This window comes from Dipodomys spectabilis, unplaced genomic scaffold (genome assembly GCF_019054845.1).
Source record: "Dipodomys spectabilis isolate Male_0828 unplaced genomic scaffold, ASM1905484v1 ptg000141l, whole genome shotgun sequence".
Lineage (NCBI taxonomy): Eukaryota > Metazoa > Chordata > Mammalia > Rodentia > Heteromyidae > Dipodomys > Dipodomys spectabilis.
Window position 1 is genome coordinate 5,626,539 of NW_024870818.1, and position 72,089 is coordinate 5,698,627.

The 72,089-nt window shown below is 39.7% G+C and overlaps 2 protein-coding genes across 2 annotated transcripts; both read right to left on the reverse strand.

Annotated features, from left to right (window-relative positions):
* Window positions 1-4,678: 4,678 nt before the first annotated feature.
* On the reverse strand, window positions 4,679-32,841 carry Rel (REL proto-oncogene, NF-kB subunit). Its single transcript, XM_042691232.1, has 10 exons — window positions 32,660-32,841; window positions 24,838-24,980; window positions 22,294-22,442; window positions 15,721-15,812; window positions 10,087-10,227; window positions 9,552-9,656; window positions 9,005-9,217; window positions 7,414-7,482; window positions 7,207-7,275; window positions 4,679-5,526 (listed from the first exon to the last, which is right to left on the reverse strand). The coding sequence occupies exons 1-10, from the start codon at window positions 32,730-32,732 to the stop codon at window positions 4,745-4,747; spliced, it is 1,836 nt and encodes a 611-aa protein (XP_042547166.1). The 5' UTR covers window positions 32,733-32,841; the 3' UTR covers window positions 4,679-4,744.
* A 14,220-nt stretch (window positions 32,842-47,061) lies between these two features.
* On the reverse strand, window positions 47,062-47,581 carry LOC122117488 (transcription elongation factor SPT4-A-like). Its single transcript, XM_042691247.1, has one exon. It carries the CDS (start codon window positions 47,525-47,527, stop codon window positions 47,195-47,197), a length of 333 nt encoding a protein of 110 aa, XP_042547181.1. The 5' UTR covers window positions 47,528-47,581; the 3' UTR covers window positions 47,062-47,194.
* Between the last annotated feature and the right edge of the window lie 24,508 nt (window positions 47,582-72,089).

Below are 72,089 nucleotides of genomic sequence, written 5' to 3' on the forward strand. Positions count from 1 at the left end.
CATTATTTTATTTAGTATAAACACACCCTATGTGGTAAGTAGACTAGCTATCTACAGCTCTTTTAGTTATTAAAAGAAGTTCTTCATATTTTTCCATGCTGTTTAACAGCATGTGTTTATCCTTCAGTAAATTAATTTGTAACACCTAGGCAGTCTAAATCACTAATTTTCAGTTGCTCTCAACATGGAAAACAGCTAATTTTTTTGGTTAGGTTAAAAAACTGGCAGCCCAGCTGTTCTATACCCTAGGATTATGAGAAGAGGGGCCCAGTTACAAATTTAAAGACCATTACGATAGGAGGTTCTGATGACAGAAACCTGAATAGTGGCTTAGAAGTACAGATTGGGAAAGGGCATGAAGGAAACTTCATAAACATGGTGGTTATAGATGTTTATATATGTAAAAATTCTTCAAAGTGTACAATTAAAATCATTCCACTTTATGCAGCTGACCTTGTATGTTATCCCTCATTAAAAATATAACAAGATAGCAAGAGCTTAATTTCATTCACATCTCATTTCCTGTACCTGTTGCTTTATGCATTAGACATTTTAAATTGTGACATATGACTTACTACATGAACACTTGCATGTCTACAGGGGTACTGGAGTGTCAATGAAGTACCTTAGATAAAGAGACTGAATCTACCACATACAGGAGAGAGCAAGGGATGCCAGGGTTAAGAAATACTTCTAATAACTAAAATTCCTAGTCAATATACTAGTAGAGCTACTTTCAGTCTCAAGGGGATACAGGATGGCTTTTACAAACAAAGGGAGCTGGGCACTGGTGGCTCATGGCTTAATCCTAGCTACTCAGGAGGCTGAGATCTGAGGATCATGATTTGAAGCCAGCCCTGGGTGCAAGTTAGCCAGCAAAAACCTAGAAGTGGATCTGTGGTTCAAGTGACAGAGTGCCAGACCCCCAGACTCCCCCAAAAAACTAAATCCTAGTAAGACACACACATACAGAGGCAGTATATTTCACACAAAAAAAGCCATCTGGGCATCACTGCTTTTTCTGCAAGGTTAAGTATTTTCCCTTTAAAAACCATATTTTTGCCCAGTTTTGTATTCACACCTATGCCATTTTTACCTCCCTCTTAATAAACAGCTACCATTTATCCAGCATCATCTATGTCAGGGACTGTAGTAGGTATGGGAATCTGGGAAAAGTGAAGCAAACCCTTAATTGTAATCCAGTGAGTGAGAGAAGGGACCAAGGCTAGGAGAGAGAAGCCTGGTATTAAAGCCTATGTGTTGTCTGGTCAGGTGCCAGTGGCTCATGACAATAATCCTAGGGACTCAGAAGGCTGAGATCTGAGGATCATGATTTGAATGCAGCCTGGGCAGGAAAGTCTATGAGACTGTTAACTCCAATTTACAAAAAAAAGAAAGAAAAGAAAATTGGAATTGGAGCTGTGGCTCCAAGTGGTTCAGCACTAGTCTTGAGGAAAAAAAAAAAAAAAAAGCTCAGGGACAATGCCCAAGTCCTGAGTTCAAGCCCCAGGGCCAGCACCAAAACCAAACCAAAACAACAAGAAGAAAAAACAAAACAACAAAAACACATAAAGGCTAAGTGGTCTAGTTGTACAAGAGCAGAACCCGAATAGGTAACATGTATAGAGCCTGAGGGAAAACATTTTTAACTATAATAAGCTATACGGGAAATTGGTGTTTTAAATCTGAGCATATGGGAAAGATTTATTGGGAGAAAAAAGAAAAGGCTTTTACTTAGCAGTAAGAATGAAGTTTTTTTTTTTTTTGAAGCAGATTCAAAAGGACTAAGTATGAGGGTGAGGAAGATTTAAACATAATTTTGAGGCTCCTATTAAATATTTGGGGTCTTAGGGGATTAAATTCAGGGCCTCATATTTCTAGGTGACGGCTCTACTACATGAACCATACCACCAGTCCTTTTGCCTTTAGTTTATTTTTCAGATAGGGTTTCACATTTTACCTGGGCTAGCCTCAGACTACAATCCTCTTATCTTTGCTTCCCAAGTAATTGGGAATAACTGAAATTACAGGTGTGTACCACCATGCCCGGCTTGTTTTTGAGACAGGTGTCACTATATTTTACCCAGGCAGAAATTGAACTGTGGTCTATATCCACCTCATTTGACTGAAATGATTCATGTAATTTTATGGTTTGATTGGACATGAAATAAGTGAAATAACACATTGATTCTAGCTAGGAATAAGTTCAGTATTTTGAGTAGGTTCCAACTGTAAGATAGACTAGATATTCAGTACATTATCCAGCATCATAATTCCATCATAACTATTATTACCAAAATTCTAATTCCATTTTACCATTGGGATTATTTTGACTCCAAACAGTTTAGATGATCATTATAAATACTGTACTTTAATGTACAGGATTCTAATAAAAACCAAACATATTAAATAAAATGTAAAAATCACAAACATCTAGTAATTATAGCTATTCTTTCAAAAATAAAAGTTCTATTGGTACACCTGAAATGTTCAATAAATATTTACTGAGTGTTTAATATGAGGCAGACAATATTTCACAACTAGAGATTCAACAGTAAACAAAACACACAGGTTTTTTGCCCTTATGGAGCTTATATTCCAGTAAAAGAAACAAACAAATGCTTAGTAGGGTCAGATCATAATTAAGTGCAGTGAACCTACAGAAAGGAAGGTCAGGAAATGGTGATATTTAGTCAAGGTAGGCCTTGACCAGGTTAACAGTTGACTGAGACCTAAAGGATGACAGAGAATATATTGTGTATATATCTGGGGAAAGAACAAAGTACTAAGAACAAAGAGTCTAAGATAGACATGTACATGGTGTTTTGAAAAGGAACACTGAGGTCAGAGTGCTTTGAGTCAGTTTCATGAGGAAGGAAAAGGTAGTACATGAGGTAGGATAGGAAGTCTAGGTCTGCTAATTCTAAGGCATGACCTTTTCTCCAAGTGAGGTGGGGAATCACTTCGGAAGTTTTGTGTGATTGAGCTGAAAATAATTTTTTTGAAATAATTACTCCAGTTTTTTATGAACTGCTAGAGCACAGGATGTAAGGAATGTTTTTGAGGCTAATCCTGGAAAGTGAGGAGGTGGCTTGGGTTAACAGTGGATTTGCTGATGGACTGGATATAGGAAATATAAGAAATAATCAAGTATGACACCAAGGTTTTGGCCTGAGCAACTAGAAGCATGGCATTGCCATTTACTGAGTTGGGGAAGACTGAAGGAGAAGCAAGTTAGGGAAGGAAGATCAAAATTTATGTTTGGATAGGTTGATTATGAGCTTTAATTAGATTTCTTGATAAACATGTCAAATAGGCAGTTTTATGAGATCACTAGAAGTGAGGGAATACAAGAAGTCCATGGAAACTTCTTCTTCTTCATGAAAAATGACTGTAACACTAAAATTTTAAGCAACTTTAAAGGGTTAAATAGTATAAAACCTCTGATACCATGAAAGCTCATTTCAACTGCCTTCTGCCCAACTTAACATTTAAAGAATTTTTGATTTACATATAAATCTAAGAAATCCCTAGAGGCCTGAGGAAACCCCGTAGGGGTCGGCTTGGCCTAAGGGCCTCAAAAATAATAAATTTATTTTTCTCAATGGCACAGCCATTACAAGTTTATCTTAACTGACACTGCTTGAAAGCAAATGTGAGTTAACTCATTTAACTAGAAATACATTAATACATTATAAAAGAAGTATTTTTTTTTAATCAGGGAAAACTAGACCTTAACTTTACCATTCTCTTCAAAATCTGTCCTATGGAAATGGTAATTCTTAGAATTCACACCACACATGATTATCAGGTCAGATCTTTGAAAAGAAGAAATAAACAGTAAAATCCTTTTAAGTTATTCTTTTTTTTCAGTACTGGGGTTTGAATTCATCAAGGCCTTTTGTCTAACAGATAGGTGGTGTCACTTAAGCCACACTTCCAGTCTTTGCTTTTGTTATGTTTCAAATTGGGTCTCATTTTTGCCTAGCCCAGACTGGATTATGAATCTCCTACCTGTGCTTCCTCATGTTGTTGGGGATGGCAGGTGGGCACCATTGTGCCCAGAAGTCAGACTTCCCCTGTAGCTGCTAACAAGAGTGCATCACCACTGTACCTAACCATAGGATGAAACAGAGTCTTGTGAACTTCTTTTTGCCCAAACTGTCCTCAAACCATAATCCTCTAACCTTTGCTTACCAAGCAGGCTTCAGACACTGACCTGGCTTAAATGTCTATTTTGAAATATTCCATTTTCAATTTTGCATCTTAAATATCTAAAGTTTTATATTTCTCTGAAAAAAAATTCTGGAACTCTCAAAAATAAATAGAATTCCATATTGTATTTTTCAAATACAAAATACATATGTATATATCTATATCTCTATATATATGAATGCATGTATGTATGTATTATCAAAATGACTGAACATTTAAAAATTAAAATTCTGCAAGTTGCCAAGCACTGGTGGCTCACATCCATAATCCCAGCTGAGCAGGAACTGTGATCTGAGAACCAAGGCACAAACCAGCCTGGGCAGACAAATGAAAGACTCTTATCTCTAATCAACCAGCAAAAAGCTGGAACTAGAGTAATGGCTCAAGTGGTACAATGCCAGCTGTGAGCAAAAAAGGTGAGGGAGAGCGTGAGACCCTGAGTTCAAACCCCAGTACTGACAACCAAAAGAAACAAAAAACAAAAACAAAAAAATAACCAACAAATAAAAATAAACCCTGCAAATTATACTTAAAAAAAGTCATATGCAAAGGAGTCACTCAATTGCTCACTTTGCATAATACCAATACTTGAATACTGACTATTTTGAACAAAATTATGATTGTTTGGATTAGTATCAGTTGATGGTTCCGGTTCATTTATCAGATGGTTATCTGCACAACTGAAGTCAGATTGCTCAAATGCATTTGACTGTGAAACAAAACCAGTAGTATTGGAATTGGTGCTTGTGGACATATTGGAAGAAGACATCTGATGGAGCTGTCTCAAGTCTCTTGGGTCTAACATTGCGTTACATGAGGGGTTTTCAAGATGCATGCTCACAAGTCTTGGATGATCGGTTTCCCTCATTCGATCATTGCTGGTTGTCATAATATTCCCAGAACAATTAGAAAGCATGTTCGCATCAGAAATACTATATAAGTCAGCTGATGAAATGGATGATGCTTCCATTCTACCTATGTCATCAGCATTATTATAAATGCAGGCATTAGGAGCATGTAAATTATTAACAGGAGGCATGTCTGGAAATGGTGAGATACTCTGTGAAGAGGAAAATGTCCCTGTTGCTAAACTATTCAATGGATTTGTGTTGACTGGATGTGAGGTGAGTTGGGCTACTGATGACCAATTTGAAGAAGGCTGAGGTACCACTGAGGAAATGGTGGAAGCATGATGTGGTAATCTACTTGAGATAGACACAGGTGAGGAATAGTATGGTTCTGCTTGACTTGAATCACTTGAAGTCTTGATCACTTCTGGCAAAACTGCACATTGAGAAAATAAATTTGATTCTGTGGGAAGAAAATACATTTTACAAAGTTACAATGAATAAAACATTTCAAGCACTATTTCTAAGTTAAAAATCATAATACACGGGTAAAAGAAAAAGGAAACTGATGTAACATTTTGAATTTTTCCCCCCTAGAATTGGGGCTTGAACAGGGTCTCTTACTCTTAGCTTTTTCATTCATGACTTGGACCATATCTCCTGTTCTGGCCTTTTGCTGGTTACTTGGGAGGTAAGAGTCTCAAGGATTTTCTGAGGCTGGCTTTGGACCTTGATTCTCAGATCTCAGTTTCCTGAGTAGCTAGGATTATATGCATGAGCCATCAGTGCCAAGCTTGCATGAAAAAATTTTTTAAAGCTCAAACGAATATACAAGTTCCAAACTGAATTCTGTAATATATACATGTAAAATGATTTTCATAAGTCACTTTGGCATATGACATTTCCAGTTAAACATGAAAATTTAATTTCTGATTTATTTTTAGCAATATATTTTTGTTCTGAATATATTTTTAAAAAGACAAATATCAGAATTTTAATGAACAGAAATCAAACAGCCAAAATCATCTTAAAATCTTCATCTAGAAGATGGAATGATGGAGAAAACATTCAGAAGGACTGAAAAATATACTTTAAGAACATACCAAGAGGGCTGGGAAGGTGGCTCAGTGGTAGAGCGCTTGCCTTGCATGCATGAAGCCCTGGGTTCGATTCCTCAGCACCACATAAGCAAAAAAAAAAGCCGGAAGTGGCTCTGTGGCTCAAGTGGTAGAGCGCTAGCCTTGAGCTGAAGAGCTGAGGGACAGCGCCCAGGCCCAGAGTTCAGGCCCCACGACTGGACCCAAAAAAAAAAAAAAAAGAACATACCAAGATATAACTGTAAGGCATTACAAAATTTACAGTAAAAATTAATGGAAAAATTAATTCCATACTTATTAATGTATAATGCAACTACTGTATATAGTAAATGGAGAAAAAAGTGCTAATTTGAAGATACAAGAAGAAAGAAAGGATTTCCCACTAACCCTTTCTTGGATGAATTATCTAAGCCAGAGGTTGGCAAATTTTTGCTTTGTTCCAATGGCCTCTGTTGGAACTATTCAACAGTGTTGCAACAGTGTAAACATATGCATATATGCATGTGTGCATGCACACATGTGAGTGTGCACATGCATGCGCGCGCACACACACACACACACACACACACACACACACACACACACACACACACACACGATAGCTACAGCCAGACACACGCAGACACATGGTGACAGCTAGAGCCAGAATGGAATCAAGAAGTCACTGGCTGTGTTGATAAAATTGGTAACTAGCCAGATCTAAATTATATCTTCCATTGACACATTGAAAATAAAATTAGCACTGTATTAATAAAAGATAACTTTTAAGTACTGAAAATTGAAGCCCAGTACTCTATCATTTGAGTTACTCCTGAAGCCCTTTAAAGTGTCAATTCTTGAACAACAAATCCCCCAAACACAGTAAGTTTCTAACATAACCTTTAGAGGCCAAGTTCAATTCATTTAATATTGAAAGCATTAAAAAATTACGGGAGAGTAAAAAATATCAAAAAGTAGTACTTATTGCTAAAAAATGAAATTCTAATATATTGTATGAAGTAACTCTCTTTCTGATCATTGGGAATATCCTTCAGCGGATAAGGTACCTTTTTTGATGAATCTTCCTTCTCCTGTTGACCCTGGAGGAGTAGGTCTTGCTCTCTCTGGAAAATTAGCTGTTAAAATAAAGGTTTTCTATTATTAAATGTAATTTGAAAAATTACATTTAAAAATTACAGTTAAATTTTAAAAAATGGAGCAAAGTAAATAAAGCAAAATCTACTTAAATATGAATCAATCCAAAATATTCTTACCACAATCCTGCCACAGTTTCTGGAAAAGTAGAGTTGTTTTTTGTTTCTTTGATTTATTGCCATAAGTATCTGATTAAAAGGAAATCAGGAAAGCAGGTGAAAGGTCATGGGGATTATGCACTTCAAACAGACAGGCACTTTATTTGTACATAGAAAATGCTTTAATGCCCATCATATTGATTTAGTAAGTATTAGTAATATAGAATATATCCCACATCAGTAGTAAGCATTATTTTTCTCTTAATAAAAAGGTTTAAAAACCTGGCCCGGTTGCACATGTCAGAACCCCAACAATTGAGACATAAGAGGATCATAAATTCAAGACCAGCCTAGACTATATACCAAATACCCATTTCACAAAACAAAAAGTCTATAAAGTATTCATCTTGTTTTCTTGTGATATCTGTAGGTCAGTATCAATAAAGTCTGATTAAGAACCCCAAAATACTCTCTTGAGCAGCAAGTTTTCTATCTATAAAAAGGATACAAAAGGGCTGGGAAGGTGGCTCAGTAGTAGAGTGCTTGTCTTACATGCATGAGGCCCTGGGTTCAATTCCTCAGCACCACATACGCAGAAAAAGCTGGAAGTGGCACTGTGGGTCAAGTGGTAGAGCACAGCCTTGAGCTAAAGAGTTCAAGGACAGCGCCCAGGCCCAGAGTTCAGGCCCCATGACCGACAAAAAAAAAAGATATAAAAAAACAAAATTAGACTCCCCAAAATAAAACAGAAAATTTCATAAACATTTTTAGAAACTTTGATGTTTTTTTCAAATTGATGCAAAGAAGAAAAAAAGGGTGAAAACTTCCAAGAAAAAAATGGTTATGAACCAACCCAGATGCCCCTCAGTAGATGAATGGATCAAGAAAATGTGGTATATATACACAATGGAATTCTATGCCTCCATCAGAAAGAATGACATTTCCTCATTTGTTAGGAAATGGAAAGGCTTGGAAAAAATTATATTAAGTGAAGTAAGCCAGGCCCAAAGAAACATAGGTCCCATGGTTTCCCTTATTTGCAATATCTAGTATAGGTATGAGTCAAGCGGAAAAAGTCAGAGAATGTGATATTAGGAAAACGAACCCTCAAATATGTATTTTAATGTTTTTGTTTCTTTCATGCATGTGTTTCTAACGCATTTATAAGATTATTTCTTTGTTGCTTTGTATGTCCCTCCCCCACAGTGTAACCCCCGCTTTCACTATATTTGATGTCAGTATAACATGTGGAGGAGACAGCGACAAACAAGTCGTTTAAGGATTCAGGTGGACCTGTTGCAACAATGAGAAGTACAAAATGTCATGTCAAAACCAGCTTTACAATGTCGGTGTGTGGGGGGGGGTATGATTGGGTGGGGGGGAGGGGGGGCTGGGAAGGGAGGTGAAGGGTAAACAAAGGAGGAGGCTGCAATGCTTGGTAAGAAATGTATACATTATCCTGCCCATGTAATTGTAACCCCTCTGTACAGTATGTTCTCAAATAAAATAAAATAAAATAAAATAAAATAAAATGGTTATGAATACCCAAAACTGTACTCAAATGCATCTTACTTTAAGGAATATATAAATCATTACTACCAAAGTACTATACCTTTTTCATCTGGCAGATATCTAAAATCCATAGATTTGCTAACTTCCTGGTCAGAAGGTCTTCGCAGTTGCATTTTCACTGTGACTGGCTCTGATATAACTTTGCAATATGGAGGAGTCTTGAAAACAATGGCAACTTGACGATGTACATCAGCTTGTGAAAAGATACCTTTTGCTTCCCAATCATTCAACACAAAACGAACTTCTATATCATCTAGTGAATAAGAAGTCAAAGAAGTAGTAATGATAGAAGAATCAAAGAAAAACGTACATCTGAATCTAAAATACATTCTTTTTTTCTTTTTGGTCCAGTTGTGGAGCCTGAACTCTGGGCCTGAGCACTGTCCCTCAGCTCTTCAGCTCAAGGCTAGTGCCCTACCACTTGAGCCACAGTGCCACTTCCGGCTTTTATTCTTTTTGCTTATGTGGTGCTGAGGAATTGAACCCAGGGCCTCAGGCATGCAAGGCAAGCGCTCGACTACTGAGCCACCTTCCCAGCCCCTAAAATACATTCTTAATTCAATATAACAAACAAAATACATAATCACCTTTCTGAACTTTATCACAAAGTAGAAATATTTCATCTCCTCCTTTGACACTTCCACAGTTTTTGTTTACACGACAAATCCTTAATTCTGCAGTATTTGGGGCACCTATGTATAAAGAATTTTAAAAATTGGGTTGCTATGTTAGTAAGACATTTTTACTTCATTGTAAGTGATAGAATTTGAAGACAAATTATTAACAGAACAGATAAAAGTTTTAATGTGAAAATAAAGGACATGAAATACATTAAGCATTCATATCTATCCTACTTTTAGATAACTACTTTACCTAACTTGGTTTAGAACCTTGTGACTTCATTTGTAGATAGTAACATTTTTCTAAATAAATCTCCCTGTTTCAACATTATGATTCTTCTAATCTATATTATATATGGTCATCAGGAGCAGTCCTGGATTGTAGTTAGTGCCTGGTCTACCACCTCAGCTCTAATAAGGCTCTAATAGCTCAGTAAGGTTTTTGTTTGTTTTTTAAGATAAGACTATAATATAAGACTATAATATAAGAAAATGTACTTACGGTTGTCATAAATTGGGTTAGAGACAACAGGAGGAAGAGCTTTTGTCAAATTACCACATTCATCAGGAAGGAACACTTGAAAACACAGTCTCACCACTTTTAGGTCACAATCTTCAATGTCAAGCAGCTGTTGTTCAGGGACTGAATAGTACATTGGCGTTTTAGAATGCAGAATTGTCATACAGAGCTAAATCCTGCTAGGTCATACCTTTATCCACCATATCCAATAACCTGAGTAGCATTCAAATCTATACTAACAAAAATAGGATGGTACACAATCTCAGGAATGCCTTTTACTATTAGCAGGTACCCAGTAAACAGTTTTTGATAAATAATAGACACATTCAAAAAGGAACTATGAGCCTGTCACTAGTGGCTCATGCCTGGCTGTAATCCTAGCTACTCAGGAGACTGAGATCTGAGGATCATGATTCGAAGCCAGCCTGGGCAAGAAAGTCCATGAGACTCTTATTTCCAATAAACTACTCAGAAAAAGCCAGAAGTAGCACTGTGGTTCAAGTGGCAGAGAACTAGCTTTGAACACAAAGTGGCCCAGGGAACTGCCCAGGCCCTGAGTTCAAGCTGTGGGATTGCCTCCCCCCCACAAAAAAAAAGGAACTGAAGACAAATATTTATTTGGTCCTGTCTAAATCCAGTCTCCTAAATCTTGCAGGAATTACTACTATTCTCTCTTTCAACAGATTTCTAGAGGACAGTTAAATATTCCCAAGTTTTAAACATTCTTATCCATGTTTTCAATTATATGTGGAATCTAGACCTAAAATGTTGACGGCAATAATAACAATCTTGGTTACTCAGGAGACTGAGATCTGAGGATCATGGTTCAAAGCCAGACTGGACAGAAAAGGCTGTGAGATTCTTACCTCCAATTAACTACCAGAAAACCAGCAGTGGAGTGATGGCTCAGTGGTAGGGCACTAGCCTTGAGAGATAAAGCTCAAAGAGAGCATTCAGTCCAGGAGTTCAACACCCATGACCAACCAAAAAAAAGAACTTCTCAAAATGTGAAGATCCATGCTTCACTTGTAACAGAAATTAATTTAGTGGGTTTGATAAGGAAGGAGAGGAGAAAGGAACAAACGAATTAACAAATGGAAAAAAGTAGGTAACAGAAAAGAGTGGAGAGTATGCTAGTAAGACATGGTGAGCGCATGTCTACATATGGACTAGAGAAGTAAATCTATTTCTTACGGTGGGTCATTGGGAAAGTTAAGAAGCACTGATTTTAAGAGCAGATTCCCAGGTCCTACACCAAACCTGAAAATGTAACCTAGAATCTACATTTTAAACAAATACCATGGAACTCCTATACACATTTAAACTGAAAACCACTGCTGAAATTGATTTGGAGCCACTGAAGGACACTGATCAAAGTTCTGAACTGATCTTGTTAGTTAGGAAGGTTAATTTTTTATTTTTAATGCCTAAAAGGCTGTCAACATAACGATCTAAGTTAAAAAATGATGCAAAGCTGGATGCCAGTGGCTCACACCTGTCATCCTAGCTACTTAGGAGGCTGAGATCTGAGGATCACAGTTCAAAGCAGGAAAGGGCAGGAAAGTCTGTGAGACTCTTATCTCCAATGAAAACCACCAGAAAACCCGAAGTGGCGCTTGTGGCCCAAGTGGTTGAAGAGCTGAGGGACAGCACCCAGGCCCAGAGTTCAAACCCCACAATTGACGACAACAACAACAACAAAAATGAAGCAAGTTTATATTCTTACAATATCATTGAAAAGATTAGAGAGGATTGGACTGAGGGAGAACAAAAGATTTTCTAAAATAGTAAAGGTTTCATGAAGCAGTGGAAGAAAGTAAAGGACAGACAGATATTAGAGTTGTATATGTGACTAAATGTGAAGGCCATTTAGGTGTTTTTTTTCTTTAAAAACTATACGGCTATATTTTGAACAAGAGGGGCTTCACTGTGATAATTACAACTGCATATAATATATTATGATCTATGGGCTGGGAAGGTGGCTCAGTGGTAGAGTGCTTGCCTTGCATGCATGAGGCCCTGGGTTCGATTTCCCAGCACCACATAAGCAAAAAGCAAAAAGCCCGAAGTGGCGCTGTGGCTCAAGTGGTAGAGTGCTAGCCTTGAGCTGAAGAGCTGAGGGACAGCGCCCAGGGGCAGAGTTTAGGCCCCACGACCGGACCCAAAAAAAATAATATATATATATATGTGTGTGTATATATATATATATATATAAAATGATCTACTTTACTCCATTTTAATCTTACTTCCTCTCCTTTTCTACTCGTTTTTAACTATATAACCTACATAAAATTAAACTATATAAAATTTTTGTTTTTAAAATTTCTTTGAATTAAAAAAGTGTATTATTATTTTTTGAATGTGCTTGGTCAAAACCATGTGTAATAAATCTGAAAAAAAAAAGCAGGCTTACTGTATGTTAATATATGAACATACATGTATAACAGAAATTCTAGAAAAATATGTGTCAGGACTGGGAATGTGGCTTAGTGGTAGAGTGCTTGCTTAGCATACATGAAGCTCTGGGTTCGATTCCTCAGTACCATGTAAGCAGAAAAAGCCAGAAGTGGCACTGTGGCTCAAGTGGTAGAGTACTACTAGCTTTGAGCACAGAGAGGCTTAGGAACAGTGCCCAGGCCCTGAGTTTAAGCCCCACAACTGAAAAAAAAAAAAAAAAAAAACAGAAAGAAAGAAAGAAAAATATGTATCATACTTAACAGTGTATCTCTGGCAACTAAGATCAAACAAGGGTAATGGAATTTTGCTTTCAGCTCTATACTAAATTCTATGAAAGTAAAGACCTAGAGAAAAGCAATGCTCACTGATGGTTCATAAAAAGCAGTACTTGATTGTGAATGTATTATTTAAATTATCATCATGTCTCTTAAATTATTTTTTTTAATTTATATTTTGCCAGTCATAGGGCTTGAATTCAGGGCCTCAGTCCTGTCCCTGAACTTCTTTTGCTCAAGGCTAGCACTCTACCACTTGAGCCACAGTGTCACTTCTGACCTTTTCTGGTTATGTGGTACTGAGGAAACAAACCCAGGGTTTCATGTATGCTAGGCAAGCACACTACCATTAAGCCAAATTCCCAGCCTAAGTTATTTTTATATATCCAGGATAATTAAGAATCAAAATAAAGATGTCTTTAAAATGACAAACTTATAATCATTTAATTTTTTTTTTTTTTTTTGGGTCGGTCGTGGGGCTTGAACTCTAGGCTTGGGCGCTGTCCCTCAGCTCTTCAGCTCAAGGCGAGCGCTCTACCACTTGAGCCAGTGACAATTCTGGTTTTCTGAGTGGTTTATCCGAGATAAGAGTCTCATGGACTTTTCCTGCCTGGGCTGGCTTTGAACCAGGATCCTCAGATCTCAGCCTCCTGAGTAGCTAGGATTACAGGTGTGAGCCACCAGTGTCTGGCCTAATCATTTAATTTCTGACATGCCTAGTTTTCTTTTTTTGGGCTGGTGGTAGGGCTTGAATTCAAGGCTTCAAGCACTTGTTTGGCTTTTTTTTGTCTATTTTTCTTTCTTTTTATTTTATTTCTTATTTATCTTATTTTATTTTTCTATTTTATTTTGAACTCAGGGCCTGGGCGTTATCTCAGAGCCTCGTCAGCTCAAGGCTCACATTCTACCACTTGAGCTGCAGCGCCACTTCCAGCAATTTCTAAGTAGTTTACTGGAGATAAGAGGCTCATGGACTTTCTTGCCCAAGTTGGCTTCAAACCATGATTCTCAGAACTCAGCCTCCTGGGTAGTTAGGATTACAGGAGTGAGCCACTGGTGCCTGGCTTTTTCCTTCCTTCCTTCCTTCCTGGCTTCTTCCTTCCTTCCTTCCTTCTTTCCTTCCTTCCTTCCTTCGACATGCTATGTTGCCTATGTTGGTCTTGAACGCAAAATCCTCCAGACTCAAGTCTCCTAAATGGCTGCAATTTTAGGTATGTCCCACCATATCTGACTTCACATTCTTATTTAAGTACCTTCAGAAGGTATTAATGACTCCTATAAAGCCAGGTGTTGGTAGTTTGTGTCTATAATCCTACTACTCAAGATGCTGAGATTTGAGGACTGGGATTTGAAGCCAGCTGAAGAAGACAAATTTGAGACTTTTATATCTAATTAACTAGCAAAAAGCTGGGCGTGGAAGAATGGTTTAAGTTGTAGAGTGCCAGCCATGACCAAACAAGCTGAGATCACATGATCTTGAATTCAAGTACTAGTACCAGCACCAAAAAAAGAAGAGAGATGTTAGCATTTAACTCAGTAAATATTTGTTTACAACAATGTTAATATGTATCAGGAGCTACACAGAAATTATCCTAGAATAAATTCTTAATGTCATTCCCAATAAGATTTAATGATATATACATAATATATTATAATACTTATATATATTATATATTATATACATATACCATAGATATTATATATAACTATATACATGAATATACTATGAAAATAGTTTGTGTGGCTTCTAATTCTGTATATCGTGTTCCATATTTAGGAATAAGCTTTGCTGGTAAATATATCCTTGAATTACATGTATTCCAATACAACTGTGTATTCAGCAATAAGAAAGGGAAGTATATTCTGTTGGAAGAGTGGCAGAAGGAAAGTCATATTAAAGGAGAATCAGGAGGTGGGGCGCCCCTTTAATCCTAGCTACTCAGGAGGCTGAGATCCGAGGATCATGGGTCAAAGCCAGTCCGGGCAGGAAACTATGATACTTTTATCTCCAATAAATCACTAGAAATTCGGTGGCTCAAGTGGTAGAGCGCTTGCCTTGAGCTGAAAAGTGGAGGGATGGCGTCCAAGCCCAGAGTTCAAGCCCCATGACCAACAAAAAGCGAGAGAGAGAGAGAGAGAGAGAGAGAGAATCGAAGCTGGGTGCTGGTGACTCACACCTGTAATCTTACCTACTAAGGAGGATGAGATCTGAGGACTGTGGTTCAAAGCCAGCTAGGGCAAGAAAGTCTGTGAGACTCTTATCTCCAATTAGCCACCCAAAAACTAGAAGGGGAGCTGTGGCTCAAAGCGGTAAAGCACTAGCCTTAAGCAAAAAAGCTTAGACAGCACCCAGGCCAAGTTTAAGTCACAGAACCGACAAAAAAAAAAAAAAAAAAAGAGAGAGAGAACCAGAACATTTTGAGAAGGTTTTCTTAGAAAAAACAAGGACAGGTTTTAAATACAGTTAATTCAAAAAAAAAATTCAAAAAAAAATTCAAAAAAATAATTCAAAAAAAATAAATATAGTTAATTCCTCAGATACAGGTGTAAGTCAACAAGCAGAAAAGTGAACACAAAAAAATATAGGATCCTGGGGGCTTGGAAGGTGGCTCAGTGGTAGAGCACATGCCTTGCATGCCAGAGGCCCTGGGTTCGATTCCTCAGCACCATATAAGCAAAAAGAAAAAAGCCGGAAGTGGCGCTGTGGCTCAAGTGGTAGAGCGCTAGCCTTGAGCTGAAGAGCTGAGGGACCGCGCTCAGGCCCAGAGTTCAGGCCCCATGACCAGACCCAAAAATAAATAAATAAATAAAATATAGGATGATGATATAAATTACCCAGGAAGTTAAAGTATCTAAATAATAGAAATGATTGTCTCAAACATACCATTGAAAGGATTGATTCCTGCATTTATTCTTGAAATAATAACTTCTTTTACTTCTTTTTTCTTTACACATCGGATACCTAAATTTTGAAAACTAGAAGAGAAAAATAAAACTTTCAAAGTTGTATTATATGCAAACAGAATACTGTAGAAAACAAACACATATCTACCATTGAGAAGACATTAAAGCATAAATTGTATTTCTAATTCTGATGATAAAGATATGAGTCAAGAAGTAGTTATATTTCTAAGAGAATAACTAAAACAGTGTATCAGTACTATTTTTAATATATTTTATAATTACATCTTACCAACATGCTTAATTACCAAAGTAGATAGAGATGAATAGGCAACACCAAAAGGTAAAAATTTACCTCCTACAAATTCATGATCTGAATCACTAAAACCTGCATATTGATCATATAAGGCAAAAGGTATAAAATTATGCCCACAGATATGTTTTGCTGAGTCTGTAAGAATGTTGTCTACATTTAAAAAAGATTGTATACATTACCAAAATTTAAAAATCTAACAATTACTGGCTTTCTGACTTTTCTTGAACATTTTAGTGGTCTGGCAACAATAGGTGGGCATGGAAATAACTGGTTGGTGCTTAGACTTGTGTCTCCATTTCTTCATGACTTTCCAGCGTTCAAGGACCTGCTGCTCCTCCTGTACCTAATCTCTACCCCACACTCTAACCCCCTGGAGATCGGATTTGTGAGCCCTCACTTCACAGCTAATAGCTGCAGACTAAGTTTTATATCATATCATATCATATCATATCATATCATATCATATCATATCATATCATATCATACAAAGTTAAAATTATTAGGAAGTGATTTAATACTAACAATACTTAGCAAAATTTCAAAATGTCACTTATGGAAAACTTCTTAAGAGCTACAAATATTGCTGATTTGCATGTGTGTTGTAAAGCTGATGATGGGGGAACTCCCCACCACCACTCAGTCATACTTGTTCCCACATGGAAAAACCATGACATCACTGAAGGTGAGTAGGTGTGAATAAGGAAGCAAAACTCAATTATACTAACATTACTATTTGTTCAATCTTTACATGGCACTAGCAACTAAGACTGCTTTGTTTGCCTCATGCCATCCTCATGCAGCCTTGTGTTCATGCTCTGCACATTCACCATACTTATGATTGGTTAATACCAAAAGTGTTTTGGCCATTTCCTTCCTCTACTTCCAATAACTAAAAAGTAAATAACGAATTCTTAATTCTTACTTAAAATTTTGTAACTACCACTCTCTTACTTTTTCTCCTTTCAAAGATTCTTAATTCTGTTCTTTTTCTTTTTTTTTTGGGTCCAGTCATGGGGCCTGAACTCTGGGCCTGGGCGCTGTCCCTCAGCTCTTCAGCTCAAGGCTAGCGCTCTACCACTTGAGCCACAGCCCCACTTCCAGCTTCTTTCGTTTTTTGCTTATGTGGTGTTGAGGAATGGAACCCAGGGCCTCAGGCATGCAAGGCAAGCGCGCTACCACTGAGCCACCTTCCCAGCCCCCCCATTCTGTTATTTTTCTTTGATAAAAGTTTTAAAAGAATTCTTCATCCAGCCAGGTGCCTGTGCTCACGCCTGTGGCTCACGCCTGTAATCCTAGCTACTCAGAAGGCTGAGACCTGAGGATCGAGGTTCAAAGCCAGCTGGTGCAGGAAAGTCCATCAGACTCTTATCTCCAATAAAAACGACGAAAAAACTGGAAGTGGTGCTGTGGCTCAAGTGGTAGAGTGCTTGCCTTGACCTGAAATACTGAGGGACAGCGCCCAGGCCCAGAGTTCAAACCCCATGACCAACAACAACAACAAAAAAAGAATTCTTCATCCTAATACATTTATATACCACTTGATTTTGTTTCATTTGTATAATCAGAGAAAGAGGAGGAGAAGGAAAGAGAAACAGATTATTATGACTTGAGGAAACACAAAGATCATGAAAGTTATTTGATTTAATTCAGTCAGTCATCAGTTAGTCAATGTCATTCAACAAGTTTGGGGAGCTGGGAAGGTGGCTCAGTGGTAGAGTGCTTGCCTTGCATGCCTGAGGCCCTGGGTTCGATTCCTCAGCACCACATAAGAAAAAAGCCGGAAGTGGCGCTGTGGTTCAAGTGGTAGAGCGCTAGCCTTGAGCTGAAGAGCTGAGGGACAGCGCCCAGGCCCAGAGTTCAGGCCCCACGACCGGACCCAAAAAAAAAAAAAACAAGTTTGGGGTCTACTTACTATAGACTAAAAAAGTCTGGAAGGTAACAAGGAGAATAGATACACAGATACACAGACACAAAGACACACACATTTCCTCCCTTCATGGATATTACAGTTTGGTACAGGGTTAGCAAACTGTTATTCTGAAGGCCAAATCCAGCACAATGCCTGCTTGTATTGGAGCATAGCAATGCTTGTTTATTCACATATCATGCCAAAATAGCAGAGGGAAATGTACCAGAGACCAGAAGGCTCACAAAGCATTAAATATTTGCCATCTAGCCTTTTATAGCAAAGTCTGCTAACTCCAATCTGATGAATCAGAAAGCAATTAAATAATTACACACACACACACACACACACACACACACAAAAGACATGTAAAACATGAATCATGACAAGTTTTAAGAAGATACATACAAGAGCTTATGATAGGACAAAGTTGATCAATTCAGAGTGAGCAAACAGACTTCCTGAAGGAAGTGATACTTAATACAAACAGAACTAAATTAGGGGAAGAACTAAACCAGGCAAAAAGAACTAATCATGCAAAGACTCCTAACAAGAGCACTATGAGCAGAAGAATCTAAAGCAGGCTTTCATGATTGGAATATAGAGATTAGGGGAAGCACAAGACAACAGAAGGCTAGAAATACATGTGCGTTATGTGGGCCTTGTAGGCAGGCCATGGAAGGAAAGCTGACTTTTAATCCAAGAGCAATTCTAGTTTATTTTAAAAGATCGCTATGATTGTACTATAGTCTAAACTTGAATGGAAATTTAGCAATGAAATCCTCCCTATAAAACTAATATAAGCCATTTTTTATTATTTTATTTTATCTTATTTTTTGCCGGTCATGGAACCTGAATTCTGGGCCTTGGCACTGCCCCTTAGCTCTTTAGCTCAAGGCAAGTGCTCTACCACTTGAGCCACAGCGTCACTTCCAGCTTTTTCTGCTTATGTGGTGCTGAGGAATTAAACCCAGGGCCTCATGCATTCAAAGCAAGCACTCTACCACTGAGCCACTTTTCCGGCCCTATTTTTGTTTTATTTTTTGGGGGAAGGAGGGTTCGGTCGTGGGGCGTGAACTCTGGGCCTGGGCACTGTCCTTCAGCTCTTCAGCTCAAGGCTAGCGCACTCTACCACTTGAGCCACAGCGCCACTTCCGGCTTTTTTTTTTCTGCTTATGTGGTGCTGAGGAATCAGGGCCTCAAGCACGCAAGGCAAGCGCTCTATCACTGAACCACTTTCCCAGCCCATATTAGCAATTTTTTAAACAAAAGATTACTTTGGCTAATGTGAGGAAAACTAAGGGAAAAAAGTATAAGAGCAGATGCAAGTCCAGGAGGTAGAAGACTATTTAAAGGGTTCAAATTCAGACTGTTGAATTAGTGTTGTAATGATAAGATGTTACTAGGTAACAGAGAGAGATTAAAGTGTCACTTAAAAGGCTAGTGTATTCACACCTGGATAAGTGTGAGGGATGATGCTTATATTTGTGGCTTTATTGGAATATATTGTGACTAGACACTTTGGAAGACCAATTTTGAGAAGGAAGAGTTAATGTCATAGTACGAGGAGAATCTGGGATATATTTTGATGTGCTTTCAAGAATATTGAGAAAGCAATCAAAATAAAACTATTCCACACTGAAGCTACAGATTCTTGGGGAAAACTAAAGGTCTTTAGGCTGGAGCAAGAAAAGTCTTGAACACACATGTAGGAAAATAAAAAAGTGCTTGAAGAAAATGAGAACATATGAAGGAGTTTGTATTGATCATATCTGGGTCATTTGACAATCCATATAATGCTAATAATGAACTATAATACACTAAATAATTCTAAGTTGATAGTGATACTTTTTTATTTTGGCCAGTATGGGGATTTGGACTCAGGAATTCGTACTTTCTCAGCTTGCTTGCTAGGCTTGTGTTGTACCCCTGGAGTCATACCTCCAACTCAACTTTTTAATGATTTTGGAGATGAAGTCTTAAGAGACTTTTCTGCCCTGTCTGGCTTTGAACCACTATCCTCTGAATTGTAGTCTTCTGAATAGCTAGGATTACAGGTGCAATGACACCAGGCTGACAGATACTTCTTAAATGGGGAAGAGAAAGTTCTTTTTGTTGTTGTTGTTGTTTTTGGTCATGGGGCTTGAACTCTGGGCCTGTGTACTCGTCCCTGAGCTCTTCAGCTCAAGGCAAGCACTTTACCATTTGAGCCACAGTACCACTTCCAGTTTTCTGGTGGTTATTGGAGATAAGAGTCTCAGAGACATTTCTGCCATGCTGGCTTTGAACTGCGATCCTCAGATCTCAGCCTCCTGAGTAGTTATGATTACAGGCATGAGCCACCAGCACCTGGCCTAAGAGAAAGTTCTTAATAACAGTGTCAATATCACCAAGAATGGAAACAAAACTAATACCACATGTCTCCTGAAGTGATTCTTTGAAAACAGTAGAGCCATAATCTCTGTAGATTTCTGCCTAAAATATTTCATATAACATGGTATCACAAAAATGTTCATGCTAAATATAATGCTACACATAATGAGTAATCAATTTTAATGGAATCTTGGGATTGAGGTATAGGTGAGATAAACATAAAATCAATTATTAAGACAATAATTGAAGTAATCAAAAAATTTTACTGCTAGGAGCTGGTGGCTCATGACTATAATCCTAGCTACTCGGGATGCTGAGATCTGAGGATTGTGGTTTAAAGCCAGCCCTGGCAAGAAAGTCCTTGAGACTCTGATCTCCAATTAACCACCAGAAAACCAGAAGTGGGGCTGAGTGGTAGAGCACTTGCCTTGAGCTGAAGAGCTCAGGGACAGTGCCCGGGCCCAGAGTTCAAGCCCCACACCCAACAAAAACAACAAGAAAAAATTACTGTCTATATATATATATTTAAAATATAGCCAGAAAAGTAGAGAGTAAAACAAGTTTTTAGAAAGTTTTAGAAGTTTTTAGAAATCAAAAAAGAGTATGGCAAGACAAGAATGATCAAAAGTTTATATAGTAATATAGATAGGAAATATTTCTTGTCAAATATATATCACTAGATATTTTAGATTTCTGTTACTATTAATAAAAGGAATTTTTACTTTTTTCTTATAACATAATCGAGTTTGTCTCAAACTGAAGGACAATCTGCCCCAGCCTCCCAAATGCTCACTTTATAGGTAAATACCACCATGCTAGGCTTTAAAAAGTACATTTAAAATTGTTTTTCTTTTCAGTGTTTGTTTTGCTTCATTTTGTTTAACACAGGGTCTAACTCTTGCTCAGGCTGGCCTTAAACTCATAAGCTCAAGAGATCCTCTTATCTTAACCTCTTCAAGGAGCTGAGATTTAATAGATAGGCAATCCACCATCAGACTGGACTTAAAGTGTTTTTTATCTAAATTATTATTACTAATATAAAAGGAACGTTGTCAATCCTTTTCTGCTATAATTAAGATTTGTTTTCCCACAAGAGCAATACATGTTCATTGCATAAATAAGTTATAAAATAAATATAAAACAAAAATACAAAAATCTCACAATCCTATCCATCCAAAGACAATTACTATTAGTACCTTAGTATATTTACAACCATGTATAGGTTTATTTGCCAAAAAAAAAAAAAAAAGATTATTGCTAGGCACTGGCAGCTCGTACTTATGATCATAGCTACTCAGGAGGCTGATATCTGAGGATTGTGTTTCAAAGCCAGCCAGGGCAGGAAAGTCTGTGAGACAAAATCTTATCTCTAATTAATCACTAAAAAGCCAGAAGTGGAGCTGTGCTTGAAGTGCCAGACAGCCTTGAGCAAATAAAATTCAGGGATAGGCTGGGAAGGTGGCTCAGTGGTAGAGTGCTTGCCTTGCATGCATGAGGCCCTGGGTTTGATTCCTCAGTACCACATAAGCAAAATGAAAAAAGCTGGAAGTGGCGCTGTGGCTCAAGTGGTAGAGAGCTAGACTTGAGCTGAAGAGCTGAGGGATAGCGCCCAGGCCCAGAGTTCAGGCCCCATGACCGGACCCCAAAAAACAAACAAACAAAAAACTCAGGGATAGTGCTTAGACCCTGAGTTCAAGTCCCAGGACTGATACACACACACACACACACACACACACACACACACACACACACACACACACACACACACACACACACACACACACACACACACACACACACACACACACACACACACACACACACACACACACACACACACACACACACACGATTCTTTTTTACAATTATTTATTCTGCTAAAATGTAACTGACAGTTATGAATAGGAAACAGGGCATTATCTACCTATATATTCTTGAGTTGTCTAAGTCTGTGTACTTACAATAGTGGTCTGCGTTCTTGTCCAAATTCTGCTTCATAGTAGCCATCTCTACAATCTTTTCCAACTAAATCATGGGGATGAGGCTTGTATGGGTCATTCTTTGTTACTAATGTAATTCTAACTTTCCCTTTTCCATAGTAGTTCATGATCTGCAAGAGAGGGAATATATTATCCATAAATATATCTCATCAGAACTGATGATGTACAGTTAACACTAAATAAAGTTCAGCTGACAAGCAATTGTAGTTGAGATGAAACACTGCAGAGAATACCAGCAAGGAAAAACTTACCTTTCAACTGCTGGACACATTATTTTCTGCTCCTAATTTCAACTGGTCATATCATCTGACTCTGCTTAAATAAGCCTTTTAAAACAAGTAGAATTATAGCATATCTTTTTTTTTTTTTTTGGTCCGGTAGTGGAGCCTGAACTCTGGGCCTGGGTGCTGTCCCTCAGCTCTTCAGCTCAAGGCTAGCGCTCTACCACTTGAGCCACAGCACCACTTCCGGCTTTTTTCTTTTTGCTTATGTGGTGCTGAGGAATCGAACCCAGGGCCTCAAGCATGCAAGGCAAACGCTCTACCACTGAGCCACCTTCCCAGCCCCTATAGCATATCTTTTTTAATCAAAAAGCATGAGAAATATTTACTTTTTAGGTAACTAAGTGTCCTTGTTCTTATATGCATTGGCAGACCATACATATCAATATATATTTAAGCCACACTGAAAATAATACCACATAAATATAATTATTTTACTTAGTTGCAATATTTTGTTTCACAAAAAATTTGTTAATTGGGAAATATATCTATAGTATCATATAATAACCAACAAATGCTTAACAAGATGAAGTTTCACACAGACAATACATGTAGAACACTCATAGTAAAGTAAAAGAGTTTAGAATGGGAGAGACAGAAAGAAATTCTGCAAAGACAGGCAGGAAACATAAATACCAGCATACTACATGAAAGCTAAGTAATTAAGGAAGGTTTGTTTACTAGGTGGAAGACAGTAAATTACAATTTTGAATTTAAACAATAGTAACCAAGAAATATCTGTTGCTTTTCTGGATGAAAGAGTAGGTAACCACTTCAGATCTTAAGATAACAGACCTCAAGTTGTAAAGTGTTTATGACCTACTGGAAGTATATAAATCTTAGAAATATTTTTTAAATAAATAATTAAAAAAATTTTAACATTAAAAAATAAAATTTAGAAAGAAATAGAAAAGTTGAATCATAGAAAAGAGTTTAAAATGGCTCAAAGGCCTGAAAGAATAGAAATTCTAAGTTATTTTAAATACATGTTGTCCAATTTAACACTCAAATAAATTAGACAAACCAAATCCATACTGTTGCAAAAGATGTGATTTAAAAATACAAATTGGCTGGGCACTGGTGGCTCATGCCTATAATCTTAGCTACTCAGGAGGCGGAGATCTGAGGATTGTGGTTTGAAACCAGCCTGGGCAGAAAAGTCTGTGAGACTCTTATTGCTAATTAACCACCAAAAAATCAGAAGTGGCACTGTAGTTCAAAGTGGTACAGTGCTAGCCTTGAGTACAAAAGCTCAGGGACAGTGTCCAGGCTCTGACCAACAAAAACAAAAGAGTAAAAAATCCAAACTGGAAGCCAGATTCTAGTGGCTCTTGTCTGTAATCCTAGCTATTCTGGAGGTTTAAGATTTGGAGGATTCAGGTTCAAAACCAGCTTGGATAGAAAATTTCATGATACTCTGTCTTCAAAATGATCAGCAAGAAGCTGAACTGGAAGCATCGCTTAAGTTGTAGGGCACTAGCCAAAAGCAAACAAGCTAAATAAACACAAGACCCTGGGTTCAAGCTCTAACACTGGCAAAAAAAAAAAAGCCCTCCAAATCAACAAATGCTCCCTCCATTAAGCCTTTTGACTCGTATTTAAAAGATATTTAAAAAAAGCAAATGAGATGCAGCTTATGAAATAAAAAAACTTATTAATAGAAATACAGTATATTCATCAAATTTGTTTTCAATAAAAACTACTTCTCAAATGCAAAGAACATACTAATGTGAGGAATATACTTAAAAATGATATTCTAAATGATGTCAATAATCCAAAGTATCAAAAATAAGCAATAAACAGTAAGAAAAATGAAAGGAGAAAGTTCTCTTTTTCCATAGTTCCTAAGACAAAAAGACCACAGCCACAGGAAGAATAAGTTTTCAAATCCATTTTTTAACCTACACAATAATTTCTCTTACTTCCATATGTAAATGATTTTTTCTCTTTATAAAATTTGTGGTTATAAAAGGAATCACATCTAAAAGCTGCTATTGTATACTAAGTCATCCTACTTAGATTAATAGACAACATATAAGAGGGAGAATTCCATATTAAGAATGTCCATACACATCTATCTAATACAATCAATTTAAAAGAAAAAAGGGAATAAAAGGAAGATAAGATGGCAGAGGATAATGTGAAGAATCTGAGCCTTTAATTCACTTTCCAAAGCTAAATTAGGAACTACTAAAAGTGAGATAAATACAGTAGAGTCTCTTACCTGGATAGATGGGTATGTTTGGTTGTTGTCTGTACTGTGCTCCCCCGGAATGCTGCCTGCTGATCGTCCTTCACATTTGTATCTGAAACGCATTCCTCTCTGCCTGGGTTGTTCAATTATCTCTATATACGGGTTATAAACACCTGAAATTTTTTAAAGGGAGGGGATAATGAGATTAGATTTACAGTACAATGCACTTTAATAATTTTCTTTAACAGCACAGTAAAACAAAGGTTTTTCTCTCCCAACTTTAAATGCCACGGTTAAAGTTATCAAGACTGAAAAGGAAAGATGCGCCCCTCCAAGATTTAGCTTCTTTGTAGTGTTACAGGAGTCAGTCACTTGGTGGTAAAAGTGGAAGACTTCATTTAAAAACTAGATGGCATGGATGGGTCATACCTGACCATGCAGGAGGCTAAGAATGGAAGGAATAAAGTTCTAGGCCAGCCCAAGCAAAAAAGTCTGACTCTATCTCAATAGAAGGATGCTGGAAGTAGCAACACATACCTGTTAACCCATCAATGAAAGTCTATTAAAGTCTAAATTATGGATCACTATTCAGGCATTCTCCAAGACAGGAAGTTACACCCTATCTCCAAAATTATCATCAAGATAAGTACCCACCTGTGGCTCACACCTGCAATCCTAGCTACTCAGAGGCTGAGATCTAAGGATCTTGCTTCAAAGACAGCCAAGGTGGGAATGTCTGTGAGACTCTTATCTTCAATTAACGATAAAAGGCAAAAGTGGAGCTCAAGTGACAGAGCACAAAAGCTCAAAGACAGTACCCAGGTCCTGAGTTCAACCCCCAGGACTGGCACACACATACACAGACATACACCCACACACCTACACACAAAATTAATAACCAGCAAAAGCCAGAGCTGGACCAATAACAACAACAAAAACCACTACAGAGTTGAGACCATGTCTGGCTCAAGTGGTAGGATGCTTGCCTGTAAGTACAATGCCCTAAGATCAACCCCTAATAGCACGTACATATACTCACATCAGATACACACACACAAAGAAGAAAACAGGTAAAAGAAAATAATTATTTGCTATTTATTATTAACAAAGGGCTGCAAATGTGGCATATTATTCAAAATATGTACCTTCAAGATTAACTACTGATACTTCATGAATGACTCAAAATTATGCTGAGTGGAAGAAGCCAATCCCCAAAGAGCATATACTATATAATTCCATTTATATGAAATTCTGGAGTATGTAAACTAATCTATAATGAATGGAGATCATTAATAGCCTAAAACAGGAGTTGTAGGACAGATGAGAAATTCTGAGGGATGATGGACATATTAGTTATTGTGATGGTATTAATGATTTAAGTTGTAAATATATGTCAAAACTTACCAAATTACATGATTTAAACATGTAACATATCAATTATGCATCAATAAGCTGCTTGAAACATATACATCTTTCCCTTTATTATTCCAATAACAGAAACAAAAGTCTCCCCCAATCCATTTAGTGTTTCTAAATTCCCACAATTACAAGTCCATTTTACTAAGGCTTATATAGTTAGAATGTAATTTTCATAAGGGTAACACAAAGCTAACTTTATTAGTGTACTAGAAACAGAGTCCTTTTAATTTTACCCAGGCACTTTACACAACTTGAAATGTTATCAACATCTCTTGATGTCCTCCACTGTAAAAGGGAGGTAAAAATGATAGCACCACCTCACAGAGTTGTGAGGGTTGGCTATTACATGTGTTAAATTCTTACCAAGTGTTATACACATAACTGATACTTAATAATTGGAATCCATTATTATTTCACATGCTTTCTTGATAACAATAATACAGTGACACTGTTGCAATTGTTACCATAATGATTTATGGAACAATGAGGTAAGCACCACAAATTTCTAGTCTACAAAAGTAAGAAAAGCACTAAAACTTTTTTTTTTTGGTTGGTCATAGGGCTTGACCTCTGGGCCTGGGCACTGTCCCTCAGCTCTTCAGCTCAAGGCAAGTGCTCTACCACTTGAATCACAGCGCCCCTTCTGGTTTTTGGGTGGTTTATTGGAGATAAGAGTCTCACGGACTTTCCTGCCCAAGTTGGCTTTGAATGGTGATCCTCAGATCTCAGCCTCCTCAGCTAGGAATAAGCGTGAGCCACCAGCGCCCAGCAAAACTTTAATTTTTTTTGCAGAAAATGATGAGAAAAAAATAAGAATCAGGAATGTCCAATTATGTCAGAAGATAAAACAGGTAATGAAACAAAAGAATGGGGAGAGGAAGGAGAGAGGAAAAAATATATCCTAGGGAAAGAGAAGAGTGTGTTCATGACAAAATTGGTTTAAGGATAACCAATGGTAGTATACAATGCTACTATTAGCAGGAGAACTCAAAGTCAGAACACTTGTAATAACAGAGATTCCATTTTATGTGTGAAAAGCAATTGATGATGATGTTGTTTTCCTTGCAGGAAATGATGTGATCAGATTGGCATTCCAGAATGAGAATTATGGTGACAGTGTGTCCACTGAAAAGAAAGGTGAGATGAACAGTTTAGAGACTGTAATGCATTAGTAGTTCCCTCTTCTTGGTGGAGGATGTATTTTAAGATCCCCAGTGGATGCCTCAGAAGTTTAGAGTACTGAACCCAAATATACAGTTTTTCCTACATATATATGCAATTCACAAACTAGGCTTTATAATAGATTAACTATAAAGGAATAGAACAATTAGGGGCTGGGAAGGTGGCTCAGTGGTAGAGTGCTTGCTTTGCATGCATGAGGCTCTAGATTTGATTCCTCAGCACCACATAAGCAGAAAAAAAGCCAGAAGTGGCACTGTGGCTCAAGTGGTAGAGCTCTAGCCTTGAGCTGAAGAGCTGAGGGACAGCGACCAGGCCCAGAGTTCAGCCCCCATGACCGACCCAAAAAAAAAAAAAAGATTGAATAATTATAACAAAATATTATAACAAAAGGTATTTAAAACTTACTGTTTCTGGAATTTTCCATGAAACATAATTTGTTCTGTGGTTGACCACAAGTAACTAAACTGAGGAAAATGAAACTGTGTATAGATAACTGGGACTGCTTGTGATGAGAGTATGTCTAAAATATAGCAGTGATAATAGGGATTGATTACTTAAAAGACAAAACTGAAAGTTATTTGGTACCTAAACATTAGGCATCAAAGAAATATTAAAGAATCATTAATCATTTCATGGTTTCTACTTAGTTATTTCTTACTTTGTTCTTATTAGTACTGTTGCCTTTAATTTTATTCAATTTGATTTGGGCCCTTTTTATTTATAGTTCATATACTTAAATGTCCTTGTAATAGTATTTGAGAGAACATATATTTTATTTTCAAAATCTGCTATTTTTTCAGTGACATCTTTATATGGTTGAACTAACGGCCCAATAAATCTCTGTCCATTGCTTTTTTAAAAGTGTCTTGGTAGGAAATTGACATAGAATGACATTAATGCTAAGTAGATAATGCTTTTGGAGAAAGAGGATAAAAAAATGCTAGACTCATTGTCAGCATTCAAGAGAAGTAGTTAAATATTTCATTGATTATATGACACGTACTTAAACCAGATTCATGAAGTCTATAGACAAATAAAGTAGAAAAGTAGTTTTTGAAACATTTTGAAATATACTTTTCCTCTTGCAATAGGAAAAAAGTCTCAGTCTCACTAACAACCAAGTAACAGAATTATAGCATTTATTCTAATAGTCTGCATTTTCCCCAAACTGAAATAATCTTTCCTTCTTAGAAACAACTATGTAGCAATTCTAGTTCACTTCAGTTTAGGGGACAATCACTATTTTCATTTGTTATTTATTTATTTACAGTTATTTTGATGTTTTGAAGCAGGGTCTCACTAGGTAGCTCAGACTGACTAATAACTCAGTCATCCTGCCTGTCTCCTGAGTTACTGTTACAGTTGTACACATCTAGCTTTATTTGTTCTTGAAATAAAACAACTCGTTTCATTTCTCCAAACCCCTTGGGGGCAGAAATTGTATTACTTACCAGTGCATTATACACAAATATTAAGTAGATAGCTACTAAGTGAATGATTTAAAAATCTATAAAGGTTGGGTGCCTGTGGCTCATGTCTGCAATCCTAGCTACTCAGGATGCTATTATCTAAGGGTCAAGATTCAAAGTCAACCCAGGTAGCAAAGTCTGTAAGACTTTTATCTCCAAATAACCTCCCAAAAAAGGCAGAGGCTGGGAAGGTGGCTCAGTGGTAGAGTGCTTGCCTTGCATGAATGAGGCCCTGGGTTTGATTCCTCAGCACCACATAAGCAGAAAAAGCCGGAAGTGGTACTGTGGCTCAAGTGGTAGAGGGCTAGCCTTAAGCTGAAGAGCTGAGGGCAGTGCCAGGCCCAGAATTTAGGCCCCACAACCAACCAAAAAAAAAAAAAATTCTTTGAGCCTGGTTGATCAACTAGTAAAGCAAATATAAGAGCTCAAACCTCAGTACCACCATCACCAAAAGAAACAAACAGAATTCTAGCTAGGCACCAGTGGCTCATGCCTGTAATCCTAGCTACTCAGGAGGCTGAGATCTGAGGATTGAGGTTCAAAGCCAGCCAGGGCAGGAAAGGCCGTGAGACTTTTATCTCCAATAAACCACCAGAAAACTGGAAGTGGCACTGTGGCTCAAGTGGTAGAGGGGTTGCTTTGAGCTAAAGAGCTGAGGGACAGCGCCCAGGCTCAGAGTTCAAGCCCCACAACTGACCAAAAAAAAAAAAAGGCAGAAGTGGAGCTGTGACTCAAATCGTAGAGCATTAGCCCTGAGCCAAAAATCTCAGGGCTAGTGCCCTGGTCCTGAGTTTGAGATCCAGGAAAAGCACAAAGAACAAAAACAAGAAAACATACAAAGATCCTTCAAGTCAATTATTAAAAAAATTAAAGGACTAAGCCAGGCACCAGTGGCTCATACCTATAATCCTAGCTACTCAGGAAGCTGAGATCTGAGGATGGTAAGTGGAAGCCAACCAGGGCAGGAAAGTCCATAAGATACTTCTCCAATAAAAACTACTCAGAAAAGGCTGTACTGGCTTTGATGAAATATGTTTTAAAATTTAGATAATATATTACAAAAATAATTGTGCAGAAAATGCAGATATAATTGTGCAGAAAACACAGACAGGAGAAAACTGGGACAAAAGGAAATTCTGAGTCCTTTAAATTGTACTTAAGAAAGAACTACATATAACCCAGATGTTCCTGAGAATGATTCATATGACTCCTAACTAATTCATTCTCTCATTCTCTTTAATGTTTACCATTCTAAATTTTATACCACTGTCATTTTTTGCATGTGCTACACTTAAGAAACAACATCTATGTGTGCGTGTGTGCAGTCTTTTACTTAAAAAAGAAGCCATTTGCTTTAGCTATCCATGCCTAACTTGCAGTTGTGTTGTTAAATAATAAGCTGCACTATACATACATACATTTTTCCTCCCCTTACTAGTTTTCTTGACATTCACACTAAGAAGAGTTGGCTAGTAGTATGGTTTACAAAAACAATATTTTCATGAAATTTCTACTATATGACAGCAGAATCATTCTAAGGAAAATATGAATAGAAATAATCTAAATTGAAAAACATATTTCATCAAAGCCAATACTCAATACTAGTAACCTCAATGATATGTCCCATACAGTCAAATTACTGTCTTTACTGAAACAGTAAGTTTTAAATTCAGGCATAAGATATCTAATTTTACTTAAGTGGAATAGGATCATAAATGTACATGAAAAGTTATGACTGCCTATATGCACCTTTGATGGGTTTTGGAACATGAAACTTTGTCTGTTATAATGAATCATGTCAAACTAGAATCAAAATGTAGTATAAAAAAGGCAGTAAGAAACAGCTTAATAGCTAATCTGTGAAATACTAATTACTCTGTTAATGTACTTGAACAAAATCATCATATCTCAGCTATTCATGGCACTAATAATTTTGCTTATGAGATTATGATCTAAGTTGCTTTCACATTATAGGTACAACTTATTCAAGGACATCTACCTATTTACATACAACATGGGTCTTACATACTTGACAATCAAAATATTTTTACAAGACATCCTCATTACAAACGAATCTACACTAGACAATATATAGGTAATTAAGCAATTTTTTGTCATTATTAAAGTGATGTTTCAAAACAGGATGGGAATTTATAATTCAGTAAATTTTTTTTCTGTCTAAGGTCTTTATAACTGATTAAGGAAAACATACCCTGACATCATTAAAACTTTTTTTCTATAAGTATCAAATAACTGAATTTTAATTTGAATAACTAGTTATATTTTAAATAGTCCTATTTAATGTGACTCTGGAGAAAATACAAAAACAAAAAAAGATAATCACCTTAAAACTTCCAGTTCTACTTTCCTTTACATATTTCCCCTTCAACTTAGGAAATTATTTCTTATAATAGCACAAAATATAGTGTAAAATATGTCTTAAATTCTATCAAATTTTAAAATCATATGGCTCATAAAGTACTCTATAGAAAGGATTGTTTGTGGAGAAAAATTATACATTACATAATGCAATATATTATGGTTCGTTAAACAGCCAGAGGCTGGCCTTATTCTTGCCTTTTTTTTTTGTGACTTTGATACAAATCTCTTTCCCATAGCCAATAAATTTCCAAATATTTGAAGTCACCCGTGAATTTGTGAATTTACAACATTATCTGAAAGTCTGGAGTCATTTAAGTGGGTAAAGAGAAAGTTGAAATATTTTAAACTACACTTGTATTCTCACATGAAAACCACAGACAAACTGAAATCAAATGTCATGTGAAACACCCTAATTTCCTTTTCAGCCTACAGCAGTTCTGCTCAACCCTTTAAAGAGGTTCTTCACACTTTTTACTTCCTCTTCTCTACTCCACTGTGTTCTAACCAGGGTCACAGGCAATTGGATGGATGCGGGTTAAGCAAAAACAAGTTCCCTCTTTAGGCTCCAGGTCTGGACCTAAGGTGTCACTTGCCGGTAACGAGCCTACCACAACCTCGCCAACACCAGGGCAAGGGGCTTCGCCGCTCACCCGCTTTAGGGGACCGGTAGCCAGCCCTACACTCAGCTGTCGGTTCAAGACTTCCTCTCTTGCCCTGTGAACGATTTCCTACACGCTGGTTTCCCAGCGAAGCCAGAGCTCAACGCATTTATTAAAGCAAAAGAAACTTACATTTAGTAATTGTGCCATTTCGGTGATGCCCATTGCTTTAAAGCACCGAGCCCCCAAAGCATCTTTCCCCCTCAATTGCTAACGGCGGGGTGGGGAGGGGGGGAATGGTGTGAGACTCAAAGTGTGCGCGGTAAGTTATCCAGTTCACACACACACACACACACACACACACACACGCACACACACACACCTGGCTAAAATACGACAAGGACTGTTTTTATGGCAGCGTCTAACTGTCAGGACCAGAACGATCGCCATCAGCAGCAATGGATCTTACAGGGAGGAAGCAGCCTGTGGTCCCGTAGTAGGGTCATTCTTTCTTGGTCTGAACCTGGCAGCAGGCGACCCTCGGCGGGGCTTTCTGCGGAGCGTCTCCGCCGTCCCAACGCCCGGAGGCCGGGGATTGATTCTCTGGCGGCGGCGGGGCACAGCGCGGCTGTGATTTCGCTCGCACACCCCGAAACGGGAACCTTCCAACTGCCGGGCGAAAGGCCCCTCAAGCCGGAACCTTCCCAACAGAGCCCCCCAAACCCAGGGCCACGAGAGCCCTCCGCTCCGCCGCACCCGCGGCTCCCCGGGCCCGCGGGCCTCGCGCCGCGCACCACTCACCCGAGGCCATGGCTCCGCTCTCCGCACCGCCCGGCCGGCGACTCCAAGCGTCGGGCCCCAGGCTGTCAGTCATTCAGCCGTCGGTCCGTCTGGAGGCTGGAGAGCTCTGTGCCGCCGAGCCCCCCGAGTCCTCCTGACCACCCCCCCCTCGGGCCTCCTCCTCCTTCCCGTCCTCCACTGGTTTTGCGGCTCACACCTCCCCACCCCCTGAATTCTCGCGCTCCGGTCACCGGCTTCGCCCGTCCAGAAGGCGGAGCGGACGGCCCGGCGGAAAGGGAATTTCCCGCGGCTGACGTAGGGCCGTCGCCTACCCGAGGGCGGGGGGGGGGGGGGGGGGGGCGGAGCCTGCCTTCGGCTAGAGCTAGCTCTCTCTGGCCCCGCCCCCACCCGCGCCCCGCCCCTATCACGCCCTGGCCACGCCCTCGGGAGTCGCAGCCGCCGGGCTACCATTGAGCGCCGAGAACTCCAGAGCGCAAGGTGTGCCGGGAGCCGCGAGGTGGCGGCTGCGTGCTCGCGGAGCGGCCGCCGGCTGCTTAGAAATCCCCCTCCTCCGGGTGTTCTTCCGAGCGTGGCTTAAAGTTCAGGAGTGGTGGGAGGGTGGGGTGACGTCGGGAGGGCCGGCCGCCAGGGAGCACCTGGAGGCGGGCCGGGCGGCGGAGTGCGGCCGACCTCGGGGGAGAGCGAGGGAGGGCGGCCCGGGGTTTTCTGTCGGTGGTTCCCCCTCTTCCCGACTTCGCACATGCAAATCTCCGCCCTCGCGCTCGCGCCGTCGCCGCGCGGGGCCGGCGCGCGCCCGAGGCGGGCGTCCCGGGCGCCGGGCGGGGAGGCGGGGGGGGGGGGGGTGCGCTGGCGCCCGGCGCCCGCGGGTCTTTGCAGTCCCGCGGGTCTTTGCAGTTGGGAGTATTTGCATGGGGGACCCCCGCAGTCGCAGCTCTCCACCCATCTGCCGTGCATGGCCTGGGCTTTGGTTCGCTTTACGCATTTGAGGTCCTGAAGCGTCCTCATCTCCAAAGGTCCTCGCTGCGAGTTCGTGCGTCGTGCGCTGCAAGGGATGCCCGGTCGTGGGATTTGGCAGATAACCACGAGGAAATCTGCTATAACTTCGCTTCCCTCATTGACTCGTAGGCACCTGTGAGTTTGATCTAGCACATAGATCGTGCCGATCCGGTTAGAAGTCAGATAACTTGTCTCCGTCAGAATGCTGGAAAGGAAAGGCACAGTTTAAAAGTAGAGTTGTCTAGCTCCATGCTTTTCCCCAACCTTTACTGCCTGAAAGTAAATATGAAAGAGGGGGAGAAGCCTGCCAGGCAAGTGTTTGAAACTGGATTTTCCTTGAGGAAAATCAGCCAATCTCAACAAATGTGCTTCCCAAAGGTACAATGTAAAAAAAAAAAGTATGCCACCTTTTTACTATTGGATAAACATTGAATCATGATCACAGGCCATCCAGACAGAGGCTAAGGCTAGAGGTATGAGTTGGAAGCCCCCACAAACCACTTCACCCCCTTTGTATGGCCAGGTATGTAGAATCCATTTCCTACCTGCTGAGGACTGAACTTAGGGTCTCAAATTTGCTAGACAAGCACTGAGCTAATTTCCAGTCCCAACTTCTGTCTTGATAAAGCTATGTTTTAAATGAAAGACCTCAAGCATGTTAGCTAATAAAGTCATTTTTTAAATTTATTTTTGAAGCAGGTTCTCCTATGTAGTCCTGACTGGTCTTAGGTTGGAGTTTCTTCATCCTGAATGCTGGGATTGCCAGTACCACTGTTCATTTGAAATACGTTGTAACATTGAAACTATAAAGGAAAGAAGGGACAGGCACTCCAGCTACTCAGGAGACTGAGATGTAAAGATCAAGATTACAAATCAGCACAGGCATGGTGGAGGGGTGGTTCAAGTGGTAGAGTACCACTCGAGTAAGAAAGTTAAGCAAAAGTAGAAGCCCAGCTGGACACCAGTGGCTCACGCCTATAATCCGAGCTACTCAAGAGGCAGAGATCTGAGAATCTTGGTTCAAAGCCAGCCCGTGCAGGAAAGTCCATGAGACTCATTTCCAAGAAACCACCAGAAAACCGAAAGTGGTGCTGTGGCTCAAGTGGTAGAACATTAGCCTTGAGCTGAAAAGCTGAGGGACAGCGCCCAGGCCCAGAGTTCAAGCCCGACAACCAACAACAACAAACTAGAAGTCCAGTAGCTGGTGCGCACGCATACACACACACACACACACACACACACACACACACACACACACGGTGAAGAATGTGATGGGTGACTGAGGGGGAGGGATACTTTGAAGAAGTGACATTTGAGCAAAGTTATAAGAAGGAAGCATCCACAGAAAGATACAAGGAAAGAATATTCCAGTCAAAGGAACAGCAAGCACTCACTCCTCGAGATAAAAAGAGATTTTCTAGGGACTGGAAGATGGTCAGTAGGGCCACAAGCTGAATGAGGTTAAAGAGGTAAAACAGTGATCAGATCATGAAGGCCTTTGTAGGCCATAGTATAGAAGATGGATTTAAACATGAAATTAATTTATGAATACATGTTGAGATGTTTGCTGTGGTTGATGTGTGAAAATGTTAGTATATGCTAACCTGGGGCAAGAGTAAAGGCAGAGCAATTAGAAAGCTGTTGGAGTAGTGTGAGAAGTAAAAGTGGGTTGAACCAGTATTTGAGTAGAGGAGGTTAGGAAAAAGATTTGGTGAAATTTAGTGAGATATTTTGGTGACAGAGTTAAGAACTACTTTATGAGACTGTAAAAGATGAGAAGAAATAACTTTAGATTTGTCCAAATGGAAGTCATTAAACTGGATGTGGTTATGAATGCCTGTAATTCTAGCACCAGGAGGCTGAGGCAGGAAGATCTCAAGTTTGAGGCCCACCTAGGCTCCATAGGGAGACTATCTTAAGAAAAAAAAAAGGAGATCTTTAGTGATCTTATAAAAACTATGTTATTAAAACAGTGGTGATGAAAGCTGAATTGAAGAATAATATATATTTACATGCAACTTATCTGAAGAGTAGCAAAAAAAACACATAGAAATTAGGCAGTTGCTTAAGGAGGATGTGAATTTGTGTTATGCTAAGGGCTATCATTATCTCTAATAGCCCAATCTCAACAGGTTAACACGAAGTTTATCATTTGAGTCATAGTCCAATGCAGGTTGGATGGCTCTTCTCCATTGGTGACCCAGGTGCCCTTCACATTATGTCACCAATCTTTAACACCATTATAGCTGCCTTGCAAAAAGAAAAATCACAAAGGTGTTATTTGTCTAGGCCAGGGTAAGAAGTGGAGTACATTACTTCTGGATGTACTCTGCTGCTTACAGGATCTCTATAGAGAGGCTGAGAAATACAATTTGAGAAGTCAATTCAGCTTTGTGCCCAGGAAGAAGTAACAAAAACAGATAACAATATATGAACACCCAAGAAGCTGAGGCAGGAGGACCCTAAATTTGAGCCAGCCTGGATTATTATTTAGTGAGACCCTGTCTCAAAAACAACAAAAACCTACTATCAGTAAGTACTAGCAGTCTCTAGCACAGAAGTTCTAGACCCCTCCAGCGGGACACCCATAGGCATCCCACTTAAACCATCATCTTTTCTGCAATATTTTCCATTCCTCTCAAGTTCTCTATATTATTGCAGTCTATCCAGACACAGGCTTTCATTTTCTCTTTCTTACCATCCCTTGCCTGTTTCACAAACATCCAGCTACCATACCCTGTTGATCTTACCAAATAGGAATCCTTCTTTATTTATTTTTGTGCTGGGGATTAAAAATAGAGTTATTAGCAACAGAGCACAGACAAACAGCTACTATATATTTTTTAAATGTTAATGTCATTAGTTATCAGGGAAATATACATAAACCACAAGGAGGAATAGTAGTACCTGTATCGGGATGGCTAAAATTAAAAGGCAAGGGCGGTTGGTAATGATATGGAGCAAATGTAATTCTCTTAATATTTTTGTGGGAGTATAATTTGGGACAACAATCATGGAAAACAAATTATATTGAAGATAAATATACATATACTATTATCTATATATTACCCGTAGGTTAATATCCAACAGAAATGAATGCTATTTCCACCAAAAGACTGTCAAGAATATTGAAGCCATCTTTATTTAAATTGCCTCTAAGTTGGAAACAAGTTCAATAATTATCAACAGTAAAATGTATAAGTTTATACCATGGATTTCTCCCCAATAAGGAAAAAGAATGCACTATTGCCATACAATGATATAGAGGAGCCTCATAAGTATACTGGTAAGTGAAAAGGTTGTATGCAAAAGAATATGGGATAAATCTATTTATATCTAGTTAATACCAGATAAAGCTAGATCTTATAAAGGAGTTCAGAATATTGAGTACCTTTTAGGGTGGCTGTTTACTGGAAGCATTCCTGAGTTGCTGAGAATTTTTTTTTTTTTTTTGTCCAGTTGTGGGGCCTGAACTCTGGGCCTGGGCGCTGTCCTTCTGCTCTTCAGCTCAAGACTAGCACACTACCACTTGAGCCACAGCGTCACTTCCGGCTTTTTTCTTTTTGCTTATGTGGTGCTGAGGAATCGAACCCAGGGCCTCAGGCATGCAAAGCAAGCGCTCTACCACTGAGCCACCTTCCCAGTCCCGCTGGGAATGTTATCTTGGGTGGTGAGTTACAAAGACTACACTCCACCAAATTTGTCAAGTTCCTCTGAGCCTTCTTCTCAACTTAGTTCACCTTGGGCCTGTGACAATTTTTACAACTTCTACTTTGAGTACAAATGATTTAGTTTAAGTCCCTTCCTAGGAAAGCTCAAGGCTGCCAGACTGATGTCTCCTCTCTATTCTTAGCACATGGATTTTCCACCAGTGCAGAGTGCCCCAGCTAGGGAGTCTGCTTCTTCTCTGGGCAATATAACAGCCTGCAGAACTTCAGTCTTCCTGTTTACCTCACTGAATTATAGGAAGCTGGTCATATACCTGGCTCACCCAGTCTACTACTGAGATGAATGCAGCCACCTGCTTGTTCCCAGCAGCTTGTGCAGCTTCTGGCTGCATATAGCAGATGCTCAATATTAGTTGAAGGAATTAATCTGACAACAGATCAATACCTTTGTTCCTCAAGGATGATTGGGTTGTCAAATGCCCCACCGTATTTTGGTTTTTAATGTCTGGTAGATTGTATACCTTATGTTTAAATGGTTCTTGTGAGCTTAAGGGAGACTATAATGTTTGATTTTATTCTTGAACTTTGTTGAAATTGCATATATTCAGTTTACATGACATATTTTTCTTTTGTTCCTTCACCAAAAACAATCTTGTGGAACAATTTCACCTTTTCTCTCTCACAGTTTTCTGGATCATAGAGCTAGAAAACATCCACTTACTAATCAGATTTGTTACTTTCTTGAAGGATTGCTGCATTATTTCAAAAAGGATTTCAGGCAGTGCACAGCTGGTTCATGCCTGTAATACTAGGTACTCTGGAGACTGAGATCAAGGATCATGGTTCAAAGCCAGCCCAGGTAGGAAAGTCCATGAGACTCTTACCTCCAATTCACCACCAAAAAGAACTGGAAATAGGGCTATCGCTCAAGTGGTAGCGTGCTAGCTTTCAGCAACAAAAAGCTCAGGGAAAGCACTCATGCCCTGAGTTCAAGCCCCAGACTGGCACAAGAAATAAAATACAAAGAAAAAAGGGAAAAAGGAGTTTATACAAGGCTTGTATCAAGACCACTTAATCAGGTCAGCGTCACTGTTTTACAGCCTATGTGTGGAACATACATTTTACTTGCCTGAGATGAAATTCATAATCTTTCTTACATATGCATTTTCAAATCAATAAAATAACAGTAGTAGCAAGAGGAAATAAAAAGAAGGCAATTTATAAAAAATAACATGGGCTTACTATGTGAATACTTGGGCATGTCTACAGTAAGAGACATAATGAAGTTGTCAGATATATTCATTTTACATGAAATAACAGTGATGTAGTTGGTTGTGTTGGTGAACTGTCAGTGTTGTGATTTTTTTTGCCTATGATAAAACGTTTGAATTAAATATTCCTTCAATTTATGCAGAATTTGCATCCCTGGAAAATCCAGTGTATATGAAACACAAAAAATGTGTCATCTTTATCTGTAAAAGGGGTTTATGTTCCAGGTTTCTATTATTATAAAGGATTTTTGGCCTACATGATTGGGGATGAGACATTGGAAAGTCTTGCTGTGTTGGACTGTCCCTTGGAAGGCATCTGACATACCTCAGTTATAAATGCCAGGGATACACAAATCATCATGGCAATCGATAATTTGGTGTGATTTGACATTAGTTCTTAAATTTTGATGGACATAATCACTTTGGAAGCTGATTGGGGATACAGATTCCTTGATCCCACTCTCAGAAATTTGGAGTCCTCTAGGACTCCTTGAGTACTTTGGAGTCCTGTCACTACAAACTCACCTCGGTAGCCTTTACTTCTGGCTAGACCATGCACATTACCATACAAGAGAATCACAACCTAATAGTTGTTCAATGGCTTTCCATCTCCCAACTTCCCTTAAGTAGAGCTGTTCCACTCCCAAGCAAGATTTAAGATGGGGGTGGGCAGGGAAGGAATGGAGCTGCTTTTTTTTTTTCTTTGCTTCAGGCTAAAAAGAATACATGTCCAACTCTACTATTGAGGGCAATGTCCTAGAGGTTGTGACTGAGAAATAAGATAGAAGGTACCTGAATGATTTCTTAGAGCAAATAGAACACAGACAACTGATACCTTTTTTGAGCCATTTGTTATAGCAGAGAATATTAATTAATATGGGTCTATACTAGAAAGCAGCGTAATAAGGTTAAAGTATGGTGATAGAAGGGTTAGAAATGGGAGCTAGGAAGGTGGCTCAGTGGTAGAGTGCTTGCCTTGCATGCATGAGGCCCTGGGTTCGATTCCTTAGCACCACATAAGCAAAAAAGGGTTAGAATGCCATATGGAATATTTAGTGTATCTCACTATCAGGCAATGGAGAAAATATGACAAGTTCTTAAACTAGAGAGCGCAGTAGTGGAGGGTGTGCTTGAGACTGGTAGCAGATAAAGCCTCAACTCAGAAATCATTATAGTGAAGTCTCAAACAGACAAGGCTACTGAGCATAAAAATGAAGTGGAAGAAAAACATCCAAGAAAATTAGAAAAAGAAGTTGTAGGCCTTGGTGACCAACTGAATTTAGACAATTAAGAACAAGGAATCAAAGACAAATCTACTTCTTGTCAGAAATACACAGATACAGCAGTAATCTGTCAAGAAAGCAAACACATATAATTTTAAAAAAATACATTAAAGTGTGGCAGCAGACCAAGGTACCATCAGTCTTGTCTATTTTTCCCTCTTATCCAGCATGAGTACATGTGTCATCATTTGGCTTTGAGTTTTAGGGGAAAGGTACAGTCTCTAAAGTAAGTACCATAGCTTTCCGGAAATCTGCCCCACTCACCTATTTTATGAGGAACTGAAACCTGGGTTACTGAACTCCCAGAGAAATAAAACCTTACTACACACAAACTCAAAATGTAGTCAAAAATATTCTTAAAAATCTTTTTTTAGTCTATGTATGTATATTGTGTAGGCCTTATAGAATTATGTGATACTTTTGTGTTTATAGCACTGCTTGGAAATATGGTGGTAATTAGCTTAATTTCTGTACCAGGAAGTAATTCTGATGTCTCACAAACATGAAATCCAAATTATTTGCTCAGATTAGAATTAGTGTTTTTCAGAACTGTTAGTGAAGTCATCTGTACCTTAATGCCATATGTCTCTGGAGTGTCAAAAGGATAAGAGGATACTTGAATTTTAAGGTTGAAAAGAACTGTTGCTATGTGGTAACATGGCAAAATTAGAAAGAGGCAATTATCAAGTGTGACTGTGACTATAAAATGTGTAATAAGATTTACATGAGGATGGATTCTAAATCATGTCTCTTGGATATTTTTGGCATAGGATTGGAAATGAGGTCATTTTAGTTGTCTCATTTTTTTTCTGCTTTCTGTGCTCAAGTAATAGCAAAAGAACCAAATCAAAGCCTGCGTATGAAGGAGCTCTGTAAGGAAATCTATACACACATTACTCATGCATGCACATAGTGTTACTGAAGTAGAATGATGTAGTGAAGGTGAGTTATAAATGACTTCAATCCTCCTTTCACATTTTGCATGTGTTATTTTTTAGGTTATAATTTTACTAAAAGTCAAGGACTTAAAGTGTTATTAAAGAACTTAGTAACTGGTTGTTGCAGCTTACTTTGTGATAAGAATCCATGGTTTGGGTCCTTGTCTTAGTAGAGTTGCTATTACAACTCTCATCATTATTAACACTGTAGGCAGCAGTTGAGCTTTCTAACTTTTATTTTCTTATTTTTGTGGGACTGGGAACCAAACCTAGGGGATAGTTTGCTTTGAATATAACTAGTAGGTGAAAGTTGTGCTTCTCTTCAGTTCCAGCTGTTAACATAGCTAAATATAGGCCTTTTTAAAAAAAAAAAAACGATAACTTAGAGGTTTCAACTTTCTACCCACAACTTATTTTTTCCAATTTCCCATTCCATCATCACATAGAATCTTTAGCATGATTAGGACATTGAAGTCTGGGAATCTAGGATATCTAATCTCCAGCCAGCTTCCTTTTTATAGAGCTTAGTAGAAACTTAGTATTGTTTTTGTTTTTTGTTTGATGTTTATTTTTTGTTGCTTTTTGGTGCCAGTCCTAGGGCTTGAACTCAGGGCCTGGATACTCTGATCTTCAAATATATTAAACCTAATTTAGTATACTTTTGATGAAGTATTTTCAAAATACTTCAAACATATTTCAGATATTTCAAACATATACAACTTTGTCTATATTTATTACTGTATAAAGTGTTCATACAAATGATAAGATTATACTAATTGCTGTACTTACTTTGAATACATTTTTATTATAGTAACTTTATATCTGTTATGTAATGAGTATATAAATGAACAAAGCAATACATAATTTTTTAATTAATAATGACTATTTTCTTGCTATATATGAAGAATACAAAGGAAAAACAATGTACAAGAATCAAGGATCTTACTGTCTTCCTAGGATACAGACCTGCCATTTCAATATGAGATAATTAATGCTGAAATAAATGGAACAGAACACAATGAACCATGGGTTTATATTTTTGCTTTACTGAGCCTAGGAAATCTGACCTTCTGTCTATTTTATATGTCATGTTGTCACTTAAGCCTCAAAAGGGATTTTTCATTCCCAAAGTCTTGTTGCGTCCATCATGAATATAATTCCTAGACACTGTGGGTCTAATCCCTTCCTCCAATGTGGCTGCAGACAATCAAATTCATGGTAGCAACACATGCTACCTTATTTCCTCTTGCCTTCCCAATTGTCTCTTACACATCTCTTATACCAGAACTTTTTCACCTTTCTGTAACCATAAAACAAAATTCTCCATACAATTAACTCATGTTAGAAGAGGTGAGGCGTACTAATAGCACTTAGCTCCATTTTCCTAGGATCTTACCCTAGCAGAAACTCCCTGAATTCATGAAAGCTCAACCTTTTCAACATGTGGAGCATGAATTAGGAGAAGTGCAAGTCTAGAGTGAGACTGACTAATAGGGAAAACAGTTGTAATAATAGTAGGGAAAGATATTTCTCAAATTAATATTTGGGAGACAAGGTAAAGAGAATTTCTGAATTTCTTTAAGCAGTTGTATTAACTGCGATGCTAGCCAGTGATGGAGGAATTCCAGAAGTGGAGAATCTCAGCTTTTGTATGGGAATAAGTCCAAACATTAGTCCAACAATGCTAAGCTCATTATTGAACCACAGCTTGGTTGGTATTGAAAATGTCTCAGGATGGGGGGTCCTCTAAGAACAGGACACCAAGGCAAAAATAACTCAGCAAGGCAGAGTTTACTTCTGCAGAAGGGTATGCACTAACAAGAAGCCAATTAAGCAAAAATTTGAGTGGGCCATCCACCCAGGTTCTATCACTAGTTTACTGCCCTTCGTTCAGATTGGTCACAGGTTCACAATCTTGTATAATTGACTAGTTTGAAAAGAGTCAAAAGTTTACCCAAGTAATCAACCAAAACCAGAACATCTGGCCAAAACTTGTCAGAAAAAACAGTTCTTACTCAGCTGGCACTTTACCACTTGAGCCATGGCTCCAGCCCCTAGAAAAAAATTTTTATTACAAGATTTGGCTTAAAGAGCTTCTTGTAAGATAGCAGTGACACTTAAATGGCAATGCTTATGTCAAACAACCACTTTGTCAGAAAAGATTCTAACTCTTACAATTGGTTTTAGAATGGACATAAGAAGCCGGGTACCAGTGGCTCATGTCTGTAATCCTATCTACTCAAGAGGCTGAGATCTGAGGATCACAGTTCAAAGCCAGCCCAGGCAGGAAAGTTCATGAGACTCTTATCTCCAATAAGCCACCAGAAAACCGAAAGTGGCGCTGTTGCTCAAAGTGGTAGAGAGCTAGCCTTGAGCTGAAGAGCTGAGGGACAGCACCCCGACCCAGAGTTCAAGCCCCACAACTGACAAAAAAAAAAAGAATGGACATAAGTTACACAAGGGGAAATTTGCTGTGGAGTTTTGGGAATAGGTTTTTGCTATGGTTTGTGTTGGAAACCTAATCTCCATTGTGATTATACTAAGAAGTGGAGTTTTATGAGGTCATGAAGTCATGAAGTCATGAAGTAAAGGGATTAGAGAGAGCCCTTTTGAAAGGAGTTGAGGTTGAAGGGGGAACATTTTTTTTATGTTTTTGCCAGTTTGCCTTCGGCCATGTGTTGATGCAGCAATACTGTCCTTAATCAGGTATTGGTGTTCAGAAATGTTAGAAAACTGTCAAATGTTCTGTTATAATAGCACAGATTAAAAGGGCTTTTTTCACTCATTAAAAAGAGACACCCAGTAACTCAATGGATTTCTCTGTGTCTGCATGTGACAAGTAAACTATAGAAGGTATTTTAAGATCATAAATGAAAAATAAAGCCAATATGCTGAAAGTGTTAGAATAGGAAGATCTAGAAGGAATCTGACTCTGATAGTTATGGTTAGCTGCTGAATTGGAACAATCACACTTGAGACTTTTCATTGTTGGAAATAGTCCCTTATAACTTAAGCCAGGTGAGGCTCCTATTATGTGCAACTCAAAATACCTTAAGAGATACAGAATTACCCTTTCTTCTTTTTCTTTTTTCTTGAACTCTGGGACAGAATTACCCTTATAAGAGAAACTTCTGGCCAAGCCTGTTGATCATTTGGATTGAAGACCTTTGAGACTGAATCCTTGGTCCAACCAATGGCTCAGAGCAATTCACTATGAAAGAGTAAACTGACAGAGCTGAATGTTTTGAAAATTATCTCCACTAAAATAATATTTTTTAAATTGCCATTTTAGTTCTATCAATATTAAGACATGGAATTTTAATTTTTACTTCCTGCATATAACTTAACAGTTATTATGTACCTATTCTTGCTCAAGACGGCTGTCATATTCAGCAATAGAATAGGACCTAGGTCATGATAGAAGTTTACAGCTTTGTCAAAGCCCATTGACAGAGCACAGGAAATAAAACTCAACCAAACAGGAAGTAGGCAGAATAGAATAGAGCAGCAGGAAATATTTGTGTCTCACGTAAGATTGTCTATCTATAGAACACAAGAACCAACAAAACAATTAGGGCTAAAAGCTTTAATTTGTAAATATTTAAAGAGGATCACAAATAGAGGGGAAATGAGCAAGGAAGTAAAGGGAAGAGAAATAATGTCCTTACCAGAACAATTATTGCATAGACTAAAGAATGTTGTCTGCACAGGTAGCGGTAGTTTTAAAACATTTCTGCAAATTCCTTGACCATCCTCCCATGAAGAGGGAGGATCTCTGGCCCCTCCCTTTGAATCTGGGCCAAACCATAGTGACTACTTGATCTGTAAAGTATGGCAGATGTCATGCTAGGTTAATTTCCAGGTTGTGTCAAAAGTAATATAGATTCTCCTTGGTTGTCTGGATCCTGCATTAGACCCTTTAGCTACTGTGTAAGAAACATTACTGCCCTGAGCCCACCTGCTCAAAAGAAGCAGATATAATCTATGTAGCATTACAGACCACATAGAGAGTATCCTACATGTAAAAAAAGAGATGCCTAACTATCCTAAGCTCTCCTAGGTCATTTTTTTGTCTCCTGTCTGATTGCAATTACATGAGATCCTAGGGCAGAGCCATCTATTGGGGATCTTCCTGAATTCCTGACCTATAGAAACCATAAGAGATCACAAAATGATTGTTATTTTAAACTAATAAACATTGGATATTTGTTAAGAAACAGTAATTAACCAGGACTATAGATAAGGTGATTTAAATGCTATGGTTCTTTGTTAAGTTGGGAAAGAACTCAAAGGCCCAAGGGATGTCATTATACCCAATTACTATTTCAATCAAGGTGGTGTTTCCAGTCAAAGGACTTGTTACCAAAAATAAAAGCAAATAAATAATTGGTTATATCCAATAAAGTTTTAAAAACTCTTGATCTCAGTATCTCAAAGAACCTGTCTAAGAGGAAAAAAATGTTGATTGTAAAAGAATACAACAGGTAAAACAAAATGTTTAAATATTATTTATTTCTCAAGAGAAATCTGTATAAGTAATTTTCTTTTCACCAATAAACTGAGTACTAGATATGGCTCCCTGGCTGTATTTCCTTTCCAAAATTTTAAATGATTGAACATTGTGAGACCTACAAGGTAGTACCTAGCTCATAGGGACCTTAAATAAGTTTATGGTTTTTGAGGTCCTGAGCTGTTGCTTTTGTAAAGTGCTCAATCCAAAGTGGCTGCACATACCTGCTGCCAAGTGCCTTGCAAAAGAAAAGAAACCATTTCTTTACTTATTTATATTTTTGTCGGTCGTGGGGCTTGAACTCTGGGCCTCAGCTCTTCAGCTCAAGGCGAGCACTCTACCACTTGAGCTACAGCGCCACTTCTGGTTTTCTGGTGGTTTGTTGGAGATAGGAGTCTCATGGTCTCTCCTGCCCGGGCTGGCTTTGAACCGTGATCCTCAGATCTCAGCCTCCTGAGTAGCTAGAGCCACCAGCGCCCGGCAAGAAAAGAAATCATTGAATGGGGGCTCTTTGTCCTGAGCAATGGGAGAAAGGTGTCTTAGACAAGAGAGTTTTATTGTCTGGTGCTACATCCCAATGAACCCTCCTGGCACATGCTTGTGATCTCAGCCGCTCAGGAGGCAAAGGCAGAAGAATCAGAGTTTGAGGCCAGCCTGGACAAAGTTTGCAAGGTCCTATCTCAAAAACAAAATACAAACCAAAGGGCTAGATATGTGGCTCAAGTGGTAGAATGTTTGTCTAGCCCATGAGAGGCCCCGGACAAATCTTCAGTCCTGAAAACAAAACAACAACAACAAAAGGCCTGATCTTTTGCAAGACAAATCTTTTAGTCTGTATCAGTAATGTAAGTAAACATTCAAACAACATGGAAAGACTTGATTCCTGTGCACCTTATAACTTCTGATGTGTAGTTTGGAGCATTTCATTATGAAGTCAGAAGAGTTCACTGGGCTGTCAGCCCAGGGAACATCCTGAAATATTCCCAGAGTACAAGTATCCTCACAGCATCTGCTGTGTTGAAGATGGTGATGCTTGTCTCCTCCACAATGACCTTGGGAAGAATGTCCTTTGCTGTGAGTACTGGTGCGTTTGTGACTGCATATTGTTGCAATCACCTGTCAAGGAATATCTGCAGGACAGGATACAACACACCAAGAAGCACATCACAGAGCAAATAGAAGAGACAAAGGGGGACTATATAGTGGAATATATAATACTATATAACAAGTTATAGAAAAGTATTGCACTTTAGCCCTCTGGAGACTTTGGGGCAAAAACAAATGCTTTTAAATAGTTATTATTAGTTGCTGAAAGATGCTAGTTCTCTGAGAGTTAAAGAACTAAGGTACCTTCTTTTCATTGCTACTTGGAAATTCCCTGGCTAAATTAGAAAATGATGCTTAGCTTTCTCTAGAGAAGAGTTCAGCAAACTTTTTCCATGAAGGTCCCATAGAAAATATTTCAGAGTTTGCCAGCCAATAGGCAGAATTGTGACTATTCTATTTACTATAGATAAGGGTTCATATAACAAGAAAGAATACATTTTTTATGGCTTTAAGAATTTTCCAACAGTTTATGTTTATTGGCATTTGACCTATGGGCAAGCATACAGCAAGCCCTTCAACAAGTAGAAAAACAGTACCTTCCTTCAATTGAGGCCATGAGAATCCACCATTCCAAGCCTTCCCACTCTACCAGTAGTCCATGGCCCAAGGACAGGATCTGCTATTCTTTGAACAGTCTGATGATTCTCGGAATTGAAGAGCAGGGATTTTGAAGTTCTGTCTGTTCAGATTCCATAACAGAAACAAAGCAGAGGCAGAAGGTGGACAGCAAAGATGTCAGCAGTCCTGCATCTTGCTAGGTCTTTAGGATTTGTAGGCCACTCCTTGACTTGTTAGCTCCCGTACAATTCCTTGGGGCAGGTGACCAGTGACTGACACGGTATATACACCTGACTTAAAGTTACTGACTCGCTGCCACTTGGAGAGCCAGCTGTCCTCTGGATTCATCATTGCAATGATTCCATCAAAGGAAGAGCTGGTGCAGTCATATACCATTTCTCTGTTAGCCTTCACTTGTAGATATGCATCACAATGATCACATCCATCGTATTCAAACTGGGCTATAGTCTTGACCAGCGAACACAGCAGACATGCCCGCAGATGCCACAGAGCCTTCGGCACTGTCTCCAGGGTCATCTTCGGGGAAGGGAGAAACAGCTAGAGACTGAGTCACAGCTTCCACACCTCCAGAAGTAAAGATACTGTACAGAGGGGTTACAGTTACATGATAAGGTCATGAGTACATTTCTTATTGAGCATTGTTACCCCTTCTTTTGTTTTTCCCCTACTATCCCTTCCCTCTCCACCTCCTCGACTCCTCCCCCCCCCCCAAATTGTAAAGTTCGTTTTCAACATAGTGTCTTGTAGGTCTCATTACTACTATGGGTCAACCTGTATCCTTGTTTCAGCATTTTGTTATTTCCCTTCCCCTCCCTCAATTAGAAAAATGTATATACAAGATGCAGGGCACCAGAATCAAATACCGTGACAACAGGGGTTATATACCTTGGGGGAAGAACATACAAAAGAAACAAAAAAATCACATAGTATAGCAACAAAGGAAAAAATCTCTTGTGTCTTGGGAAGAGCACATTTTTATGAGAAACTTAAGTAAAGGTTTAAAAAAAGAGTGGAGCCAAGTGCCGGTGGCTCATGCCAGTAATCCTAGCTACTCAGGAGGCTGAGATCTGAGGATTGCAGTTCCAAGCCAGCTTGGGCAGGAAACTCTGTGAGATTCTTATCTTTAATAAACTACTCAAAAAACCTGGAAGTGGTGCTGTGGTTCAAGTGGTAGAGCACTCACCTTGAGCAAAAGAAGCTCAGCGACAGCACCCAGGCCCAGAGTTCAAGCCCCACAGCCAGCAATTAAAAAAAAAAGGCTGGGAATGTGGTTTAGTGGTAGAGTGCTTGCCTAGCATGTACAAAGCCCTGGGTTCAATTCCTCAGCACCACAAACAGAAAAAGCTGGAAATGATGCTGTGGCTCAAGTGGTAGAGTGCTAGTCCTGAGCAAAAAGAAGCCCAGGGACAGTGGTCAGGCACTGAGTTCAAGCACCAGGACTGGCAAAAAAAAAAAAAAAAAGTGGAATAGGGTGACATATAAAAAGATACATGTTTCAGCTGGGTGCCAGTGGCTCATGCCTATAATCCTATCTACTCAAGAGGCTGACCTCTGAGGATCATGGTTCAAAGCCAGCCCAGGCAGGAAAGTCCATGAGACTCTTATCTCCAATAAACCACCAGAAAAGCAGAAGTGGCGCTGTGGCTCAAGTGGTAGAGTGCTAGTCTTGAGCTGAAGAGCTGAGGGACAGCGCCCAGGCCCAGAGTTCAAGATCCATGACTGACACAAAAAAAAAAAAGAAAGAAAAGAAAAATATATGTTTTTGATTGTTTTTTATCAATGAAATTAAAAATATAATATTTAAAAAATATAGGTCTTCTACTGAGAAGAACTGACTTCCTTTTTTGGAAAATAACATTTAACTTAATTGAGGTTCAAAATTAGTGTTCCCATCATTAAATTGATTGCAAATGTTCTTTGGGGGAAAAAGAGCTCATAGATCATAGAACGGTAAGCAGTGGGCTGGATTTGGACTTGTAGATCTTAGTTTACCAATCTCTGCTCCTAGAGGAATAAATTCCTAAAGGTTGAAATTTGTTTCCATAAGGCTTTTAAACAAAGTATCATAAACAGGGTGACTTAAAGAAATAATTATACATGGTCTCTCTGCTGTGGAGAGTAGAGGTCTGAAATTAAGTTGTTAGCAGGACCATGTTCCTAAATCTCTTGAGAGGTCATTTCTTTTCCTCATCCTTTTTTTGTCAGTCCTGGGGCTTGAATTCAGGGCCTGGGCATCATCCCTTATCTTTTATGTTCAAGGCTGGTGCTCTACTATTTGAGCCACAGCTCCACTTCTTCCACATTATTTATTTTATTTTTTGAGTAGTTAATTGAAGATATGAGTCTCATGAACTTTCCTGTCTAGGCTGGCTTCTAACCCTGATCCTCAGATCTCATCCTCCTAAGGATGAACACTGTTACTAGCCCTCATCCAGGTTTTGGTATGTTCATGGCAGCATAAATCAGATCTCTGATTTATATGGCCATCTTCCCTCTACATCTACGTGTTTTGTCTCTTTTTCTGATCAGATAGCAGTCATAATCTAATTAGGTATGATCGTATCTTAATTAATTATATCTTCAAGGAATGGGACTCCATCTCTAAAGAAGATAGCCCTTAAATATATTTCTTGAGGGAGTCCAACTCAATCCACAGTACCGATGGACAGAATACCATGGAAGATTCTTGGCCCAAAGATGTCCTCATTATAGACCTCTTAGGGCAGTGATGGTATTGATAGCTAAACAATTTATTTTAGTTTTTATCTTAGGAAGTACCTGTATCCCTAGAGAAAACAGTGCCATCCTTTACAGTTCTAAACACTTGGGCACTTTTTTTTATATATTAGGCATTTTCATTTGAAATATGTCAGTGATTGAGAAAAGGGCTAGAAATCAGTCTTGGAAGCTCCATAATAAAATGGAGATCCTAGAAAATTGGAGTTTTTGTTTCTAAAATTTGCTTCTACCTTTCTCATTTTTGTTTGTTTGGGACAGGCTCTTGTTATGCATCCAGGAACTTGATATTGGGAAGTTCTAGGAAGGACAGGGGAGGGAGCTCTTACCAGAACTGTAGCTAAGCTGGAGGTCCTGCCTAACAGGAAGAAGGTGGAGGAAAGAAGCAGTGCCAAAATTCCAGCCCTTGTTGGTCAGGGTGAGGTTGGTTTGGGGTGGGCAGAAGTGGTATGAATACATACTTGTCTGTATACTCTTCCTCTTCTGAGCTCCTTCATTTCCATTGGCAAAGCCTGCTAGAAGCCAGAGAACTATACTGACTTGGGAATGTAATCTGCAGCAATCAAGGCACAGAGTAGGGCAGAGGAGGGTGGAGAAGTTGCCATCAAAAAAGAACCAGCATAATCTGAGCATGGTGGGTCAAGGTTCTAATCCTGGCTATTCGGGAAGTGGAGATTAAGGGATCATGGTCAGAAGTCAGCCTGGACATAAAAATTGATGAGTCTGTCCATCATTCAATGGTTGGGTATGGTGGCATGTGCCTATCATCCCCAGTGCCACAGGGAAGCACAAATAGGAAGAACACAGCCAGGGCAGCCTGGGCTTAAAGCAAGACCCTGCTTCAAAAATAACCAATCCAAAGGAAGACAGGAGGCAGAGTTTAGGCAAGCTAGGGTGCCTGCTTTGCAAGCATGAGGCCCTGAATTCATTGCTAATATTGTCAACAACAACAACAAGAGAAAAGAGAAGAAAAAAGAAAAGTACGGGGTGGAAGGGCTAGAGAGAGGACTAGAGCTGTCGCTACTATGTAGCAGTGAAGGTCTCAGAGGTAAGGCCTGGACCACTGCTAGGCTAGCAGTGAAGGTCTCAGAGGTAAGGCCTGGACCACTGCTAGGCTAGCAGTGAAGGTCTCAGAGGTAAGGCCTGGACCACTGCTAGGCTAGCAGTGAAGGTCTCAGAGGTAAGGCCTGGAGACATACTGCTTTGATCCCACCTTATGAAGCTCACCTTCCCAACCCTCCTCACAAAAGCTGCTTCCTCTTTTAGGTCTCTCCTTCTACTGGTGGGTTATTTAACCTCTGCTTCAAGAATGGGAGCAAATATACATATATATATATCTATATATATATTTAATTAAATAATCAGGGCCCAGTACATCCTGGGATGGGAATTATTACTATCCCATTTCATAATCCCCTATTTCCTCAGTTGTATTGGCCAACTGGTGCAGCAGAAGATAGGGTCAGAGATCAAATAATGTTGGAACTGTGTGTCATGAAATCTGATGGTGACACAAGGCCAACAAAATTGAAATGTCCTAAATACCTTTCTTTCATTGCATTATGTCGCTGATCCTAAGACGTGAATTTTCTCCCTTCACATTTTAAGTGTCTGGGATTCATATTACAGTTTCCTTATGAGGCTACAGTTAGGATACCCACTTGCACAGCAGGTATCATAATGTAGAAGACAGCCCTAGAGAAAGAGCACAGCATTCTGCCATAAAATGCTCCACCATCAGTGTTCTTGGTGATGCAGAAGGTGACACTACTTAAGATGCACCCAGACCATTTGGAGTTAAAACAAATAATTCAATCACAGTGTCAGAGAATAAACCAGTGATTTCATGGCCTGGGAAGGTAGGAAGAGAAGGGAAAGTGGCTGCTAATGGATATAGGACTTTGTTAGGAGGTGATAGAAATTTGTAACCATGTAACAATGATAATAGGATTTGATCTCAGGGTCTCAGACTTGCAGACAGATGCTTTTACCACTTGAGCAACAGCTCAGAACTTTCTGCTCTAGTTATTTTTTGGATAGGGTTTCACACTTTTGTTCAGATGAGCCTCAGACTGCAATTCTACCTATGCCTCCTATTTAGCTGGGTTCATAGCTATTAATTAAGATGCAGTCTCATTAACTTTTGCCTGGGCTAGTCTTGAACCATACACCTCCCAACCTCTGCTTCCTGAGTATCTGGGATTATAGGCATGAGCCACTTTGCCTGGCTTCATTTTTTAAAGGGGTATTTTTTGGTATGTGAATTAAATATCAATGTTTAAGAGGTGATTAAGAAAGCCAGGCACTCTCTTATCTCTCTCACCAGGTATTTATGGAAATTAACTAAGGTTATATGTCTATCATGTTTAGACACAGTAAAGACTCATTGAATGCTAGTGGTCTTAGATACAAGAGATGTAGAAAGAACCTCCATCTGAGGGGGCCCCAGACAAAAGAGAAAAATCTTATCCAAAATATAATTAAAGTAAAAAAAGGGATGGAAATGTGGCTCAAATAGAAAGTTTCTGCTTAGTGAGCATAAGCCCTGAGTTCAAACCTCAGTACTGAAAAAAAAATGTGATTCAAAACATGGAGGGAGGGGCTGGGAAGGTGGCTCAGTGGTAGAGCGTTTGCCTTGCATGCCTGAGGCCCTGGGTTCGATTCCTCAGCACCACATAAGCAAAAAGAAAAAAGCTGGAAGTGGTGGTGTGGCTCAATTGGTAGAGCGCTAGTCTTGAGCTGAAGAGCTGAGGGACAGCGCCCAGGCCCAGAGTTCAGGCCCCACAATTGGACCCCCCCAAAAAAAGTTTCTAGAATATTTTATATTCTTTTGCTTATATTTTCCTTTTCATATATGCAGAGAGGCAAAGATGATGAAAGAAAGAAAATCTATAGCTTAACAAGTACAAAAGAGCTGTTAACAAAGCATGAGATTATCTCTATAAATAATAAAAAAAAAACTTCTGTTGTTGTAGTTGGAAGTTCTTCCTACTTTCTTGGTAGTGTATTTGGTGTTATGATATAATATTACATTCCCAAGGAGGAATACCTCTCAAGCCAAATCTTGCTCTTGTAAGTTGAAAACACTAGAGAATGAAGTCCACAGTTACCTACCACACCAACTCCCACCTGTTTAGCCTCAATCTGGGGCCCCATTTAGTGCCTGAGAGGAGTGAAGTTCCCTTATTGGCTGCAGCCAGTTTCCTGAGTAGTCCATGTCTAAAACCCAAAGGGTTAACAGGATATAAAAAATTATCCCAGTGCCAACCTCACACCCAAATCTGCTGGCTAACAGCAGTTAAACCAGTTCTATTTGTCCTACTTCTGGATAATGGGCCACAGAGTAAAGCAGAGAAGGAATTTATGCACAGCCTATTGAGTAGTTGAGGGAATTACAGGGAAGTATGAAAAACCTGATTTAGAATTGTGTAACTTATGAACTAGCAGAGAAAACACTGATGGTAGCTAAGCTGTAAACCCACTTTCATGGGGGTCCTTGATTGCATTTCATCTTTGTATCACTGATTCCTACTCAAAAGTGTGTGTGTGTGTGTGTGTGTGTGTGTGTGTGTGGTGCATTGCATCTCTGGCTTGACCTTGGGCACATAGCTGCAAGGGAAGCAGGAAAATAAGGGATAGCTTGTATATACTTGTATAGACACACTGAGTCCTATCAGTACTCCTAAGGAGTAAAGGTTTAGTTGGTATCTAGCCAAAAAACGTATGCAGACCCACTTCACCAATCAAAATGAAGTTTGTGCAGATACAGACTAACAATCCTAGCAGAGACTAGACAGAGGAAAGGAGAGAGAACAGTAAAACATAAAAGAGAAAATATTCTCTTAATGCCACTCAATCTATGTTAGTTTTCCATAGCGTTTGACCATAGCATTAAACTATTGGGAGAAGTCTTTTACTAAAAGGTTGGTTAGAGTTCAGGCTTTCTATAGTCCATCTGAAAATGGAAACTTCTTTAGTCTCTTGCAAAATTTTGGAAATTTCAATGTTATTCCAGAACTTACTGGGGACTCTTTGCTTCTCCATTCTGTATATTTTTAAATCTCTTAATTTCCATTTCCCCTATGTCTTAGTCTGTTTTCTATTGCTGTAATTGAAAGTCATATACTAGAAAATTCTAAAGGAGATAACTTTGTGTCTTATAGCTCTGAAGCTGGGAGCCAAAGCAGAGAACCTGCATCTGGGAAAGGCTTTCTTGCTAATGGTTCCCTCGGTAGAGAAGCAAAGTGGTATAAGGCATTCCATGGTGAAACCAGAACAAGCCTGTCAAAGAGAGCTTACACTTATAACAAAACCATTCCTGTGATAACCCATTCATCTAATTACCCATGAATGGATTAATCCATTCACAAGAGCAGAACCTTCATGATCCAATTACCAGCTCTGATCTCGCTTCTCAAATACCATTAACATCTGTCTTGGGGGATTAAATTTCTAGTACATGAAATTCAGTGTTAGAACACTTGCGTGGCACGTATCAGGTCCTGAGATTGATACTCAGAACCATTAAAACAAAAAAAAGTGTACGCGTACCAAAGCCAAGGACAGAGCCCCAGATTATCTTGTGAACAGACATTACATTCAGTAATGGGCTGGTAAGCTGGTTCTAGGTAAGTACATGGGAACCCTGATTTGTAGTACTTGCCAATTTACCTAGTATAAATGCATTCACTCTGGAAGATTCCAAGCTCTCACAGCTATGCTTATGAAATCCTTGAGTATTTCTTACTTCTTATGAACTCTGCAAGTTTTTTCTTGCCTAGAATTTCTTAGGCCTGGAAGGCTTGTCTCCTGAAGCAGTTTTCACACTTGCATCATTTGGAGATTAAATAGAAAGATTCTCCAACTAAAGCCAGTTCTGATTTGTGTTCCATGAGGACAGATGTCTTTGTTTCGTTCACTGTTCTACTCCAGTACCCACCCAGAACAGTACGGAATACTCTTCGCAAATTTGTGGTGGTAGTGGTTCTGTGGATCTTCACTGGGTTTTGGTAAGGACAAACACCTTTGCCATGTGCTGAGCCTTCCTCTGCTGTCATATTAAAGCTGTGACACAGGCAACAGAAACTTATTCAAGTCCTAACTTGTCCTCTAGTTTCCACTTTCCTTTTCAGGAAGACTCAGCCAAACTTCTAACATTTTACTTTGCTTCTTCAGTTTATCATTTTCTTCTTTATCATGTGTCAGCAGACACTGATGCACTGATTAGTGCTTTCCTCCACATTTCCCTTTGCTTGGAAGTCAAGATGAGACTCTACATTCTGTCTAGTGGGGTCTAGTCATCCACAGTGAGCAACTCAAATGATTTTTCTTTTGTCAGTCGTGGGGTTTGAACTCTGGGCCTAGGCCCTGTCCTGAGCTCTTCAGCTAACACTCTACCACTTGAGCCACAGTGCCACTTATGGTTTTCTGGTGGTTAATTGGAGATAAGTTTCATGGACGTTCCTGCCTGGGCTGGCTTTGAACTCTGACCCTCAGATCTCAGCCTCCTGAGTAGCTAGGATCATGAACCACCAGTGCCTGGCCCAATAATGATGTTTTGAATCAGTTAAAAACATGTGCCTTTTATCTAGTATGTAAGTTTATCTGTTTGGGGGAGAGAAAGAGGGAACACAGAAATGGTGGGACTAAGGGTGAACAAATGCAGCAGTGACACTTACTAGATACCATGTTGAAAATGAACAGTATAACTTGTGGAGGAGGGGGGTTGGGAGAGAAAAAGAACTGGAGAAAACAAGGGAAGCGGTGACATAGTTCAAAGAGAAATGTACTCATTACCTAACTTAAGTAATTGTAACTCCTCTGTATACCACCCTTTACAATAAAAATAAATTTTAAAAAATGACTGTTAAAACAAATCTTGTCCTTTATCCTTCCCAAACAGTGTTGTTGCCAACAGTGTTCTAACGAGGCCTGGACTCTGTCTACCACTGATCTGCCTGGTTTCTGAAAGCTCATTTCATCCAATTGCACCTTTTTAGGAGATCCCTCTCCAAAATATTCCCAGTTAGATTCCCTTGAACTATATGCTAGATACATATATTCCCACCTGTGATCATGGAACTACCTTGAAACTCACTGCAATACCAGAAGCATGATGTAAGCTCATTTTTCCAGACCCCTACCCCCACTCCAAATCTGATCATAGTGGCATGACTGACTACCTGATATAGCTGTCACTGTCTTTAAAGGGTAATTCCCCAATTAAACTTATTGTGGACTCCTTATCTGACCTTTTAAGAGAGCACTTGTCAAGCACTTCCTGGAACTGTACTCCTTGGTTGGGGTGGTGGAGAGCATATGTAGAATATTCCAGTCTGTTCTCTGAAATCTCTTCTTCCTTTATTAGAGTTCTTTGGACTCCAGCAAGCTATGCTGGTTTAGTAACCAAATCAAAAGGGTTGCTCATGTCTTCTTTGAGAGTGGTTAGGACAAAATGTATCTCCTCCTATTCATATCAGACCAGCCTGGCCCCTGTGATCATTGCTCTCAAAGAACTTTTCTCTCTACATGGCAGTGGTAGAGCGGGCTAGTCAGTGAGAATGAACAACCAATATGTGTCTCTGGTTGAACCCTAGAACCCTGGTAGTCTTCCCCCTCCCCCTTTAGTATCCTAACTTCTTTCTTTTTCTCTCTCCAACTGATCTCTGACTCCCAAGTCCAAAATTCTTAAAGCAATTGAGCATCTCCTTGATTCCTAGAAACAGTATGTTCCTGGTATTTTCTTAGTAATATTTTCATTGATACCCTAAATATGGCTGCTTCCCCCTTTCTTCATCTTGTCATTGATAAAAAGCTGTCACCTTTTATGAGTGAACCTCCAAATCCGGCTCTTTGAGAAAAATATTTGGGTAACAAATCTAGAGTTGACTTTGACCCATGTGCTGGGGTTTGAGCAGGATCCTATGATTCTGTAGGTAAGTCATCACCAAGATTCTTTCCTTGGCCTTAAATTGGGTTCATGAAATAAATAGGAAGAGTTGAGGCAGTTGATTTAATGCCCCTTAGTCTACGATCTCACATGCTAGTGTATTCTCATATATTCTCTCTCACGGTTCTTGCCTAAGTAGTTCTGAGACCAATAGCATCAGCATCATTTGGAAATTGTTAGAAATGCAACTTCACAGGCCTATTCAAGACTTTCTGAATTGGAATAAGAGCCTACTAAATGGTATTACTAGGTGATTTTTTTTTCATGTACTGGCCCTTGGGGCTTCAACTTGTCATAGGTGAAATTACTGTGCTTTTTTGCTTAAGTCTAGAGCTCTACCACTTGAGCCACAGCTCCACTTCCATTTTGGTGATTTATTGGAGATAAGTTTCAAGGACTTTTCTGCATGGGCTGGCTTCAAACTGTGATCGTCAAATCTCAGTCTCCCAAATAGCTAGGATTACAGGCATGAGATACCAGCATCTGACCCACTAAGTGATTCTTACATGTTAGATTATAAGAATCACAACTGTAACCAACTTGGAACTTACCTTTCTTCAATTTGTTCCTGCGTAAGAAACATGATAGAAACAGCAAAAAACTACCCCAACCATGAATAACTAAAGAATTTGTTCATAAATGCTCTACATGTTTTAAATTAGTAAATGACTCAATTTATTCTCAAGTTCTCTGAGAATAAAAAAATCTATACAACAAAAAAAATCTATACAACCTTTGTACACTGAAGGTACAAAGGCCTAGGTTTGCTGAGGTCCTGGGACACCAGTTTCACAAAAATGCCCCATTCTAAAGAAATTAGGCACTCAGAAACAGTGTGCATATCAGTACAGACACCTCTAGTCCAGAATTCTGCATCATTGTCTCTGGGTATATTGTTCCGTCTCTAAACTCTGTCTTGGTGCTTGTTTCCCACACTTTCCTGATTTATGGGCTATGAAGTGGGAGTTTGGGACTGTGGTAAAGATGTAAGCCATCTACCATGAGCTGACTTAGGGATCCATACAAAGTTGAAAGTTGGAAAATAAAGTTGAATTGGAAAATGTGACTGGGAGTCGCAGCCACCCTTGGGCTTCCTAGGGGAACCTCCCCACTTCAGCGTCAGCACCCTGCCCTTCTTGCCTCAACAGAGGGAGTCTTGTCTGAGATGCTGTAGGACTGTTCCCTCATAGAGTGGATGTGAAGATGGACACAGAAGCTTTCCCTTCTGTGGAAAGAGTATTTGAGGTCATGGAATTGTCCAGAAGGAGAAAAGAGGAAGGTCAGGACTGAGGCATGAGCAAAGCTCACATTTAAACATAATTTCAAGAAGGAAGCCCTTGCCAGAGAGAGGAGAGTGGAAAGAGTAGGAGGAGGAATCTCAGTAGTATGTGGTATCACAGAGGCCAGGGAAAGAGCATCTGAAGGAGAGAGTGACCAGCAGGGGCAGAGTTTCCTGAGTGGGCAAGTAATATGAGGAACTAAAACTGTTCCTTGGATTTAGCCACCTGGAACCACTGGTGATCTTACTGAAGGGTGGAAAGGGGAACTGAGCTTTAGGGAAGTCACTGGGGGAGGGGAGCACATGGTGCCTAGGGGAGGGGTTTTAAACAATGAGGGAAGCTAAACCTTGTCTGGACATCATATGTTCTTATGAAGACTGTCGTAAGAGCAAGCTGCCTGGTCCAGTGCATAGGGTACGGTGTGCTGTCTGTCTACACTTTTCCCTGATTAGCACAAAGATGAAGTATGAACTCACAACAGCCTGGATGGGAAAGATTCCTATGCACAAGAGAGGTAATTAAGGATCATGGTTGCCAGGCACTGGAAGTTCATGCCTGTTATCCTAGCTACTCAGGAAGCTGAGATCTAAGGATCTTGGTTTGTGGTTCAAAGCCAGGCTGGGCATGAAAGTCTGTGAGACTCTTATCTCCAATTAACCACCAGAAAACCAAGAAGTAGAGCTGTGGCTCAAAGTGGTAGAGCATTAGCCTTGAGTGAAGGAGCTCAGGAACAATACCCAGGCCCTGAGTTCAAACCCCATGACCACCGAAGAAGAAGGAGGAGGAAAAGGAGAAGGAGGAGGAAAGAAGAGAAAAGAAAAGGGAGTGGTTACATACAGTCACTTGCAAAGCTGAGAACTCCTGGCTCCAAGTTCTCAGAAGGCCCTACCAGCCACTAAGGGCAAGGGCAACAACAGTGCTTCATCATTTGAAGAGTTGTCTATAAGTGGGGCCATTCCTACTTATTTTAGCACCAACTGATCAAGTGTTTCGGTCCCTAGGAGCTCACATCTTAGTTAGACAGTGAAAGGACTTTGAAGGCAATGACAGCTCTGATTTCAGGATGGGGGAAGAGTCTTCCTGGACCATTTGGTAGTCCTCACTAATCATTACCATGGGCCATAATTTCTATGAGCTAATCTTCAAATAGCTTTTATAACTATGATAACCCCCCCCTTTTTTTTTTTTTACAAAAGCCCACTTCTTTCAGTTAAATATTATCACCAGACTTCTTCATGATAAGCTTTCCCTTGATCATACTACACGCTCTCTCTCTCTCTTTCTCTCCCCCCTCCCTTTTTTTTTTTAACAGTTGTAGGCATTGGAATCCAGGACTAGGCAAGTAGACTGCCACTGACCTCCACCTTTCACCTCGCAGATTCCATTTATCACATACCCATATTTCTGGAAAAACAAAATTAGTGGACCTGGATGAAAGTATTGGGTAATTTTGCTAAGGATCTCACATGACTTGTATTCCTTCTTAATGTTACTTATTTTCTTGCAACACTAATCAAATTCCACACATAAAAACTTGTATTACTACAAAGGTACATTTAGTTTACATAAAATTGAAATGTGTTATTGAGGCAAGTCCTGGTTCATTCTAAAAGTTTATTCTAAACTGAGGCATGTAAATTCTTCTTCTTCTTATTTTTAAACACAGTGAGTCCTACCAACAAACAGATTATAAATGCCAATACTCTGGATAGTACAAGCAGCAATCAACTCATTAGAAAATTTAAATTAATAAAATTCTCACCATGTTTCTGTTGTTCAAAGGGAACTGAAATGACAAATACAATGATTTAGCATCAGAAAATGATTAGAGAAGATAACTGCAGTATGAATAGAAAACATGACCATAAAAATTATCATATGTGTGATAGTCATATAGTATTGTCTGAGAAAATTAGACATATTACTCCATCTGACACATAACATGTGTGCCAAATCCTGTTTTGGTACATAGACTATGATACTTCAATGTAATAGGATTCAAAATAACATAACAACACAACATGGCAGGGACTTATGTATAGTTAAAAATAACTTGTATAGTTAAAAATAACTTGTAATGGGGCCCAAGATAGGGTTGCAAAACTCCATTCTAGGGTTTACAGGACCCTTGTAGAAGTATTTCATTGCAGTCTAGTCTTCCTGAGAGGTCTAGGAGGAAGCTGGCTAGATCTGAGGATCCCAGTTTGAAGCCAGCCCAGGCAGGTAAGTGAGACTCTTAAGTCCAAAAATTACTCAAAAATGCTGAAGTGGCGTTGTGGCTACAGTGGTAGATGACTAGCCTTGAGCAAAAGAAGTTCAAGGACAGTGCCCAGGCCCAGAGTTTAAAAAATAGTATATGTCATACATGTACAAATAAAACACAAACAAAGCTGGTCATCAGGTTTGTTTCCAATGCCTTATCAGTTTCTTTTCCCACTCTTGCTTTCCTAACTTTCCTTTTCCCCATTCTTGGGTTGGCCCCTGGTTGTCCAGGACTCCTTACTGTGAGCTCTTCCCCAGTCAACATTCTATGCCATCCTTATTCTTTCTTGATCCCTCTGTTTCACCACCCCCCTGCTCCAGAACTGGCCCTTAGCTCTAGGCAAAAGGATACTTGCCCTGAGTCCTGCTCTTGAGAGTATTCTGCTCTCTCAGAAGCCATGGTCCTCACCGTGGACAGAGGGGTCCTTACAGTGAAGGGAAACTCCCCACCAAAATCCACACTATCCTTCAAGATCACGTTCTGGTAACCTGAGACTACAAACAGGTCTGGTCTTCCTATAGTCATCGCAAGGGGTTGGTCTTCCATGCCTATACTTCTGGCAGAGAAATCTAAGGCATCTGAGGTTTTTACATTTGAACTCAGGTTGTTGTTATGACAGATTTGTTGGCTTGATTACAACTTTCAATATTTAGGTAACACATTTGGTAGAACTCCATTTGAATTTTTGCTCTGGCAAAGGTAAGGCACTATTTTGGGTTGGCCTTTCTGTTTTCCACAAGGACATGTGGGGCTTTAAGAAGTGGTGGTGTGGGGATGCAGTGTACCTTTAACCCTAGGGAAAGTTGGTTCTAGTCAGTGACAGGTGTGTGGTGCCAGAGTCTTTGGTGGTCCACAGATCACACAGGTGAAAGTGGCTGCCTCATTTGCCTTTCCCAGCTAGTCTTGGCTGGAGAATAATTCTGTTGTCACTGCAGTATGTAAAGGAGCAAAGCAAAATACCCTCTTCCTATTGGGCCTGGTAATGCTCAGCATCCTTTCCACTCTCTCTACCTTTCCTGGGAGACATGGGATTTATGCTGGCGGGAAATTGTATAGTCCTTCTTAAGATGCACTATTGGATGAGGACACTGTCATGTAACCTAAAAGAAGCTCTGTTAATACTGTTACTAGCAGTAGAACTTCTTGAACGTAAGGAATGATGAGCTGGATCAGAGAGTGGAGACACAGGTGGAAAATCTGCCTCAGAACATGAGTCTGAAAATACCTAGGGCAAGTCCAGTTTCTGTGGATCATGTATTCAATCAGAGCCCTTGACCTTCAGTTCTCTCCTTCCTTTTTCCTTGATTCTTTCTTTCACCCAAGTTCTCACTCCCTGTTCTCTTCTATGTTCTTATAAAGCCTGTGTGTGTGTGTGTGTGTGTGTGTGTGTGTGTGTGTGCACGTGCCAGTCCTGGGGCTTGAATTCAGAGCTTGGACACTGTCCCTGAGCTTTTTTGCTCAATGTTAGCACTCTACCACTTGGGACACAGCTCTACTTCTAGCTTTAATTTTGTGTGTGTGTGTGTGTGTGTGTGTGTGTGTGTGTGTGGTTTATTGAAGATAACAGTCTCACAGTCTTTTCTGTCCAGGCTGGCTTCAAACCATGATCCTCATATCTCAGTCTTCCAAGTGGCGAGGATTTCAAGCATGAGCCACTGGTGCCCAATCTCTCACAAACACATTTTTAAGGAAAGGATTACTGGGCTGAGAATGGCTAGCCTTCGTCAAATAGAACTTCCAGAAAAGAAGGGGAAAACCAAAACTATGTTCCCCTTCAAGTAAATTGTGTTTCTCTCAAACCAAAGACCTGTTGGGGATTTCCTTTAGGATCTCATCTCATCCAATGAGGTTTGTTCCATTTGTAGTTTGTGAGTAGAGACTAATTCATTCATTAAACCAACATTTCCTGAGCTGATATTATAAGCAAGCACTCTTCAGTGCTGGGGGGAAATGGAGTGAACTGAGGTTAAATGAATGACAAATTCCCTGCTTTTATACTCTATCATTCTCCTGGCAAAAATAAGCAATAAACTAAATAAATACCACGTTTGTGTGTCTGTGTATGTGTGTGTGAGGTAGGTAGTGAAAAATGCTAGAGAGAAAATAAAGAAGGGTACAATCTAGGCTGGCTGAGGAAAGACCCTCTAAAAAGGTAGCATTTAAATAAACACCTGCACAGGGTGGGGTAGAAACTTGGGTACGGGGGAGATGGCATAGAAAACTGCGAAAGCAAAGACCAGAGGCAGGAGCAAGCCTGCATTGCTTAGAGATTAGTTTTTAAGTCTTTGTGACTAAATCAAGAACAAGATGAGTATAGGAAAGAGTAGGTCAGGTCAGAGTAGTTAGTATGAGGTGACTAGGACAGGGCTATAATCCCAGCTACTCCAGAGCAGGATGGGTGATCTGTCACCATTTCACCAATTTGAGACCAGCCTGGGCAACATACTGAGACATTGTCTCAAACAAACAAGCAAGCAAACCATAATGAACACAAGTTGGGTGCTAGTAGTACCTGTAGTCCTAGCTACTCAGGAAGCTGAGATCTGAGAATCAAGATTTGAAGCCATTCCGGGCAGAAAAGTCTGTGAGACTCTTCAACTAACTACTAAAAAGCCAGAAGTGGAGCTGAGGCTCAAGTGGTTGAGTGTCAGCCTTGAGTGAAAAAGCAGAATGTAAGTGGGTGGATGGGGAATCATGGAGGTTTTTTGTTAGGACTGATTCATTCTGAATAAGATAGGAGCCCTATGTATAATTTAAACAGAGTCAGAGCCCAAGGTCTGATTTGCATTTTAACACTATCTCTCTGGTTGCTATGTTGAGAATAAACTGTGAAGAACAGAGCAAGAGCAAGAGCAGTTTAGAGATTATTGCCATCATTCAGGGAAGGGAGAAAAGTATCTTAGTCACGGCAGTAGTAAGAGAGATAATAGGATTTTGGACATTCTTTAACAATAGATGAAAAGTGATTAGTTAATTGAGGTCTGTGAGTTAGAAGAAAAAGAAAGGAGTTAAATAGACTAAGTTGTTTTTTTTTCTTTTGGGGGGGTGGGTGGTCCTGGGGCTTGAACTCAGGGCCTGGGTGCTGTCCCTGAGTTTCTTTTGCTCAAGGATAGCACTTGACCATTGTTGGTTGTTATTGAAGAGTGTCATAGGCTCACTTTGAAACATGATCCTTAGATTATAGCTTCCTGAGTAGCGAGGATTGCAGACATGAGCCATCCATGCCCAGTTTAAAGTTTTTTTTGTTTGTTTGTTTGTTTTTACTTGAACAACTAGATAAAGAAAGTTACTTTGGGCTAGAAAGGAAGGCTTCAGGGATCCTGGTTTAGAGGAAAGTGAGGAATTCAGTTATAGAAATTTACATTTTATGTACTCATTACCTTACTCATGTAACTGTAACCCCTTGGCAAAGTATCTTTATAATAAAAAATATATTTTAAAAATTTACATCTTAGATCCTTTTAGATATCATAGTATAAAAAAATCTGTCAGAGATAAGAGTTTGAGCTCTGAGAAGAGTCAGAGCTGAAGAGAAACTTTTAGGCAGTCTTCAATGAACAGACGGCACTTAATGACAAGATGATGAGAATTTAGAGGAAATGTTAGATGGAAAAAAGAGGTCTAAGCTAGGAGTCCTGAAACTATCTAGTGCTTATGGTTTGGTAGAAGAAGAAAAGCAAATGAACAGACCAAAGGGCTAGGCAGTGAGGCAGGAGAGAATAAGGAGCAGGTTGTAGAAATTATAGAACCCAAGTCAAGGAGGCATCTGAAGAATGATGGAACACTGCTGCTAGAGCATGTAAGAGGAAGACACATCAGCCACTGTGCTTAGTAATGTCAAAGTCATTACTGACCATGAAAAGAGTTCTGCCAGTGGAGTGGTGAAGGCTAAAGTCTCATAGGAAAGGTTGAAAGCTGAGTGAAGAAGAATTGTAGTCAGTGACAATAAACAATGCTTTGAAGGCTGTTGACTATAAGTCAGTGAGGAAAATGGGATTCAACTAGAAGAGGAAGTGGGGCTGGAACAAAAAACAATTTTAAAGACGGGGAAATAAATGTCTTTGTATATCAATAAAAAGTTCCATTAGGAGGGGAAAATGGATGGTGTAGGGCTAATGCAGGGGTCCCTCTAGAAATAATAATAATACCTACATTGACTACATTAGGGTTGTTTTGTTTTTTTTTTTTTACAGATAATATTCATCTCTTCAGATTGGAAATCATACCAGTTCTTCTGTTGAGGAAACTGAAGCTCAGAAAAATTGGACTCTTTATCCAAGGTTACCTAGTAAGGATGGGGAAGAGCTAGGTATCAGAGGCCAGCCAGTCTGAGGGCAGCTTGGGTTATAGCACCTTGCAGCACCTACCACTCTTCTGGTTGTAGAATGTCCAGGTGCCCTGAAGGGACATGTTTGCTCTCTTCTATCTTTCCTAAACGAAGAGGCCATGTGCTTTTCACAACCAAAATCAGAGACTTTGATGGATGAGAAAAATCTGGGTCATTTTGCGTTCCCCCTTTTAAAACCTTGAGACACAAATTCTCAAACTAAGAAGGTGCCTCAATGTCAGGCTTGCTCCTAGATATCTACTCTTTGGACATCCAATGAAGAGGGATGTGTTATGTATTAGAATAAACAAAAGGATTGAAATCAAGACCTCTGCTGCTACATGGGCATGTTACATCTGAGAAGTCAATTGGCTTTGAGTTTTATTGTTCTCATTAACAAAACAGGAAAAAATATTTGTTCTAGGGGTGGAGGAGTGGCCCAAGTGATAGGGCTTCTGCTTAGCAAGGGTGAAGCCCTGAGTTCAAAACCCAGTACTGTCCCCCAAAAGGGGGACCTATTTTATTTACTTCTTGGGTGGGTGTGAAAACATTACACTATATTTCCTAGGCCTCTCACTCCATCCATAAGTGAGACCATCACTCATTGTTAAAGAATATCACATACAGTGGTACCAGTGGATCTCATTCTGAGGCACAGCAGATGTCTCAGGAGCTTTTACAAATACTGCTCTCCTGCTAGGATGTGGACCAATAAGAAATTCACATCACTTTGGAGAGCAGTTGGCAGCAAAGTTGAACCAAAATCTATCCTGAGATAGATTTTGTAATTTTATTCCAATAGAAATGTGTGCTTCTGGGCACAATGGACATTACAGGGAAGTTTTCAGCAGCATTGTTTATAATTGCTCAACTAAAAATAACTCAAATGTCCATCAACAGAATAGAACAATATGTATGTAGTTCAGTGGTAGAGTGGTGTTTGCATGCATGATAACCTGGGTTTAATCTTCAGATTCATAAAAATAAATAGAGGGTTGGGATTGTGGGTCAAGTGGTAAAGCATTGGCCAAGCAAGTATGGAGGCCTGAGTTCAAACTTCAGTACTGCCCAAGAGACAGATAGATAGATAGGTAGATAAATAGATAGACAGGGAATGGCATATCCACTTAATAGAGGATGCTATTGAAAATATATAAATCATGACTACAATCACAAAGATTAGTCTCACTAATAGAATATTTAGTTTAAAATGAATTTTTCTCAAAATCTGAGATATAAATCAGAAAACTCTTAAGATGTTGGAAATCAGGACAGAGGTATCTTTGGAGAAGAACAAATGAGTACATAGGAAGACTAAGAAGGATTTCTCAGTTGCTAGTTGTGTGTGTATGTGTGTGAAATGTTCGCTCCAATGGAAATTAAGCTAATATAAAAGAGCATACTCTTTGTGATAATTCACTGGAATTTTCTTTCTTTTTTTAAAGCTACACATTTTACTTCTATTAAAAAGGAAAACTGAGCAGGAGGTGTAGTCAAATGTAGTCAAATGCCTGACGAACACACGTTCCTAGGTTTAAATTCTACTATCACAAAACAAACTAACAATAAAACAAAAAGGTGGCCAGGTATGGTAACACATGCATGCAATCCCTCGTAACACCTAGGAGTTATAGGCAAGAGGATTTGAGATTGTAAGCTAGCCTGAGCTATACAGCAAGACCCTGCTTCTAAAAGACAGACAGACAAACCAGCAGACAAAAAGCTGTTTCCTAATTTCCATTCTAGTCAAAATTTCTGGGGGAGATTCCTTGCTCAGCAAAGGTAGCAAGGCCAAGAGCACTGCCCTCCCTGTTTGGTGGGTGCTCATCCATCCGGGATGATAATCCATGGATAGATAGCTGGTGGCAAGACTCGCTCTGGTGCTCTGAACCAGATGATAGGTTTCTCACTTGCCTAGAGATCATCACTGCACAACTGGTCTTCAGAGGCTACCTGTGGCCATCCTCCCTTAAATAGCCATTCCAAGTTTGATTTCAAGTTCACTCATCAAAACATAAACTTTTTATTATTTTTATTTGTCTGGCTGTTTGTGGAAGTTTTTGGCTATTTGTATTTTTGTGGTTTACTGTAGTGACTTACTTCTGTCTTCCTTTTAACATGTAATTGTTTAGTCTACATACATTATTTAGTCTACATACAACATTATACACTATAATTACGCCATCTATTGGGTAACATAGGCTAGCTTCTTAACTCTTGTGCTACGTGTGAGAAATAAAGAAATTCTGAATGTATCCACTCTTAATCTTTGCTGTTCTCAATTTTGCCCAACTGAGAAGAGGGTTAAAGTACTGAGAGCCTTTTGTATATCTGACCACTATTCTGATTTCATCAAAAGAAAACATTTATGAGCCAAGCTAGATAGCTTGGTGTAGTGTACTTCCAACAATTTCTTTATTGGCTTCAACCAAATAACATCTCCAAACTTCAACATCCAAAGCATTGTTAAAGGATTCTAGCCTCCTTAAGCTTAATTTAAATAACAGGATACAGATTGTAAAGCTGTTTTTACTGTACAAGATTCATGAGATTCTCAAAAGCAATAACCTATTATAGTTCTAAACACAAAGCAACATTTATTATATAGAGTTGAAATAGTACAGAAATACCTTCCTGGGTGTAAAGAAAGTTTCTCATATGATTCTTTTATGTTTCTGAAAGAAAGTGTACATACTATGGATGTTTTATTGTAGCTCACCACTGGATTATGAGTGAGTTCAGTGTTTTCAGTTTTTTTGTTTGTTTGTTTGGTTGGTTTTTTTTTGGGTCCGGTCGTGAGGCTTGAACTCTGGACCTGGGCGCTGTCCCTCAGTTCTTCCGCTCAAGGATAGCGCTCTACCACTTGAGCCCAGCATCACTTCCGGCTTTTTTCTTTTTGCTTATGTGGTGCTGAGGAATCGAACCCAGGGCCTCAGGCATGCAAGGCAAGCGCTCTACCACTGAGCCAACTTCCCAGCCCCAAGTGTTTTCAGTTTTGTCTGCATTTTTTTTTTTTGCTCCAGTAAAAATAAAATTGAAACAAAGTAGAAAATATAAAACACAGGAATCCTTTCTTTTCTATACATGGTTAAGATCTTAATAGCAAATCAACAGACATCAGGGACCAGAGTTATCAGTACCTGGGAACTTGTTAGAAATGCAAATTCTCAGACCATCACCACTGAGCTGGCTTAGAAGATCTAGCGAGGGCTGGGCCTGGCAACCTGCTTTAAGGAGCCTTCAACATGGCTCTGATGTGTGCTGACTTTTTTTTTTTTTTTTCAGTCGGTCGTGGGGCTTGAACTCTGGGCTTGGGCACTGTCCCTGTGCTCTTCAGCTCAAGGTGAGCGCTCTACCACTTGAGCCACAGAGCCACTTCCATGTGCTAACTTTTGAAAACGACTGCTTTAAAGGCCAGTAGGAAATCAGTTTGGCCAATTTGGTCAATGTTTAAGAGATCCAGCTTGGGAATAAGTGTTTTGTTTTGTCAATTTGGGTTTCCCATCCTTCAACGCCCTATTTGGGTGGCCCAAATCAAACCTTTACCAGTTATTCTCAACCCTGCCTGAACAGCCCAGGTGCCTCCCAGACCATACTCATCAGTCCTCTGTGGATGGCATCCAGGTGCTGCTGATGTGCACCAGACCTGATACACTCTGTTCTATGTTCAGGTACTTTTGCGGTTGAGACAGATGATGGTTAGCATCTGCCCTCACATTCTCTTAGTTGTTTCCTGCAGGCTCTGTGAAGCAGAACTCTGGCATCTAGTGACTACTTGTCCAGATCTAAAGGTGTTTCCTGCACAGTGATTTGGCTGTGCATGCAGGTACCTCTGCAGACCACAGCAATGCCTTGAAGATGTGACACTCCCTCCTGGCACGCACACAGGGCTAGCTCCTCAGCCGCTCGTCAAACACCAACTCTGCTGCTCAGGGAAGATGCCAAGGAAGATAATGTTAAACCTTCCGTTCAGTGCACACAGAGAGAAAATGTAATAATAATTAATAATAATAAAATAATAATATAAAACACTAGCTATCTTTATCTTGATTGTCTGAAGCACAAGAGGCTTTCACTGAAGTTTACAAAATACCTGCTCAGAAGACTTGGTTTGCTACTCTTGAATTCTGTGGGCGCCAACTTTCATGCAAAGCTCATGGAGTCTCACATTCACGAGGGATGTTTTGAGCCAGTGTTCTTTAAAATGTGGGTAAGGAGGTAGGACAGGGTGGTCAGCAGCAGGAGATCTTGTTAGACTTGCAGACTCGTGAGTCCCAGCCCTGCATGGCTATATAAACTCCAGAGGTGTGGCTCAGCTATCCATAGTTTTACCTGTTTGAGGTCTTTGCTCTGAGCCTTAACCTATATAGGAATTAGAATATTTTCTGTCAAAGTAGTGGCTTGACATAAGCCCTGCCATTTTAAGGGTAGCTGCCGTATTACCAGAAGCTATTTTAGTCCAGCCACATCCTGTTATAAAAATTGCTTTTCTAGAGGCTGGAGGCATGACTTAATTGGTAGAACTCCAGCTGAGTTAAAATTATTTTTCTGACAAATTTAGACACGGTATCCTGGCTTTTTGGTTGATCGCTCAGATAACCCCTTTCAAATTAGTCAGTTGCTCAAGATTGTGACTCTAAGTTCTAATCAATCAGAACAAAGGGCAGAAACATGTTAGGGATAAAACCTGGGTGGACTGCCCAGTCAATGCACATTCTCAGCTGGCCCCTTGTCAGTAGCATAGCCCTATGCAGAAGTAAACTTCGCAGAACTTTGTCCTGTCAAACTCCTCTCAAGTTGGTATATTTCTTCCTATGCCACACCCCAATATCACAAGATATTTCCAACAATTTGAGGATTCCTCTGGTATCTTTCACATCACCCGAGGAGTCTTAGGAGAATCTGTAGGGAGAGATGCATCTTGCTGCCCCATTGTGGCAGCTTCCAGATCAAGCTAAACCTGTGTTTTGTTGTTTTTTTTTTTTTGACCAGGTAATCTTGCCCGTAGAGTAAGGCAGTAAAAACAGAGATATAGCCGGGTGCTGGTGGCTCACACCTGTAATCTACTCAGGAGGCTGAGATCTGAGGATCATGGTTCAAAGCCAGCCTGGGCAGGAAAAGCCATGAAACTCTATCTCAATAAACCACCAGAAAACTGGAAGTGGCGCTGTGGCTCAAGTGGTAGAGCACTAGCCTTGAGCTGAAGAGCTGAGGGAGAGTGCCCAGGCCCAGAGTTCAAGCCCCACGACCAACAGAGAGAGAGAGAGAGAGAGAGAGAGAGAGAGAGGGGGGGGGGGTAGTGTCTTGGAGGTTGGGCATCTTCAGGGATTCAGCATGTAACTGAAATACAGAGGGGGCAGAGAGAGAGAGGGAGAGAGAGAGCAAAGCAGAGTCACAAACATCAGTTTTTTCTCTTGTCAGGGAAGAATGAAAGGTTGGAGACAGAGTACTTCTGGGGGTGTGTGAGAAACCTTCAGTTGGGAGAATTGACTCAAAAGGGGTGCACAAGAAACCTCCACTGAGGAGTGTGTGAGTATACAGGAAAGATGAGTTGCAGGGTCCCGCTGAAAATGGGGAATGAGAATTCTAAACTAGGGAAACCAAGAAAAGCAGAACTTAAGGAGGCTCCCTTAGACATTCCTCCCATAGTTTGTTGGAGACAATAATGAGGAAAATGGCCAGTTTTTAATTTTTGAGCTCACTTTTTGTGCATGCTTTTCATGTCTAAACTAAACCTTACTGTGCAAATGTGTATAAACATCTTCAGAATGGCCCATTTTTCAAATAGATAAAATTTAGCACTTTAAAAAGATGTTTTTCTTCCTCTGTATATTACCTTTACAATAATAAAAAAGCTGGTTATTTCATATCAATCCGTTCTAGCCAAGTATAGGCATGTGGGAATTAACTCTAGCCCAAGCTAAAGAAAAACAGGCAGGTTTAAACTCAAATAGCAATGAGGACTTTAAAGTTTGATTGTTTACACTGTATGCATCTTATCAAATGTGTTTAACAGTGCAAAGAAAAAGCTTTATGGCACTTTTTTATGTTATTTAGTACTTTTTTTTTTTTTTTAAAGTCGGTCGTGGGGCTTGAACTCTGGGCTTGGGTGCTGTCCCTGTGCTCTTCAACTCAAGGCAAGCCCTCTACTACTTGAGCCACTGCGCCACTTCTGGTTTTCTAGTAGTTTATTGGAGATAAGAATTTCTTGGATGTTCCAGCCCAGGCTGGCTTTGAACCTCGATCCTCAGATCTCAGCCTCCTGAGTAGCTAGGATTACAGGCACGAGCCACCGGCGCCCGGCTTTTTATGTTATTTAAAAACCAAGTTGTCTAATAAGTGGGAATCACTTGACTATGGTTGAGTCAACTGACTACTTAAATGGTGAGCTCCAACCTGTCAGCTGTTAATAAGCAAGATTTGATCAACAGTGAAGGAAGAAATATTACTCACAAGGAGCTTATTTAACTTCTGGAAAGCTGTCTGGAGGACTATGTGCTGAGTCTCTTCTACACTTCGCTTTCTCTTAGGTTGTATTGCCTTTCGGCTTAGTTTCCAGCTCACCTTCACTGACCTGGAGTCTGTGCAAATTCAGTCTCAACTGAGAAGGATATCAGGTCTAGCTCACAACTGAGACAGCTGTTGGACCCAAGGGTGGTTCCATTACACCTGAGTCAGGATCACTCTGTTTCCTATCAGAAGGAACTATGGACTGTAGTCCTACACTTCAACCCAAAAGATTTCTAATGGGGTGGCCCTAGTTCCTGTAAATTAGATAGAGAATTCCCCCAGGTGACTACCCTTTGCTCTAAGACCAGGATACTTTATTAGGGCCTCAGTTTCAGGGGCTGACCCCCTGCATAGAATCACGATTTGAGTTCCAACAAGTCCTCCTATGAATAGAACTCTATTCATTCAACTCCCTAGAAGAGAAATCCAATGCTCTCTCGAATGGCATCATTAAGGTAATCATACTGAAGGTAAATGATTTGAGATAGACCATAGAAATCAAGAGTGGGTACAGAAAGAGTAGTGTTTAAGTCGAATGGATTGAATATTCTGCAGCCACATTCAATGTTATGGTTGTGTGAATAGGGTAGCTGAGGCTCGAGTGATTCCGATCCTGCTGCGATGGACCTCTGACTCCATGGGCATGGCGGCATGGAGGCATGGAGGGAGTATGCGCATCTATCTGGAACAATTTATCAGCACTGGGGCTGGGAAGGTGGCTCAGTGGTAGAGTGCTTGCCTTGCATGCCTGAGGCCCTGGGTTTGATTCCTCAGCACCACATAAGCAAAAAGAAAAAAGCCGGAAGTGGCACTGTGGCTCAAGTGGTAGAGTGCTAGCCTTGAGCTGAAGAGCTGAGGGACAGAGCCCAGGCCCAGAGTTCAGGCCCCACGACTGGACCCCCCCACCCAAAACAAAGGAATACTGCTGGGGACCTTACTGGCCAAGTGGAGTGAAACCTGTGCCGTAGTTCAAATAACCATTCTTTTGCCTTGGCATTTTGTCAGACTGACCA

Excerpts from the sequence above, each read along its gene's own strand:
- Rel (XM_042691232.1), bottom strand. The coding sequence starts at position 32,732 with ATGACTGACAGCCTGGGGCCCGACGCTTGGAGTCGCCGGCCGGGCGGT. Across the intron at positions 24,981-32,659 it reads GAGCGGAGCCATGGCCTCGG|GTGTTTATAACCCGTATATA; the intron begins GTGAGTGGTGCG and ends AAAAAATTTCAG. Across the intron at positions 7,276-7,413 it reads GAAACTGTGGCAGGATTGTG|CTAATTTTCCAGAGAGAGCA; the intron begins GTAAGAATATTT and ends TTATTTTAACAG.
- LOC122117488 (XM_042691247.1), bottom strand. The coding sequence starts at position 47,527 with ATGACCCTGGAGACAGTGCCGAAGGCTCTGTGGCATCTGCGGGCATGT.